Source organism: Marmota monax, unplaced genomic scaffold, assembly GCF_021218885.2.
Source record: "Marmota monax isolate L192 unplaced genomic scaffold, Marmota_monax_Labrador192_F-V1.1 WCK01_AAM20220418_F8-fsc00125, whole genome shotgun sequence".
Taxonomy (NCBI): Eukaryota; Metazoa; Chordata; class Mammalia; order Rodentia; family Sciuridae; genus Marmota; species Marmota monax.
In genome coordinates this window covers 11,016,154-11,085,229 of record NW_026695235.1, presented here as the reverse complement: position 1 = coordinate 11,085,229, position 69,076 = coordinate 11,016,154, and the positions used below count along the sequence as shown (strand labels likewise).

The 69,076-nt window shown below is 54.3% G+C and overlaps 3 protein-coding genes across 5 annotated transcripts in view; 1 reads left to right on the top strand and 2 right to left on the bottom strand.

Moving 5' to 3' along the window:
* The window catches only part of Slc37a1 (solute carrier family 37 member 1), a 61,920-nt gene extending 58,003 nt beyond the window's left edge, over positions 1-3,917 (bottom strand). Inside the window, exon 1 of the mRNA XM_058577214.1 lies at positions 3,779-3,917. The gene's annotated coding sequence lies outside the window, so the exon portion shown is untranslated. The remainder of the gene's footprint in view (positions 1-3,778) is intronic.
* Positions 3,745-25,464, top strand: Rsph1 (radial spoke head component 1). Its single transcript, XM_046438851.2, has 9 exons — positions 3,745-3,879; positions 6,374-6,487; positions 6,585-6,690; positions 11,867-11,957; positions 12,238-12,373; positions 15,017-15,088; positions 21,522-21,681; positions 22,516-22,653; positions 25,276-25,464. The coding sequence occupies exons 1-9, from the start codon at positions 3,826-3,828 to the stop codon at positions 25,326-25,328; spliced, it is 924 nt and encodes a 307-aa protein (XP_046294807.1). The 5' UTR covers positions 3,745-3,825; the 3' UTR covers positions 25,329-25,464.
* Positions 25,465-36,515: 11,051 nt separating this feature from the next.
* Positions 36,516-68,845, bottom strand: Ubash3a (ubiquitin associated and SH3 domain containing A). 3 transcript variants are annotated; one of them, XM_046439113.2, is made up of 14 exons: positions 68,672-68,844; positions 66,943-66,996; positions 64,293-64,479; positions 62,944-63,142; positions 60,731-60,900; positions 59,415-59,623; positions 52,306-52,432; positions 48,194-48,293; positions 47,214-47,336; positions 45,883-45,975; positions 42,038-42,182; positions 41,320-41,426; positions 40,517-40,626; positions 36,516-38,278 (listed from the first exon to the last, which is right to left on the bottom strand). In XM_046439113.2, the coding sequence occupies exons 1-14, from the start codon at positions 68,782-68,784 to the stop codon at positions 38,132-38,134; spliced, it is 1,884 nt and encodes a 627-aa protein (XP_046295069.1). In that variant the 5' UTR covers positions 68,785-68,844; the 3' UTR covers positions 36,516-38,131. The 3 variants fall into 3 exon arrangements, with proteins under 3 accessions (XP_046295069.1, XP_046295068.1, XP_046295070.1); XM_046439112.2 differs by having other exon boundaries at positions 68,049-68,806; XM_046439114.2 differs by lacking the exons at positions 40,517-40,626; positions 41,320-41,426 and having other exon boundaries at positions 68,672-68,845.
* Between the last annotated feature and the right edge of the window lie 231 nt (positions 68,846-69,076).

The window sequence follows — 69,076 nt, the reverse complement described above, 5'->3', positions numbered from 1 at the left end:
GGTGAGCCTTATTCTGGGAACACAGTGCACAGTGGCTCAGTTTGCCGGCTCCTCCCTGCCCTTTTCTCAGGGGACCCGACTCATCCTGAGGCAGGGAAGGTGCGCCATCACTGCAGAACCAAGTGGGGGTGCTGTATGTAGTAGGTGCTGTATGTAGTGCTGTAGGCCAGGTATATGGACCAGACTCCATTTTACCCTGTCTTATAAGAAACGCTTCTCCCGTGGGAACACCCGACCTCTGAACCTACCAATAGTTGCTTAGCATAACATGTTTGGCAACACAAAATGGCAATCCTTACACAATGTAAAGTTCTTCTCTTTTTGGTTCCCATTTTTCTTGGCCATGTACCCTGTCAGAAATTGATTATCTAGACATTAGTAACATCCTTTAACTTGCACTCAGCTAGGGTCATTTGATCCACTTCCCTTCTGTTATGACTGTGGACGTCCCGTGGGCAATACCAATGTGTCCCCTGCAGTATTTCGCTAACGGCTCAGCTCAGCTTCTGTACCCCTGCTTGCTTGCTTGCTGCTATGCCAACCTGGACGCAGTTTTTGCTTTTAAATACCCTGAAATGCTCAGGCTCGGGGCTGTTCCTTGCAGAGACAGTTATGGGTCCTGCAGGGAGCAGCTAAATAAAGGCTGGCTAAATAAAGACTCTCCAATTCGGACAAAATGGGCTTGGTGTTTTCTGAGCGGTCTGCCCCATAACATCAAGAGAGAACCAACTTTATTCATTATGCCCATTCTATTTGTTTGTTCTGTGGTGCTGGGGATCAGGGCCCTGGACATGCTGGGTAAGCACTCTACCACTTAGCCACACCTCAGCCCCCATGTCCACTTTAAAATGAAGGACTAGCCCAGCCACGAGGCACCACCGTCTTGGTCATTGCTTTTTAACTTTGGGGATTAATGTGGAATTTGCCCCAAATGGCTTTGAAATTTCTTTTGGAGTTCCTGATATAACCCCTTGGTTTGTGAGCCACATAAATATTCAGATGTAGTTAAGTAACTGATATCCCAAGAGAGCACCTGAAAAACGAAGTATGATTGAAGAAGAATGATAGTAAACAAGAAGGAAAAAAGAATAAAAAAATATATACTTTCCTTTCTTTGCCTTTTCCAAGTGCTGCATAAAGCACAGCTCTGTTGCAAAATGATGTCTAACATTTATTCTGGAACACATGTTGGCTGGGCACTTTCTCTGTGCCAGACACTGTGTCATGGGCATGTGCTTGGGTTGTCCCCCAGTGTGCCATATGTATGCCAAGTTTCTGCCATTTCTTGTCTCCATGCTAGCTGACTTCCACCACTGTTTGCCCTACTGGCTGTGGCATTACTGAATAATCCCACTTCCTGTGTGAAAAATGATTTATATCTCTCTCTTGACATTTGCTTCAATACCCTTTCCGTCAGGTCTGAGGGAGCAGCTCAGCAGGGGGGCACTCACCTAGTCTGCAAGAAGCCCTGGGTTCTATCTCAGTAAAGCAAATAAAAAAAAAATCCTATTGTTTACCTGCATACCTCAGGGAGGTGTGTGTGTGGGTACCTGGTTACTTCTTCCTTGTTGGTTGCCAATTTTATTGGAGCTATGATCTCCAGACAACTAATACACCTACTTGCATCTAAGAATCCACATGTCCATATATTTCTAGAAACTTCAGTGTCTGCTTACCCTTAAGTACATTAGTGCTAATGAACATTGGCATAAAAATTAACATAGCTGGGCACAGTGGCACACACTGGTAATCCCTGCAACTCTGAAGGCTGAGGTAGGAGGATGTCAAGTTCAAGACCAGCCTCAGCAACTTATTGAGGCCCTAAGCAAATTGGTGAGACTCTGTCTCAAAATAAAAATAAATTAATTAATTAATAAAAAGAGCTGGGAATGTAGCTCAGTTGGAAAGCAAACCTGGGATCCTTTCCATATTTCTATCTGAGCAGAGATCTAAAGGCCCCGTGGACAGGTATCGTGGCCGTGGCTGAGCACTTGCTCTGCACTTCTGAGTGCCATGGGGGAGATGAGGACGGCAGCTTGGCTCCTTAGGTTCTGGAAACCAGACAACCACATGGACGTCTATCACTGAAGCCAGAGCGGGGTGCCTGTGATAGATGTGGGCTAAAGTACAGCATATAAACTTTCAGCTATAAAATGAATATGCTCTGGGTATCTAATGTACAGAATAGTGACTGTGGTTAATGATGATGCATTTGTTTACTTGAAATTTGAGAACAGAGCAGATTTTAAATGCCCTCATAGCTCCATATACACACTTAAACACAAACAGTTACTGTGGATGGTAATGGATGTGCTAATCTGTGGTATTCAGTACACGTGTGTGTTATGTATATCAAATCATTCTGTGTATACCTTGCATACATAGCATTTTTACTTACCAATTAAGTATTATTTAAAAATTGCCACTTAAATTTTAAATTTTGTCACTCTCAGACCTTTACAATGGATGGATGGGGTTGAAGATCATTCCTCCTCCAAGCCTTATTCCCCTCTCCCTCCTTCAGGGTCCTCTCATAATGGGTCTGGAGCTTCTTTGGGGAAGTAGCTCCTTAGCCTGTGAAGAATGGATGTGAGTTCTGCCAGGTCGAATGGGGAGAAGGCGGCATTCCAGGGAGAGGGTGCGGCACAGGCAAACAGGCATCGAGGCTGGAGGTTGGAGGTACTTTGGGAACATGCTGTTTGGTTTATCTGCAGCAAGCAGCAAGTGCAGAAAGGGGAGGTTGGGGACTTGGAGAGATGGAGTGCTTGAGAGTGAGACTGTCTGTACTTGGGTTTTGAGCACAGGAGGCGTGTGAAGCTGGTAAGAGACCAGAGACAGGAGGCAGAGAGACTGGCTTGGTGGGAGAGTAGGGAGGCCTGAGTCTGGGTGACAGCAGAGGAAGGAGATCCAGGGACCTTGGCGGCTGAGTGTATCAGGTGGCTGTGTGAGTGGAGGTGCCGGCAGCCAGAGGACGGGAATGGAGCTGGGTGTAGGACACCTGAGAGTGGCCAGGAGTGGGCTGATCGCGGGGTTGGGGAGGGGTGTTCAACCGGTGGATGTCAGTGTGGAGGCGCAGCTGCTGAGGCCAGAACAGGCCTCCAGAGGGGAGGAGGCGTTTACAAACCAAAGAAGACCGTGGCGCACACATCTTTGGGGACCACGAACACCGAAGGGGCAGAAGAGCTTGGAAAGGTAAGAAGGAGGCGGCATCCCAGGGAAGACACAGAGGCCGCGAGATGGGGTAGCTCGAGAGCTGGAAAGTGCCCGGGAGCCCTTCCTCCTGGGGGCCCAGCTCCCAGGTGAATCCTTGCAAGGACAGCAGCCTAAATTCCGGGGCCAGGTACACTGAGACCAGGTGAGACGCCCGGGTACCAGGCTCGCCCAGGACCCGCCCCCTTCCTCTTCCAGGGAAGCGATTGGTGCCGGCGCCTCCGCGTTGCTAGGACAACGCCAGGGTCGCTCGAGGCTCCACCCCGCGCCTTCCGCCACGCCCCCGCCACGCCCCTTCCTCTTCGCGGGTGGCAATTGGTGGAGGCGCCCTCCCGTTGCTAGGGCGGTTTCCCGGCTGCCGCGCGCCCGCCCGGCCCCTCGGCCCCTTGGGCACCGCCCCACCCCTCGTGGGCGGCGATTGGCCGAGGCGCCCTCCCGTTGCTAGGGTGGCACGCAGGCTGCCCCGGCTCCTCCCCGCAACTCTCGCCCCGCCCCTCCCCGGCCTGGGGGAGCGTGGGGGGCGCGTCTCCATGGCGACGCCGGACGCGCCAGTGAGGGTGGCGGGTACCTGCTGGCTAGCGACGTGGCGGCTTGGATCCCGGCTGAGTCGAGGCCATGTCGGACCTGGGCTCCGAGGAGCTGGAGGAGGAGGGAGAGAACGCCATTGGGGTGAGCTCCGGCAGGAAGGGCTTCCGAGTGCGCGGTGGCGGGGCCTCCGGGGTCGGGCGCCGCAGCCCAGGCGGGCGACAGCAGCGGCGAGCCGCAGCCCCAGCCGGCGGCACGACCTCGCGGGCCTCCCGGGCGGCGCTGCGTCCCGGACGGCGAGAGGTGAAGCGCCGTGACGTCTGGTTTCCACCTCCCCTCGCGCTCCCCACTCCCATCCCGCCTCCCATTAAAGGCGAAGATTTCCAGGCCCGGGGCTTTGGAATTTCCTTCTCCTTGTGTTAACCACAGTGGAGGCATGTCCTTAGATGACTGGATCATCCCAAGCTGCGGTGTCGCCCTTGAATAAGTCATTTCTCTTAACTGAGCTTTGACCCCGCAGGGGTGACGTGAGTGGAGGAACGCTGCTTCCTGGCAGCCTCCAAGAGGTGCTGAGAGGCCCTGTGCTCAGGAGGGGCCAGAGACATCACCACGCAGGCCCTTACTTTCCCGTTTCCTCTGCCCTGAGCAGGGTCGTTGGAATTATTCTCTCATTTAGGCAGGCAGAGAGGAGGTAAGGTATACAGGTCCACTGATGTGACTTGGGCTTGGGCTTGTGTGGGCACATTGTTCTTCCCTAAGTCAGGGAAAGACCCCTCTCTGCTGCCAGATTGGGAACCTTGGCTTCTATGTCTGTGCCATACAGAGTTAAGAGTTCCAGAATCAACGAAGAAATCTAGCACCTCTTCTGTAATGCTACTGGTGCCTGCTCACACTATTTTTTTTTTTTTTGCCAGCTCTGGGCACCAATGTCCCAGCTTCTGCCTCACTTGCTGCTCAAAGCTAGCACTTCTATGCCTGGAGCCACCTGGCCAGTTTGAAGAACCAGTGCCTGGGATTCACACCCCCACTAGCTAGTGCAACAGGCAGAACAAGCTGCAGTGAAATCCCGGCTCCAGAGTCCTCTGTGCCACGAGTTTGAGGCTGATACTTTACCTGAAATTCCTTTCTTGCTTAGCTGCTTCCTCTCTCCTGTCTATTCTCCCTACTCTGCCTTAGGTTTCTGGTGCAAGCACTTAAAAAAAGTAACTTATTCAAGGTGTGCTTCTGGGAAGATCCAACCTACAATTCCTGTCTAGAAAGCTCTCTCGTTTGTATCCTCAAATGGCTCTATTGATTTGTATCTGTAACCATTCCGTGTCCATGATTTTGAAGTTTAGATTGTATTTGGGGTCACCTTAGAGAATTTCTCTTGATGAGCCACTTAGCAACTCAGTACTGGGTGTAGTAGGAGGCCTTGGAGGGGAGATGGGCCTTTGTATGTTTTGATGGAGACTAATCCTGAAACAAATATATAAGGTCACAAATTTTTATTTTTGGCAAGAATTTCTGGACTAAGCACTACTAGAAAAGGTCGAGAATCAGGGGGTGGCGTGTCTCTGAAGTCTTCATTGTCCTATGTCTGTACCTGAAGCACATCGAGACAAAAGCCAATTCCATGGCTTTAAAGATTTTTTTATTTTTTAATTTTTAAATAAATATTACAGTTTATATTTAAGTTCTGCAGATGATGCTGTCAGCTTCCCAGGCTAAGTTATACTGCTTCCACCATGTCATTATATGCACTCCCCACCCATGTAGTAAGTGTTATGGAATGTTTATTTTATGAAGGATAGGAAAAATAGGGGAATTACAAGCTTCTGTTTATTTATTTATTCATTTTTGTTGAGACAGGGTCCGGCATCTTCCTACCTATGCACCTGTAGCTGCTGGGATTACAGGCACATAATACCTTTTGTTTTTGGTGCTGGAGATCAAACCCACAGCCTCATGCACACTAGGCAAGCACTCTACCACTACACTACGCCTCCAGCCCAATTTACTTTTAGACAGCTACTCAATTATTTCAACTTAGGCTATGAGTGTTTGACTCTTAGTCTTGTGATAAGGAGGTTGAAAAGCAGATAGACTTTGCTGAGTTAGAACACAGTAGGTAAAGCCCCCTGTACTCCCAGCACCCTCCCACCCTTCTCCCTGCTGTCAGAATTTCCTTGCAGGGCAAAGTTCTCTTCAGGTTACAGATACTCTAGGTGCCATTTGAAGGAAGATTGACTTCTCTTGGGACATTTGCTTTTTTAGTGCTGGATTATTGGGTGATGTGAAGAAGGAGGTGTCTGCAGCTGCAGACCTGCTCCAGCTGCCTGTGCTACGGCAGAAGCATATTCCCATAAAGAGCAGAGCACATTAGCACTCTGCACACACTGGTTGATCAGCACAACATACTGCAAGCCCCCGTGTTGGGGGAAGTGAGACTCCCACATGCACTGCTGCCCCAGCTGTGTGGCCCTGGACCAGTGCTGTTTCACAGCAGGCTTGGTCACCTGCATCACCTGCATGATGGAGTAACTGAATATATGCCGAGGTTTGGGAGGATTCATTGGCACAGTATGTACAAAATGCTTGGCACGTAGTTAGCATGTAATGAATGTTACCTGTAATTCTCTTAATTTCTTTTACCCAGGAATATGAAGGGGATCGGAATGAGGCAGGTGAACGGCATGGACACGGGAAGGCGAGACTGCCCAATGGTGACACCTATGAGGGGAACTATGAATTTGGTAAAAGACATGGCCAGGTCAGAATCAGTGACTTAGGCGGGTGGTTTTCCCTACTGATTATTAGTGAATATGAAATTCAGGAATGATATCAATTATGCAATCGATGTATTTCAGGGGATCTACAAATTTAAAAATGGTGCCCGATACATGGGAGAATATATCAAAAATAAAAAGCATGGTCAAGGCACGTTTATATATCCTGATGGGTCCAGATACGAAGGTAAATGTTATCACAATCACATTCTGGTTTGCAGAGGTTCTTAGTTTTGCCTTTTTACTTCTATCTTTGAACTCATCTGTGGGTACTGTAGTATACAGAAAGCCTACTGTTCTTCATATTATCAGTCAGTAAACACAAATAGTGTTCCTGTTTTCACAGGGTTGGCACAGCAGTCAGAAACCTTGTAACTAACCTACGGACTAACTAGTGAACCTACAGTGGAAATTTGACTCTCCTTGTTGCCAGCCCACGCCCTTCTGAGGCCTGGGGACTGGGAGCACAGGCCACAGGTGTCACAGGGCTCCATGGCTCCAGGTGCTCTGTAGCATTCGTCCCCTGAAGTCCTTGCTGTTTTCCATTCCTGACAGCCTCTCTTCTGATGGACACAGGGTTTCTTCAGACCCCATAGTTCCCTTCAGCGAGGGGGCTGTCTGCTAAGTGGAGCTCCTGTCTGCCAACATTCCTCACATGCTGACATTATGTCACAGATGACTGTGCCACCTTATTTCTAGGGACCTCATTGCTGCCCCTCTGCACCGCATCCTCTAGTGTGATTGCAACAGTCATATCGCAGACCTGGCAGAGAGCAGGTGGGGAGTGGGCTGTGAACCTTTGGGAACTGAATGCAAAATTCTGTGTTCTGTCCCTTCCCCCTGGATAAAGTTATCTGCTTGTCATCAGATTTCCAAAAGATCCCAACCTTGGAGTGTGGTGATGACAGGTGATGTTGTATGGTGGCTTTGTCTTTCCTGCCTTGGCCTCCTGGCCTGCAGCCTGAGGACGGCATTAGCACATGGGAGCACCCAGAGCTCTGCCCAGTGACCATTGGCAAAGACCACGACATGACGAGGTGACAGCATCACTTCTTATTGAGGCACTGTGTCCTTCACGTGCAGCTATGCTCTTGTGTGGGTAGCTCTCTGTCACCCTGACACAATCCTGAGACCATCATTGGAAAAGGAGGAAGGCTTTCTTTTGGCTCGTGGTTTTAGTCCATGGTCATTTGGACACATTGCTTTTGAGTTTGTGCCTTTGGGGACACTTATCCAAACCATACCTGTCCTGTCCTAGATAAAGCAAGGAAAAGTGGTGATTATAGAAAGGGGATGCTGTCGGTTCTGAGACCAAGCTGGAGAGGGTATGTGCCTGCCCCATTAGAGGTAGAGTTTGTGTTGGGTTGTTTCCTAAATCTTAGAAGCCTGCTCCAGCATGAGCACCATCTGCTTTTTAAATGAACTTTAAACACTTTAGGGCTTAATTTAATTCTTTCCAATTCCTTATGAGCCCAATCTCAATCTTGTCTCTTAATTTTAGTGTGAATGCTGATACAATTCAGACAACATAAACAGTAAATAAAAAAATACTCAGAATAAGCCTTTGCAGGAACTTTTAATATGGAGATTAACCAACTAAAGGAAAACTCATATGACTCAGGACACCAAGTGCATGGGTTTCCACACCAAGCCCAAGCCGTCTCCAGCTCTGCTGACAGCTGGGCTCCCGGGGTTCCGCCCAATGCTGGCACTGACTGCCCAGAGTGAGTTAGTGTCACCCGCAGCCCCACAGGCTGCTTCCTATTCAGATGCCAGGCGACCCACTCTTCTGTCCACTTTAATGGCTAATCATGGCTTCCTGTGACCCCTTCCTCATATTTGGTGATTTGATTTAATGGCTCACAGAATTCATGGAAAAACTTTACTGTTACTGGGTTATTATAAAGGTTATTCCAAAGGAGACAGATAAATCGTCAGATGAAGAGGTACACAGGGTGAGAATGGAAAGGTCCAGATGGTCTCATAACCTAGGGGCATGAGGTGTAGTCACGGCCCAGAGATTTCTTCTCTGACTAAAGCTTAAATAAGTGTCTCATTTCACGAAGACAGTAATGGAATCTCAAGTCAGAAGTTGTGATATTGTGGGCTCAGTGAGTCAAAGACCTTCTAATCACCAAGTCTAACTGTGACTGAATGATCCATGCAGTGTACTTGGGTTAACTGCCATCTAATGGCAGATGGCTACCTGCAGGGCAGTGTGCTCAGCCTAAGGACCATGCAGCGCCAGGCCCAGGACTGGCCTCCCTGCGGCTCAGACGGGTCTGAGGAGGGTGCTGAGGAGGGTGTGCGGATCCAGAGCTGCAGGAGATGAGCTGGGAGGTGTTCCTGGGCTCAGGTGCTCAGGGGTGGTGGGAGAAGAGATTGCAGGGGTGGACGGATACCACACGTCAGAGAGGCCCTTGGACCACCTCTGTCCATTTTGGAGTTTGGGGATAAGGCCGGTTCAACCTGTGAGGCTTGAAAGGGGAAGGGGCGTCACTACTGCATGCTGTCTTGTTGCCTGCCAAACAGAACTGAAGAAAGTGCAGTTTCACAGTGAAACTGGAGAGACACGCGCCGCGATGGCTTCCTGGTGGCCTGGCTGGAAGCTCTGAGGGGCAGTGAGCCTGGACTCCAGGAGAGGGGACTTGCAGAGGAGAGTCGTGGCATTGGAACTGGATGTGCCGGAGTTCCATTCTCTCTGGGGCTCCACTGCGACTTGGGCAATGCACGTGGTCTCTGCGTCCGGCAGGCCACGTCGGTTTCTGCATGTACCAAGTGCCCGAGGCCAGCCCGTGTCTGGCATGCTGATGCTGCGTAAATGCTAGTTCCTTCTCTGTCTGGCTGGGCCTGCAGTGTTGGGATCTGGCTTTCCAGCATCTCAGAGGACAGGAGAGCTTCGTGTGGGAGCTTTTCTTTTTAAATAGTCTCTAATCCCCAGAATGCCAGACTGGGAGCCTGGTGACAATGGCAGGGTTGGCATCTGACCCCCTGCTCTCCCAGAGGAAGGCCCAACCCCAACCAGCCAATCAACTGTAGGGGCTACTCCTGAAGAGAAATATAATTATAAAACTTCTGTTGCCAGATCTAGAATGATGAGGAAGTAGAGGGTCAGTGAAAGGAGGACTTTGAAAAGAGTGAAATGCATAATTAAAGCAGTATTAATGAAGTTTCTGAATGTCGTTCACTTGGCTCATGGCCACTCAAGACGCCCCAGCAGGTGACCTTTCTCCAAACTGCCTGCTCAACTGTATAGGGCTCATTGCCCTGGGTAGAGTCTCTGACTTTGAGTAGGACTTAAAAAAAAATTTTACTCATCAGACCCCATTGGCATAAAATTCAGTGTCTTTTATAATTTAATTGGCCTCTTTAACTTCTTAAAAATGTGTGCAAAATATGTAGTACTTTTTTCTTATGGAGCTACCCTGGATCCCAGCTCACATGCTCAAGAGAAGGGAGATGTAGTCGTTTTGTCCCAGTCTTTTGCTGGGAAGAAACCAAATGATGTAACTGTTCCAGCTGAGGTGTCTTCCCCAGGGGTGTGTGGAGCCAGCTCCCAATGGCTCACAGAAGCCAATTCTGCACTTCTATATGTAGCTTGAAATTGGCCACAGCAGGACTATCGCCACCACAGAAATCGGTCGATGCTGCAAATCCAGGCACATTATTGTCCCTTAAGATGCAGGCCGCTCCTCTGGGACATCTGCACATGCTGTATGTCCTCATGGCTACCTCAGGTACCTAATGTGTTGTTTCGCGGATTTCTTAAATGTCTGACTCTGCCCCCCTTTGCTCATCTGGGAACCTGCCCTCACATCACATCTGGGAGCCTGGCCTTGGTAAGCCCACCCTTTTCTGAGCTGTTTTTCAGGTGGTGGGCTCTGCTGCTGTCCGCCTTCTATGGATGGCACACAGGCCAGCCTCTGTCCCCAAGCTGGTGCACACTCCTCCAAGACAGTGTCATCAGAACATGTTCTTCAGAAAGTACTCAGGACACTGTTGTTGCTGGACGAATTGTAGAGGGATTGAAGAACGTGTAGCAGTGCCTTCTGTGGATAGACTTCGGGTCATTCCTGGAAACACACCTTGTGGGTGGGTGACTGGCATCTTCTGGGCACACCCTGGGCTCTTACTTCCACGTGGGTGTGTGTCCAGCGTTCCTGCCAGCCAGGAGCTTATCCAAGTTTGGGGGCCCTCATTACCTTAAGAAAAAGGATGTAAAGTTGGTACAGAAGTGAATTTCTACTGCTAATGAGAAATAAGGATACGTCGAACATTTAAAAATACCACCACAACACAGTCCAAGGGTAACTGAGGTTTTTAATTGTTTTTATGGTACTGGGAATCGAACCCAGGGCTTCCTGCCAGTAATTTTTATGAATTAATATCTGACACACTTCGAGACCAGTTTTCCCACCATGGTTATCTAATACTTTCTGAATACCTCTCCATAAGAAAACAATTTTGTAATATTTTTATAGAGATCATAGAAGGCTGATTTCATCTTTTCTCATTGATGAACATATTTATCAGACTTAGCTGCTGAGTTCTCATAGTCTAGGAAAGCTCTGTTCAGCTTAATGCTTTGGTATTGGTGATAGGTCAGTTTTTTCTTTTTCTGTTCTCACAGTGCTGGGGGCTGAACCCAGGGCCTGGTGCATGCTAGGCACATGCTGACACTAAGCCCCCCGCCCCCCCACCCCTGGGGAGGTGACCGTGGGAGCCACAGGCCTTCTCACTTTTCCAGCGCAGGCTTTAGTCGACACTCTTTGCTCTAGTCCTCACTGCAGGGCTGGGTCGTGAGCCTGCGATGCCGTTGCCAATTTCCCATTTCCCATCCAGTCTTCAGGTAATTAGGAAGGCCAGTGTGGAGGTGAGTGGGCAAGGCCAGCAGGCCAGGGAAGGGGGCGCAGAGGACTCTCTGAGCCTGGAGGCTCGGTGGGTGGAGGAGGGAAGCTGGTGAGTGCCGAGGCTAGACCCCTGAGCTCGACCGACTTGCCGCTGGATGCCGAGGGCACAGAACGGAGCGTGGCATCAGGATCTCCGGCAGCAGGCCAGACAAGCTTGGCTGGATCTCGCCATGCCCCTGCCTGTAGGTGCCGGGGGTGACTGTGGCCCACGGGCACACACTGCAGCAGACCTGCCCAGGGAACCCAACCCAGCTCTCTCTTGGCTGCTCTCCAAAAGGCTCAGCCACCACATGCCAGCGGCGCAGGGAGAGGGGCTCAGAGGAAGTCAGAGGAGCCCTGAGGCCTTCACCCCTGGGGTTCAAACTCTCTCTTCTGTGGAATTTCCTGAGCCCGTGGCTCAGGGCATCATTCCCTGCTTCTCACCTGGGCCTGCTTTTGTGTTGTCCCTTGCAGGGGAGTGGGCGGACGACCAGAGGCACGGCCATGGCGTGTACTACTACGTGAATAACGACACCTACACCGGGCACTGGTTCGCTCACCAAAGGTTGGTCTGCCCTCGGCCTTAGGGCTTATTCTGGAATAGGAACACGGTGACAGATGTGTTCAGTTGCTAGGGTTTGTCAGCAAAGTCGTGACCAAAGTCCACTTCCAAGTGTGTATCTTAATGGCCCGTGGGAGGTGCGGAACCCCAAGCTTCCTCTGTTTGGACCCAAATGGCTTGTGAGCTGGCCTCCATCTAGGCCGTCCGTGATTTCACGGTCAGCCCTGACCCCGGAAGTTCTTTCAGGAGGTGAGGTGATGCACTGGGCCCTTGTCTTAACCAGGCACGGGCAAGGCACCTACTTCTACGCAGACACGGGCAGTAAGTACGTCGGCACCTGGGTGAATGGACAGCAGGAGGGCGCGGCCGAGCTGGTTCACCTGAACCACAGGTACCAGGGCAAGTTCATGAACAAAAACGTGAGTCTGTGGGAAGGGAGAGCTGATGATGAGCTGGGCAGTCGCCCCTTCCCTAGCCCTGCAAGTGGGATGGAATGGAAAATATGAAAACACGGGGTGGACCGCTGTGTCTCTAGCCCGCTGACGCCCAGAGGGCAGGGGGTGGGCGGGGCGGGGGGGACACTGGCCTGCTTCTCTGCCTCAGTAGCTGTCCCCTCATCCTCCAGCAGAGCCCTGTGTGTCTTTATGACACGACGTCCTACCCTCTGGTTCTATGTGTCCCTGCTTCCTGGTAGGTCAGGCATCCAGTCTTTATTTCCCGGATTCAGTCTGTGGATGCTTTGGCTCTGTCTCCCCTGGGAGGCAGCCCTGGGGAGCAAGACCCCTGAGCTGCCTTCTCCTGCTGCAGGCCAGACCACCCCCAGGGCGGGGCGGGGGCGTTGCAGGCTGGCCAGAGTGCCTGCCTGGCTCTGGAGGCCTCCTGTTTGGCCGTTTCTGCTCGCAGAGAGCTGGCTCTCACAGGGTGCGAAGGAACCCTGAGGAGCTCAGAACCTGCCACTTGGGCATTCGACCAGATCCAGAGTAGAAACTCCCTGACGAGAGCGTCTGCTGAGCAAGTGGATGGGCTGGAGTTGACGCCGGGGCCTTTGGCTAACGGAGTGGGTTCCCCTCAGGCTCTGAAAGTCCACTCAGGCTCTGAAAGTCCACTTGTCCTTTGCACGTCATTTGTGCCCTAAGCATTGATTTGGAAGAATCAGTAAGCTAGATGAGGCTGATCTGAGAAACTGGAGTAAAAATGCAGGCTTTGTCCTCCAGTTAGAGGACACAAGTGGCCAGTTAAGGTCACAAGTGGCACTTGGGGACCTGGGAAGGGAGGGTGGAGTCAAACCCCAGCCATTTCTGCGTGACCAGCAAGGAAGGCCCCTCTGCTCTCACCTTTACCAGGGAGGTGGTGCTGGAATGACCAATCTGCTGTTGTCTCTGTTTCTACTTTTATTAGCAATTTTGTCTGTAAAGGCCTCCTCCTCCCTTGGCTCACCTGCACACACCTGTTCTATAGATAGAGGTGTCACAGGACCCTAGAATTGCAAGGGAGCTATTTAAACTGACGGATTATAGCCCTGCCTTGCTGGGAGGGTTTAGGTAGGTTGGGCCATAGAGCATGGAGGCTGTCTGAGCTTTCACACCACAGTGGTTCTGCCGACCGGCCACAGGCGGTAGTTCCAGCAGCAGGAGCACGCACCTGCTCACCAGCACTGGCATTGTCAGGGGCAGAGGTGCTCCTGTTGCTCGCGCGTCTCCCTGGGCACTAGTGAGCTGGAGCATTTTTCACAGCATTAGTGCTGGTTTGTGTTTCTCAGAAAATGGCTCATTCATGTCCTTGCTGACAAGCGGTATCAACAGTGTGACCCGGGTGGAGATATAAAGAGGCACAGAGAGTCTGAGGCAGGTCCCAGGGGACACTGCACTCGAGTGCTTGGTGTGGCTTCATTTCAAATTGATGAGGGATTGACGGGGTGGCATCAGCAAGAGGCCTGGGACAACTGGGTGACCATGTGGGAAAGAAGGTGTTCAGGGTTCCCTCAGCCTACAGAGGTGGGTGCTTCCCAGGAACGAGGAAGAGGCTTTAGTAATCAGATCCATTTATAAAAGCTTAGTAGACTTAAATTCATAAGAATAATCCTTTATAAATAGAAAACAGTAAAAAGAAAATTTAGGGGATGAATGACAAAGGGGGTTAGAATATGCACAACTTTTAATATATAAAGCACGTTCCTCCATGTGATTTAAACAGTCCCCATAAACACGTACAATCATTACACGTTAATCGAGGATTTAAAAGATTGTTTGAGGAGATAGAAATGTTAACTACTCTCATTTGATCATAACCCAAAACATACCTATGTGAAATTATGGTAACCCATTTATACAATCAAAAACTTAATTTAAAAATCATGAAAATCTTAAATACCTTTGCTAATAACCTAAAAGGTATAACTTAGAATTATGAGATTTCCAATTATTACATAAAAACCATAAAGATAGAACAAAATGTTAATGTTTAGGAAGAATAAGGGTTTGAGGACTTGGAGACTCACTCTGTAGAAATGAAAATTATTCAAGCCTCATTCTGGTTAGAACACATGAATGTTTTAGTCCGGGAATTCACTTCTGGAGATGTGCCTAAGGATGCATCTCAGAGCGGGCTTGCTGTCCTCCCTGTGTCAGAGGAAGACCCTGGCACAGCCGGTGTCAGCAGCGGTCACCGAGCCAAGGGGGTTCCCTCCCTCAGGTGGAGGACAGCCAGGCTGATGGCTGGCCCTGTGGCGGGAGGTCTTTCTAGGGCACGGATGGAGTCACATTGCAGTGTCATAGTGTTTTAAATGACCCTGTCTACTAGCAATGGGGTCACAGAGGAGGTGTCAGCACGTGGGCAGCGGCCCTCTCGGGAGTTTGCCTGTGGGTCAGGCTCATCAAACTGTAGGTACGAATAGGGCAACTTTTATAAACTAGTAAAATGTGGCTGAAGTTTTACACAATTACTAGACAGGACACATACGTGGCAATCCCGCTGGACCGGCCCGGGGACGTGGTGTGGGGTGGGCTCTGTGCTGGGTGTCATGCCTCGAGAGTGATGTGCTTTGGGGTTCTCTTTGCTCGTAGCCTGTCGGCCCCGGAAAGTACGTGTTTGACATCGGCTGTGAGCAGCATGGCGAGTATCGTCTGACAGACACGGTGAGTGGAAGTGTGGCTGTCGTCGGCGTGCCCAGAGGAAGGGCTGGGCAGTGACGCGGACCCTGCTGGTCGGGGTGATTTGTGAGGGGCGCTGTGCCAGCTCTTCTTGGTCTGCGTGAGCTCGGGTGGGACTCAGCCACTAGGAGTGCTGAGCGTCATTTCACAGTTGTGCAAGTCCGGACCTGGGTTTTGTGAAGAGGAACCAGCTAGTCCTGAGTTGGAGAGTTCTGGACAGTGTTAGGTACCAGAAGGACAACGAAAATCTGTCACCAGTGCCACCACAATTTGTCTGGTTATTTGTTCATGTGTTGGGTGTGCACCTTGAATCTTTTAAAGCCTGGTTGGTAAATGATTTTTTCTTTCCTTTCCAGTATTTAGCATTGATATCAATACTAAATTGATGTTCCCTGGTGAACATTAAAATGAGCCAGGTAATATCACCATCATGAGGCCTCTAGGTACGGGTGTGTGTTGGGGGTGATGGTTTCATTCCTGTCATTAATGTCTGAGTGGTGCCTGTGCCTAATTGGCAACTTAGTGAAATTTCCTGACCATGGTGCTAGTTTTGAGCCTTGGACTTGCTTATTTACTGATATCATTCTCACTGTGAGAAGTTCTGAATTTTTCAAAAGAGATTGAGCCTGGAAAAAAGTGTTGAATTGTGTTTTTGTTTTCTTTTTACACAGGAACTCTGAAGTTCCTATGTACCCTTTCCTAACGATCTAAAAATAGATTGTAAGCACACTCTCCCATATCCACATATTTTCTTTCTTGAAGAGAGCTGGAGAACCGAATTCTTGGTGTCAACCTCCACACCAGTGCAGTGGTGTCTCCCGTCTGAGGGGCTCTGATCCATGCCCCCCAGTGAATACCTGAAACTATGGATGGTGTGGAGTTTGTATACACTGAACTTTTACCTGGATGTACACGGTTACCCTGAAGTTTTATTTATAAAGCAAGAGGTTAGCATGGCCAGAAATGAAATGTAGCAAGCATGACATGAGTCTGTATACAGTTATGTGGATGTTGCCTCACGCATACCTTGTTGTACTACAGTCTCAGTGACCTTAACATATTATTTTTTTCTTTTCTTATTGAGAACTTTTTCCCTTAAATGAAGCACTTTGCAGTTTTTCTTAAACCTATCCAAATCGCCAGCATTTGGATATTTCTGTGATTTGGGGCCATTTTTAAGTAAAAGTAAGAGTCACTTGAACACTGTGAGACCGTGATGGACAATTGGGTCATCTAGACAGCTACTGAGTGAGTGATGGGTAGGTAGCATATACAGGCTGGACACCGTGGATGAAGGGACAATTTGGTCCCAGGTGCAGCAGGGTGGGACTGTTGCATGAGATTCCATCACACTACTCAGGAGGATGTTCACTTTAAAACTTACTAGTTGTTTATTTCTTGAATGCTCCATGTGATGTTTTCAGACCAGGTGGACTGTGGGCAACTGAAACCGTGAAAAGTGAAACTATGGGTCAGGTGGGCTGCCGTCTCTCTCAGCTGTGGCTGAGGCATTTCAGATTGACTTGCATCACCCATGGGGACTGTGTCGCCCTGACTCTTCTCCACCACTTTCAGGTGCTCATGAGATGAAGGCAGGTCACCCTTGCTCACTGAGGGGCTCTGCTTGGCCCTGCTCAGGGCTCCTGCCTGACATCATCTGTAGGGAATGTCCTTCCTTTACCCTCTGCTGGCCCCAGCTTAAATCCTGACTGAATTCAGAACCAGTTTTTGTGTTCAGTGTTCAGATAATTTTCAAACCTGACTTTCTCATTTTTCTCCTTAAACTCTCTCAGATGCTAAAATTGAAGGCATCTTTGCCCCTTAACCTGCCATGGCTAGTGGATGCTCAGGCCCTCCTAGCTGTCCCCTGAGTGGCCAGGGACTGCGTGGTCTCCAGAGCACCTGCTGTTGGCCTGACTCCTCTCCTGGGGTGCTGCCCTTCCTGTGCCTCTCTCTGGCTATGGCTACTCGGTTCCCCCAACCAACCCACTGTCCTCTGTGGTCTACAGAGTAGTTGTCCACCTCCTTTCAGTGACCAGGATCTTCTGTGGTCTCACACAAACCTTCCTCTTAGCTGTGGGTCCTGCTGTTTTGCTTTGGATCCCCTCTGATGCAGCTAAGAGCCACCAGCCAGGGTCAGGTCCTGGCTAACCAGAAATCGACAGGCTAAAACGGAGGCCTCACCACCCCGAGCACGGTCTCTTCAGGGACCCCAGGTGCTTCACTCAATTCAAGGTGGCTTCCACAAGCCATCTGCATCTGGGAGAAGTGGAGGGGAGTGGGACGTGTTGTCCCACCGTGTGCTTCTCTAGCAAGCTGCAATCATGTTTGAATGTGGCCACGACACACAGTCGGAAAAGCAATCAGCCTTATTGTGCAACATGATGGTGACACATTTGGTACATTTGCTAGGCTCCCCGGGGTTGGGCACCTCCCACCTGTCCCCCAAAAGAACCTGGTTGTGAATCTAGCATGTTGCCCCCACTGGTAAGAATCAGCCTGTAGTCCTACTGTGATTCCACAGGCATGCCACCAGGGGCAGTGCGGAGAAACAGCCAAGTGGGGGCCCTCCTGGCACCAGTTATCAGAAGCCCGTATTTCAGAGTGATGAGAAAAACAACGTCAAGAACATCTAAGGGGCATTCACACAAGCTCCTCATACCATTGCTCTTCGGGGAGCACCACCAGGAAGCAGTGCTCACCCCTGAGACCTCCTTGTAAAATAGGCTGCCATGGGTGCCAAGGACCATGACACAGAAAGCCTAGCTGTCCTGTTCCCCCAGTGAGGGGACCATGTCCCCTGCATAGGAGCCGGTAAATCAACTGAAGTGCTCACAGTCCACGGGACAAGCCTGGCCCACCTCCTGTCCTTTTAATGAAATCCTGGATTTAGCCAGGTGCGTTGGGACACTTGTAATCCCAATGACCAGGGAGGATGAGGCAGGAGGATCGTGAGTTTGAGGCCAACCTCTGCAAGTTAGGCCCTGAGTAACTTAGTGAGACTCTGTCTTAAAATAAAAATGTTTAAAAAGGCCAGGGGATATAGTTCAGTGGTGTAGCTCCCCTGGTGTCAATTCCTGGTACCGAAATAAAATAAAATAAAATTGTGGGTGTAATGTGTTTGTATAGATCTGTAAAACAAAACTTGCTTATATTTTATTTCTTTGTGGTGCTGGGATTTGAACCCAAGGCCTTGGATGTTGTAGGCAAATGCTCTACCACTGGATGACACCCCAGCTCACCATTTTTTTGAGACAGGATGTCACCGTGTTGTCCTGGCTGGCCTCTGACTTCTGCTCCAGTGACCCTTCTGCCTCAGCCTGCCATGTGGCTGGACCACACACCTGCCTGCGTTTGGCCATTTCTACAGTTCAGTGGCACTAAGGACATGCTCTGAGTCTTGTCCGCCGTCCCAGTGGAAAATGCCCGCCTGGCAATGGTACCCTGTCACCCCTCCCGCTTCCCCAGTGGCACTGAACCTGCTTTCTGTGCCATGAATGTGCTCTTTCTAGATAGTGTATACAAATGGACTCACACAGTCTTTGTCCTTCTGTGACCAGCTTATTCACTTGACAAAGAACGTAGTGTTGTCCTCCAGGGTCAGGCACATTGTGGCCAATGTCAGACTCTCCTTCCGTTTTGTGACAGAGTGACGTTCGTTGCCTTGTCGGACGGGCTCATCCATGCTTCTGTTGATGGTCGTCATGGGCTTCTGGCTTGTGGCGATCGTGAAGGATGCTGCTGTGAACGGGTGTTCCAGGCCCCGTCCGAGTGCCTTTTCCAGTCTTGGGGTGTTACCTGGGGGCACCGCAGGGCAGCATGGTGTCCTGCTGCTTAGCTTTCTGAGGGGCTGCTGGATGCTTCCTACAGCAGCTGCGCCGTTTCCCTCTGCCCAGTCCTGGGAGAGGGGCCTACCTCTTGTTTTTGCAAATAGATTTGTTGGCACTAGAACCCAGCCGCTGGCCCACGGACACTGCCTACGCTGCCTTCACGCTGCCAAGGCAGAAAAGGCACCTGATGCAGTCGCCATGTACTGGTCAGGGCTCTCTAGAGGGAGAGATCAACAGGAAGGATGATTATAGCAGGGGGACTTATTAGGCTGGCTCACGTGACCAGAAGCTGGACAGTCCACAGTGGCCGCCTGCAGGCTGGAGAGCTGGAGGAACCAGTAGCTGCGCAGTCCAAGAGGCTGAAGCCCCAGAACAGGAGGGATCAATGGTGACACTTGTCTGTGACCTAAGCCTCCTGGAGAATCACTGGCCGAGTCCCCTTTGGAAGAGAAGAAGGGAGAGTCCAATATCCTCAGAGGATCCTCAACAATCAAGGACCCGTTCAAGAAGAATGGAGCTTGCATCTGTTCCGCTCCCTAGTTCCTCCAACTTTTACTCCATTCAAGCCTCCATCCTATTGGGCGGTGCTGCCCACACCTAGGGAGGGTCTCCATTTCAGTTGGCTGTCCCACATGCCAATCACTCCTAGATACACCCTCACGGACGCATCCATGATCTTATTCATCCTTGGCATCTCTTAATCCAGTCAAGTTGACAACTCGAATTGACCATTACACACTGTAATGGCCCCCCAAATCTAAAACCTTTGTTGCAACCCCTCCGGGTCATTAAATTAGTTTAGCAGACTGTGAATCACAGTTTGAGAAACAAATTCATAGAATAGAAAGCCTCCAGGGGATCTTGGTGGTAGAGACCAGAGCACTGGGCTTGTGGATGTGGGCCACACTGCTGGAGGTCTCCGGTGGACCGCAGTACCGCAAGCAGCTGTCCCGCACTGCTCTCCATCCCCTGGTGCCTGTGGTGCAGACTTGTCCATGGCTCCTCTTTGGCCTTCTTGGGGAGAAAATGACATGCTTTTAAGTTTTGATCTTTTTTGTTATTAACTACTTCAGATAAATCCCCCCCACCCCTTTCTAACAAAAGTCCTGTGTTTAGTGGTTCTTTCTAAATGATCTTCCCTCCCTCCCTCCTCCCTCCATTCCTTCCTCTGAAATGATATGCCTCGCACCAGGTTCCTGAGTGTGTTAGTTTGCCAGTTTTAGTTTGCTGCTTTAACAAAACACCACAAACCGGCTGACTTAAACAACAGAAATTAAACAACAGAAAATTTTGTTTTGGGATGGAGGTAATAATTTAGTCCATCACACCAAGGAGACAGAATCCAGGAGTCTGGGTTGTGCATGCAAGTTTTATCGGTGCTCTGGGGTCGGTGCTTTGAGAGGGAGTGAGGGAAGCAGGTTGGGCAGAAGTGGAAAGGAACTCTCAGGTGACCTGGGGAGCTCTGAAGCTGGGATGGTTCCTCGATATTTGCTGAAGGGCAGCAGGGACCAGGCAGCAGGTGTCTGCTGCCGTGGACAGTGGTGTGGGGCCCCCGGCTCTGCAGCATTTCTGGTGGAGGCTGTTCCTTGGGAGGGACTCAGTTATGAGCAGCTGTTGCCACTGTGGCCTCCCAGCAGCGGGAGGCAGGAGCTTGGGATCCTGGTGGAGGACGTGCTGGTGCGTGGAGGGCCGCTGCCCCTGGGGAGGTTCCCAGAGTGGGGACCCTGGACCAGGAGTGTCAGTGTCCATGCGCCTAGAGGCCGCCACCCAGACTACTGAATCGTACGTGGACTCTGCAGGTGGATCCGCGGTCTGGGTTTCAAGGAGCTTTCCCGGTGGCTCTGCTGCAGGTCAGGTTGAGCCCTGCGGTCCTGGAGCACTGGTGTCCCCTTCCTGGTGATGGAACTCAGACACTTTGAATCCAAGTAGAGTAATTTATTTCTGAGCGACTCAGAGGAAGACGAGTGTTGCTCTTTCCACAGGTATTACCATCTGTGCGACAGTGAGACTGCCACATTTATAGGGTTGATGCTCAGCTTTTTGAAATTTTGTGATAATTACAGAACTGAGAAGTAGACAAATATGCTTGTCAAAATTGACATATGTGGGCTGCCAACAATTGTCGGAATTACATGTTGTTACAAAACGCTCCATGTTTAGAGATGCTGATGTCTCCTTTCGCTTTCCTGGAATGCTGTTGCCCAGAATTGTTGACATTAGGACTTCCATGTTTACCCCTCTTGTCACTCTCGGGGCTTGTCTGATGCTGATGTTCTTTCTGTTGTTTATATAAACACATCAGAGCCAGCGTAGAGGTTGGAGGGGACTTGCAGCCTGGGCTGTCCCCTAGCTCCTGCCAACAGCTGGGACGCCGGGCCTGGGAGCTCACGGGGCCTGGAAGGCAAGCAGCACTGCTTGGTCTTCCTTCTCGTCTCATGCCGGGGTGGCGGGAGGTTGGTCTGACCATGGAGCAGGGTCACCAATAGGCTCTGACAGTTCAGAACCTGTCCTTTCTTTCTTGGCTTTTAATGTTTCAAACCAAGGTTATATAAGTGTGGGTGAATTTTACATTTTTGTACTTAAAACAGGAAAGAGGAGAAGAGGAGGAAGAAGAGGAGACATTAATAACTATTGTCCCAAAGTGGAAAGCTACCAAAATCACAGACTTGGCCCTGTGGACACCGACCCTCGCTGAGGAGCAGCCCCCCACTGAGGGGCCGGGCCAGGAAGAGGTGGTCGGAATTGAAGGTGCGGAGCCCCAGTCCGTGGGAGCCGCGCGTCCTGCTCACCTGTGTGGTGGGCTCCCTGGGATGTGGCCCGTGGGCCAGTGTGGTGTGAGGACATCGTCAGGGTGATCATTTGGGATCAGCTACCCTCAGGGAGAGGAGGCGGAGAAGACAGGATCCAGGGGACGGAGGAGCATCCCACGGACGTGCAGGCGTCAGCTGCCCGGGGTTCCTGTGACCCCAGGCGTCAGGGGCAGCACGGCGTGTGCATGTTGGCCGGGTGACTGACAGTGCTGGTGACAGTTCCTTCCTGGAGGAAGATTCAGGCAGCACTCCCCCCACCACAGTGTCACCCAGGGTGTCGTCCACATGCCACAGAAAGTGAGGGGGGCTCTAACTGGGTGACTCCCCCCACTTGCTAGGGTTGAGAGCCAACTCAGTAGAGAACAGTTGGATCGGCACTGGCTGATTACTGGTTCCGATAACTGGAAAGTGAGTTTATGGGACAAGCTCAGGTGCAGCCGGGTCACGCCAGCACTCTCTTCCCTCTGGGATTAACGGTTGGACTCTACTGACTCGTTGCACAACCAGCTCAAGAGCCCCGAGGCACAGAGGGTTTCTCTTTCTCAATATTCATATCCAGATCCTCAGAAGGAGACGGCCATCACGAGCCACTTGCTGCAGTGGGGCTGGGAGTGCTGTGTGGGCCGGGCTCAGGCTGCAGCTGGGTGGCGGGATCCTGGAAGAGAGGGAGGGCTGCTCTCGGGAGGAGGGAGGGCCACGCCAGGGAGCTTCCCGGCCACTGGTCACCTTCTTTTCCCGCTGTCCTCACCTTCTGGTCCTTGCTTTGTGTCAGGCCGGGGAGAATCAGAGGAGGAAGCCCAGGATATGCCCGAGGGTTATGAGGGTGAGATGGAGATGTTGAGGCCGTTAGGCGAGGACCAAGACATCTACCCGGAGGAGGCCGGGGAGTACGGCTACGACCTGGACCAGGGTGAGGGGCGCAAGGGCGGGGGGCATGAGGGTGGGGAGTGCGAGGGTGAGGAGCGCGAGGGTGGGGAGCACCAGGGAGAGGAGCACCAGGGAGAGGAGCACGAGGGTGAGGAGTGCGAGGGTGAGGAGCGCCAGGGAGAGGAGCACGAGGGTGAGGAGTGCGGGGGTGGGGAGCACCAGGGAGAGGAGCACCAGGGAGAGGAGCACGAGGGTGAGGAGCGCGGGGGTGGGGAGCACCAGGGTGAGGAGCACCGGGGTAAGGAGCACGGGGGTGGGGAGCACGAGGGTGGGGAGCGTGAGGGTGGGGAGCACCAGGGAGAGGAGCACCAGGGTGATGAGCAAGGAGCACCAAGGTGAGGAGCACCAGGGAGAGGAGCACGAGGGTGAGGAGCACCAGGGAGAGGAGCACCAGGGAGAGGAGCACGAGGGTGGAGAGCACCAGGGTGGGGAGCACCAGAGTGAGGAGCACGAGGGTGAGGAGCACCAAGGTGAGGAGCGCGGGGGTGGGGAGCACCAGGGTGAAGAGCGCGGGGGTGGGGAGCACGAGGGTGGGGAGTGTGAGGGTGGGGAGCACCAGGGAGAGGAGCACCAGGGTGATGAGCAAGGAGCACCAAGGTGAGGAGCACCAGGGTGGGGAGCACCAGGGTGAGGAGCGCGGGGGTGGGGAGCGCCAGGGTGAGGAGCACGAGGGTGGGGAGCACCAGGGTGGGGAGCACCAGAGTGAGGAGCATGAGGGTGAGGAGCACCAGGGTGAGGAGTGCGGGGGTGGGGAGCATCAGGGTGAAGAGCACGAGGGTGAGGAGCACGAGGGTGAGGAGCACCAGGGAGAGGAGCACCAGGGAGAGGAGCACCAGGGAGAGGAGCACCAGGGTGGGGAGCACGAGGGTGGGGAGCGCGAGGGTGAGGAGCGCGAGGGTGGGGAGCACCAGGGTGGGGAGCACCAGGGAGAGGAGCACCAGGGTGGGGAGCACGAGGGTGGGGAGCACCAGGGAGAGGAGCACCAGGGTGAGGAGCTCGAGGGTGAGGAGCGCGAGGGTGAGGAGCACCAGGGAGAGGAGCACCAGGGTGAGGAGCACCAGGGAGAGGAGCACGAGGGTGGGGAGCACCAGGGAGAGGAGCACGAGGGTGAGGAGCTCGAGGGTGAGGAGCGCGAGGGTGAGGAGCACCAGGGAGAGGAGCACGAGGGTGGGGAGCACGAGGGGGAGGAGCACGAGGGTGAGGAGCTCGAGGGTGGGGAGCGCGAGGGTGAGGAGCTCGAGGGTGGGGAGCACGAGGGTGAGGAGCTCGAGGGTGAGGAGCTCGAGGGTGGGGAGCATGAGGGTGAGGAGCGCGAGGGTGAGGAGCGCGAGGGTGAGGAGCTCGAGGGTGGGGAGCGCGAGGGTGAGGAGCACCAGGGAGAGGAGCACGAGGGTGGGGAGCACGAGGGTGGGGAGCACCAGGGAGAGGAGCACCAGGGAGAGGAGCACGAGGGTGGGGAGCACGAGGGTGGGGAGCGCGAGGGTGAGGAGCACCAGGGAGAGGAGCACGAGGGTGGGGAGCATGAGGGTGAGGAGTGCGAGGGTGAGGAGCGCGAGGGTGAGGAGCTCGAGGGTGGGGAGCGCGAGGGTGAGGAGCACCAGGGAGAGGAGCACGAGGGTGGGGAGCACGAGGGTGGGGAGCACCAGGGAGAGGAGCACCAGGGAGAGGAGCACGAGGGTGGGGAGCACGAGGGTGGGGAGCTCGAGGGTGAGGAGCACCAGGGAGAGGAGCACGAGGGTGGGGAGCACGAGGGGGAGGAGCACGAGGGTGAGGAGCTCGAGGGTGGGGAGCGCGAGGGTGAGGAGCTCGAGGGTGGGGAGCACGAGGGTGAGGAGCTCGAGGGTGAGGAGCTCGAGGGTGGGGAGCGCGAGGGTGAGGAGCGCGAGGGTGAGGAGCGCGAGGGTGGGGAGCTCGAGGGTGGGGAGCGCGAGGGTGAGGAGCACCAGGGAGAGGAGCACGAGGGTGGGGAGCACGAGGGTGGGGAGCACCAGGGAGAGGAGCACGAGGGTGGGGAGCACGAGGGTGGGGAGCACCAGGGTGAGGAGCACCAGGGTGAGGAGCACCAGGGAGAGGAGCAGGAGGGTGGGGAGCACGAGGGTGAGGAGCACCAGGGAGAGGAGCACCAGGGTGGGGAGCACAGGGTGGGGAGCACGAGGGTGAGGAGCACCAGGGAGAGGAGCACGAGGGTGAGGAGCACGAGGGTGAGGAGCACCAGGGAGAGGAGCACGAGGTGAGGAGCACCAGGGAGAGGAGCACCAGGGTGAGGAGCACCAGGGAGAGGAGCACCAGGGTGAGGAGCCCGAGCGTGAAGCCAGAGCCACACGCAGGCGGAGCGTGGGGCTCACCCTCCTCCCACCATGCAGTCCTTGGGCCAGGCCCAGGGGCCTGGAGGGGCCGCAGAAGGCCCACTGTGAGCTCAGGGGGCCCTCCCACAGAAGGCTGCTCCGGCTGCCTCCTGCTCAGCAGGGCTGCCCGTCCAGGATGCGGTGCTCACTCCTGCTCTCCCAGCAGGGCAGCCCTGGCTCGGGCCCCTTGGAGACAGGGTCGTGGCTTTTATTGTGTCAGGTGGTTTTTCCATATACTCAGGTTTCCCTTTTCTTCTCAGGAAACGTGAGCTTTGAAGAAGAAGAAGGCAGACAATCAGATCTGCAGGACTGAGATCCAGTGGGGCAAGGGTGCAGATTGCAGCAGGTGGCGGGGTGGGCAGTTAGGGCCAGTCAATCTTTCTTACTTAGTCATTTGTTAAGTTGGTTTGCAATTGAAATAAATCTTCCGGTTATCTTTTGTTTCTGAAGCAGTCTCTGCTGCGATTCTTTGAACTGTTTCCTCCAGCTTGGCCCAGGGTTCCACCAACTGCCCCCATACGGAAGGAAGGTCGAAGGAAGGTCAGCCATAGATAAGTGTGGTGTGGGCTCTGACCCCACCTACCGCCATCCTTACCCCCTCCCTCCTCAGGCCTCCCTAGTCCCTGAGACACAACAGTATTGAAACAAGGCCCGTGAATGACCTTGCAATGTCCTTGTCCGGGTGTTCAAGTGAAAAGAAGACGAGTAGCTTACATCAAAGCTGGAGGTGATGGAGCCTAGTGAGGGAGGCCTGTCCCAAGCCAGCAGGTCCCAAGGCAGCTTGCTGCCAGCAGTGAGCCAGGCTGTGAACGCAGGAGATGACAGTGCTACCGCAGTGCACATGCAGGTGGGGAGGAAGCGAAACAGGCCACTTGCCCACCTGGAGGCCAGCTGTCTGGATCGACGACAGTACCTAAAGCTGATCCAGAACCAGGCCCAGCTCTCTCCAGTTCTGTGAAGACTCAGCAGAAGAAGCTGGCATCAGGTCGCCCCTGGAGGCAGCCTAGAGGGTTAGGAAATAGTGGGTGCATGGTGACATGGCACAGATGCGTCCATCTGCTGCACTGAATGATGACTCTCAGTGTGGACACAGGCCGGCGTTGGAAGAGGCTGCTGAGAGGGGTCTGTGCCCGGCTTCCAAGCTTCCAAGGACAGGCTGACTCTCCCCAGGGGCTACTGTAGCGGGTGAATGTAAGTCGAGGCCAGTGCTTACTGACCACCTGTAATGGAGGGCCCTTGGGACAGCACTGGATCCACCAGCTCATACTCTGGGAATGGAGCAAGAGGCCTGGAGAACAGGCCTCTCTTTTCCAACACGGTCAATATTTTAAGTCCACCATTGAGACCTGCTGCTCAGAAAAAAAGATTCTTTCAAATATCACTGCTCATTGACCAAACACCTTGTCCCCAAGAGCTCTGGTGGAGAGGGACACAGAGCCCCCATGTTGTGTTCAGGTCTCCTGGCACAGCAGCCCTCTGCACCCGGGGACTGGGAGTCATTCTGACTTCAAGTCTTTTTTTTTTTTTTTTTTAAAGGTGGGGGAGAGAGACAGAGAGAGAGAATTTTAATATTTATTTTTTAGTTCTCAGCAGACACAACATCTTTGTTTGTACGTGGTGCTGAGGATTGAACCCGGGCCGCACGCATGCCAGGCGAGCGTGCTACCGCTTGAGCCACATCCCCAGCCCACGTCTTCTTGTTTAAGAAGCGTATTCTGTAGGGCTGTGAGTGCCCTTGATGGTGCCTCCTCTGATCCGGGCAGTTGAAAACCTTCTGGAAGGGTTCCCATTCCGGATGTCAGTAAGAACATTCGTGGTCAGGGGAGGGGGGCAAGATACCTACACTAATGGGAAGAAGTTCATCCTGACCCTCACAGGGACTTTGGGGGGCTCAGGACGGTGGTGGAGAAGGAACTGTGCAGGTGGTGCACGCAGCAAGAGGCCCAGACTGAGAAGTGGAGCCTGAGGACGTGGCTGGATGGCTGCACCTCACAGTGACACTTCCACAGGTGAGAAGTCACTTCCTGTGAATGGGCAAAGAGCATGTTTCTTGAGATGGAACCGACTTCTGGGAGGATGCTGTGATCAAGGTGGTGTGGTTGAGGATTTAGAACAGTGCACCCGCGGGGTCGGAAGAGCAGATTCCCAATGTCCTAGTGTGGGCACGGTGCTGTCCCCAGCCTCCGACGCTACAGGAAACCTGTCCTGAAAGGAAGAGCCAATGCATGCAGTGGACCTCACCGCTTCTTGTTCTGAGAAACTTCCAGGCCGTCCAGCTTTCCGCAGCTGCCCCCCGCGTCAGTCGGGCACCATCAACACGAGGCAAGACCCTCTACCAGCAGGACGATGTGACTCCCGAAAGGCTCAGGTGACTATTAGCATGCTTTAGCAATAAAGAATCTTTAATAACAGTCTATAGATTTTTTGGGACCATGCTATTGTACACTTGCTTATTTGATGGAAGAAAAAACACAACTTTTATATGCACTGGAAAACCAGATATATCAAGGTGACGTGCTTGACTGTCATCTCTTTGTTTTGGTCTGGAACTGAACCCACGGCGTCATGAAGGTGGGCCTGTGTGGTCGACCTGTGGTGAGCAGGTGATCCTGGTGATGACTGGGGCCCAAGTTCAGGCCCTGCAGGCATGTTGGAGAAATAAGATTTTCCTAACCTGCCATTGCTTCTGGATTTATTAGGCTGTGCAGCACAGAAGAGGCACTTCTCTCCCGTGAAACACCAGAGTCTCAGATAGGTGCTAAGTAGCGGGGCTTCAGATGGTGACCAGATTGCACTGGGGTCTCCTCTGAGATGTCAGTGTGGACTTGGCCTCAAGGTATCAGGCCAGGACTAGCTGTGCCCAGAAGGACACCTTTTGGCCAGAGGTGGCTTCTGGTCCTTTTGCCAGATTAATCCTAGAAAACATCATTACAGTTTTTCAGTGTTTTTTTTTTTTTTAATATTTGGTAATTTATGTAATTTTAAATTTATAAGTTACAAAAATAGTAAGAGAAACTCCTATATAATATACTCCTTACCCAGATAGAAATTATCTGCATCAGGCCCTGTTTGCTTTATTTTGTAAGTTTATTTTCATTTTTATTTAATAATTTTTATTGGTGCATTATAATAAGACATAATAGTGGGATTCATTGTGACATATTTGTACATGCATGAAATGTGATTTAGTCAATTTCCATTTGTTTTATTTTCTCTGGAAGAGAGAGGAGTGTGCAGAGAGAATGTACTGTGTGTGTGTGTTACAGATATATTATTTTTTGCAATCATCGGAGTGTAATATAATGCCTAAGTATTTCAGTGTGTGTCTTATGACAACAAGAATACCATCGTACTATAGTCAACAAAACTAAGAGATTCCATGTCAGTGTGATTTGATAGAATCTTCCTAATCCACATAACCCACAGGCATGGTCACATTAACTGTCCCCACAGCGTCCTTTTTAACTATGGCATTGGGCCTCTATTCCTGTGCTTCTCTGGTATTTGCCTAGCTGCCCTTGTGAAATGTCTGGTCACGTCTTTCCCCAGTTTTTCTGGGGCTCTCTTTTATTTTTGAATGGACAGTTCTTTGCCCATTCTGCCCTTCATCAGCATGTGATCTCTCTGGCCTGTGGCCTGTTTGTTTTTGACCGTGGCTTGATGAGACTCAGAGCTTTGACATTTTGAGGACTCTAATTTGGGTGAGTCCCATCATGGACTGGAGACCCTCCGGCTCTGGCTGTGTCTGTCCCTGGCACTCGGCTCACCTTCCCGCTGCGGGGTCTCCAGGAGCGCATGCTGGGCTCTGCTGCCAGCCTGGGGACCAGTGTCCTTGGGGACCCCCCAGAATGGCACCTGACCTTTCTCCTCCCCTGGCTATGCTGGCCTTGCCCACAGTGAGTGCTCTGCCTGACTCCTGACCCTGACGCCCTGCCTCACACCCCTCCCCTCCGCAAGGGTCCTCCCCTCTGGCTGCTGGCAGTCCCTCCTCGTGTCCTGCCTCCTCTGCATACCATCTCCTAGTGCTCTTTGGTTTTCTTTTCTGTTGTGATTATTGACATGTATGAGTTGTAAACATCAATGAGCTGTGACATTTACCTACGTGCACTGAGCACAGCTGGGTGAGATTCCTGGCTGGAGAAAGCCCAGGTCACCATGGCCCTGCCTCAGCTCACAGCCCCAGGATCAAACACCGCTGCCGCCGAGAGGGGCGTCACCTGTCACCACAAGGTCCCGGCCACACTGGAAGCTGATGTACTTCCTTAGATAAAGGACTGGGGCCTTGTCCAGGTGTCCAGTTCCAGCTCCTCTCAGGGCTGGGAGACCACCTGGTGTCTCCCTTTCCATCTAACTTCTGTCTTTGCCCTCTATTCCTTACTGATTATTTCCAGACTTCTCATACCTCTGAGCAGGAATCTGCTCTACGGGGTGCTGGTAACCATGGCGATGATTTGTTTATTCTTGTATGCCCTTCACCATGATTTGCAGTTCATGTATTCAGCGGGTATTTCCTGGAGGCCAACTGTGAATCAGGCACTGGGCTTGGGGCTGGGGTTGGAAGCACTCCAAGTATTCACGATGTGAATCCTGTTTTATAGAGTTGGCAGTGAGATTGTGGCAGTCAGGCAGCGTTGGCCATATTTGCCAATGAACCAGCCTTTTAAAGACTATTCCTGTTTAGCGCTAGCGTCTTGCTGTCCCTGGGTGTCGGGTGAACGCACATTTTTGTTTTTTTTCCAGTGCTCTGTTCCTGCCAGGCGAGCTGTGTTCAGCCCCTCACGTCCATGCTGTTGACAAGCCCTCTTCCCAATCGCCAGGTTTCCCACATTGTGGTCCAGTAGATGAGGAGGGGAAGCGTTGAGTCTTGGAAAAACTGCAGGAGTTGACGGAAATGGTCAGTGTTATGTTGGAGAACAGCTCAAGTCAAAATAAGGGTGAATAGTAAGGCACCTGATAGTCAACAAAGGAGCCCCGACGGCGCCTTCAGAGCAGAACAATTCAGTTCAAAGGGTGAGGAAGAGCTCTTGGAAAAGTAGAAGTAAAATAAACGTTTTGTAGCAATGACGCCCTTGATGGACCACTGTGAACGTCAGGTAAGCCAGACGTGAGACCAAAGATGGCGCATCACGGTCTGTGCAACTGGTTGATTGTGCTGGCCGGGAACACAGGACAGCGCCAGCCCACTGCCAGCTTGGGTCTGCTCTCCATTCACCTGGGGGCCGAGTGGTGGAGTGTGCACGGCTTACCTTTTGGTAAACGGCCTGTGGCTAAACTACCCCTCGTTTATGACTGTTGATTCACCACGACAGACCCTAAACCGAGGCCTACCCTCACCACACCTTGCATCATGGTTTTTGTTTGAGCTTCATTCACTTGGGGTGCTCTGGACTGTTGTTTTGGGTTGAGGAGGAATTCCTGACATATTGGTTTTTGTGACTGTCCCTTGGCCACCGTCCCACTCTGAGGTGGAAGGGCTGTGAAGGCTCTCCTTGCAGCCCAGCTCCAGCAGGGAAAGGACGGCCTCTCAGAGCCGCAGAGCCGCGGGCCCCAGGGACGGCCTGTGTGGACCTGTGTCCTGTGTGAGCTGGCCACCTCGGGCTCAGGACAGGGCCAGCCAGGACTTCAAATTCTTCTTGGCAGTTTGGGCTTTTCCCTTCCAAATTTGTGGGGTCCTGAGGAGAACAGGCAACAGGAAGTGAGGTCTCCTCCTGGGACAGGGGCGTGCAGGGTGCTCCCTGGCTCCCGGTCTTCAGCTTGCCATCCCTTTCCGCCAAATCTTCTTGGCACCTCTTTTTCCCCAGGGGCCCCCCTCCCTTGTGAGAGATCTAGCGGGGTCCAGCACTGGGTCAGACTGCCCCCTACACTCAGACCCACTGTTGGCCATCCACCCATCTGCCCCTGGCCAAAGGAGAGGAGGGCCACCCTCACGGCTGCTGGATGTTCAGAAGACAGCCAACTAGTCACACCGGTTCTACTTTGTTTTAAGAATTGAAAAGTTTATTTCTTTAAAATTGTATTTGTTGCAAATTTAAAATCTGGGAAGGCCATTTTTTACCACCTAAAGATTTTATACACATGGACAGTATAGTAAGTGTGTCATTTAAAAGGACCATATTGAAAATGGTAAACGATGATACCACAGGCATTCATTCACCCAACTCGTCAGAGGCAGTGAGACCCTCAGGCAGCTGAGTCCAGGGTTAGGTTACCTCATGGTCCAGCAATTACAGCATAACTCCTGCATTCACGGGAGGGAGTGAGGTTCTGATGATCTAACAAGGGAAAACTGTCCCTAGATAATGCTCTTGGATGGATGTCAAAGGGTTCAAGCACACGGGACAATGACCATTTCTGTCCCACTGGCCTTCTGCATGCACGACTATGATCACCTCGTCTGAGAATCTCTTGTGGGTCTTCATGAACCCTGATGCCACAGGAAGTTAGAAGAGGAAGGATCGCAGACAAGTCCTGCTGGGTCATGGTCACGGCTGCCATGCCCCAGGGAGAGCTCGCTTGGCTGAGGGTTAGAGGTCATTTTCCATAGGTGCTAACTCTGACCTGTAGCCGGGATGCAGAACAGGTGGCCGCCAAGTCAGCAAGGCTGTTACTGGACCCAAAGGGCATGAGGAGCCCTCCTAGCACACCTGAGCTCTTCTTACTCACTCACAGCTCAGCCCTGGGGTGGTGGCAGCACAAGATCCCCACGCTGGCTCTTAATGGATGTTCATAGCCTTACCCACCCACGCGCACTCTGCATAACCAGAGCCCGCCATGGCGACCAGGCCTTGCCCTCCACCTGCACATGACCCTGTGCCTTCACCAAGGAGGGGTTTGCACGCGGTGGTGCCTGTCTAGGTGATCCAGAACACAGCTGCTGAAAATATAGATTTATTTTAAAACAATTTCTTTACGATTTGGATTTTAAGAGCATGTGAAACAGAGTCCCTGAAGCTATTGAATTTTACTGTCTTTTAAAAATGGGATATAAATGTTTTACATAAATGCCACCAAGTTATGAACTTTGACAAATTACTTGATATATTAACATCATGGTGTGTGTTATAACTGGGCTTTATTAGTTTTATCACCACAATAAAACAACTACTGAAATAATATCACAGGCAATTACACTCAGGGGTGATTTTGTTGTTGTCTGGGACCACCTTAGGGAGTGGGGGCTACGAACCAACACTCTGCTTGGAGTGGACTCTGGCAGGGGCAGGGGTCATTCAGAAGCACGGCATGGTCACTCACATTGCGGCAGGGTCTGCGTGTGTCCGTAGGACAGGCACACAGTGAGGGGGTGTGGCCGATTGGAGAGGAAGGGGCTGGGGGCCCAGGGAATGTCCCCCTGGAGCTCACAGATTGAAACCTGGCTTCTGCTGCCACGGGAGCGTCTGGCTCCTGCATGGTGGGGCCTGGTAAGTGTCGTTCTCCACCGATGCTCCAGGAGCTCAAAGAGGAGCAGCTCACTCCCGTGCTGCGAAGACAGGAGGAGGGTGCCACCATCGCTGCGTGGGTCGGGGGACCGCTGCTCTCTGGGCCTCACAGGCCTGTGTTGCTCTCCGCCTGGCCTGTTGCAGGGTCACCTCTCTGATCTGTCTCAGCCAGAGGTCGAGGGACTGCTGTGCCCCTTCCCGGCCTCTGTCTTGGGAGTGCCCTTCTCTTGGGCACCCTGTCCTGCAATTTCTAGCTGCTGCCTGCTCCCCCGGACCTCTTTGTCCCTTTGAATTCATGAGCCCTCGGGGCTCTGTCCGGGCCTCTAACTGTGGTTTGGAAACTGCTTTCCTCAGAGACTGTGGTAAGCTCAGGACACCTGCTTCCCCTCCCACCTGTCCAGCACCAGGAAATGCTTCTTCCATCCGGTTTGTCCAGTTCAGACAGCTCCGCGGCAGTCAGGGGAGGCTCCCGTTTCCTTCTCTATAGCGGCCACTGCCCTCCCCGCCTGGCCTCCACCCTGACGCTGCTGGACCCCGTTGCCCCCTTGCACTAATCCCACCTCCAACACGATGGCGGCACTGGCTCCTCTTACCTCACAGGGCGTCAAAAACACAGACAGACAGGATTTGAGAAGAGAGCAAAGCATTCTGTAGAAGCTGTTATTTGGCCTCCGGCTCTTTTCAGGAGCCATATTTTGAATTTCTTTCTTTTTAAAAACATATCCTGAATTTCTGATTACTACAAAATTATTGTCTTACCCTTTTTTAAAAAAATTTGTGTTGCTGGGATCAAGCCCAGGGCCTTGTGCGTGCTAGACCCTGGAGCCATATCCCAGCCCTTCTTTTATCTCTTCATATGATTGTTTGCATCCAAGAACATAAAAAAAATCCATCTTGATCATCTTTCTTAAGTCCAGGTCTCACCGCTTGCTTTCTTCACAGAACACTGTACGGCGGGCGTTCTGTTGGATTCCCTGGACAGCTGCATCCCTCTCCTAAGGCCAGGTGGAGGAGAGAACCCAGACTCGCTTGAGCGCTCTTCTGGGTGGTCCTGTAAGGGTCCCACGAAACGTCGGAGAAAGGGACCACCAAGTGACCACTCATGCAATTGGCAGAAGGGGATTTATTGAACCAGCATGCTGGGGCTCCGTGCCCACTCAAGAAGGGAAAGCAGCCAGAGCCCCGAGCAGGGGCTGAGCACTGCTTAAGTACACTTTTTGGGGAGGGGGGAGGGCTTTGTATACATCAGAACAAATCATCATGAGGCACAGGAAAATTGAACAACAACTCCTAAACATGATTGGTTCATTCATTGGCGGGAACAGGTCAGGCTGGAGTGATAGGTCATTCCTAAGGAGGGGGTTACATTTAAACTGATTGGTCCAGGCCCTGCAATGCCTATGTGGGACCACACAGAGCCTTTATTAAACAACCAAATAGTCAGGGGAAATATTTACTGGGCAGTTCCAAGCATTGTCTTAACAGCTACAGGAATTTCAGGTTTTGCGTGTAGCATAGGAACCTAACAATACCTAATCCTTTACATTTTAACTCAGACCTTGCAGCTTAGAAACTTTACAACACCCGGTCTTTTACCCTTTAACTTCAATTTCTTTTACCCTTACAGTCCCAGCTGTCCAATGAAGGGTGGAAGAGTCTCCAGTGCACACAGGTGGCTGCTCCAGCCTGTGGAGGCTGACCTTGACCTAATAGCTGTCCTAAGGAAGGGTGTGAACAGTCGTCCATTTCATAGATGAGAAAACAGATTTGGAGAGTTCAGAAACTCACCTGGGTCACAGAGTAGCTGCCAGACTGGGCTTGCCTCAGCGTTTTCTAGCTGAATGGCAGTACCCAGCCACGCGGCCAGATCTGACCCCTTCCTGTGCCTGCAAGTGACCTCTGCCCTGGTCCTGGTGCCCACAGCCCCACAGAGGTGCCCCAGCTCACATCCTGGTCCAGGCCCTGGCAGTCACCCTCAGCATTCTCTGGGGATGGTCCAGGCCCTGTGGACACTGAAGTCCTGGGGTGCCCCAGCCCCTGGTGTACAACAGCGCAGTATTTGCACATGACCCACTTTTCCTCTGTCTGCTCCAGATCACCCAGGGGACTCACAGGACCTTCACAAGTGTGACGCTGAGGGGATGGCACAGCTCCTAGACACTTGCACTGACCTCACACTGACCTTGTGCTGACCTGCCTGTGTAGAGCTCAGCCCCCAGGGGCACGGGTTTATAACCCTGTCCTCTATGTACTGTGCCAACTCCCTGTGGCTCACACAAGGACATAGGCAGGGAATGCATTGTCTCAGGTCCTGGAGGCCGAAAGCCAGGTCAAGGTGCCTCAGGGCTGGTTTGTTCTGATCCCTTTGTCCTTCCTTGCAGAGGCCCTCTCCAGTGTCCCCACAGGGTGGGCCCTCTCTGTGTGCTGTGTCCTGATTTACTCTTCTTAGAAGGAGTGCAGCAGGGGGTGGGCCCACCCTGATAACCCATTTGAACTTAATCACTTCTTTAGACCCCCTGTGGCCAAGCACAGTGCTAGGTTTGGCCTTCAGGGGTCTTCAGGGGACACAACGTGCCCCTAATGAACTGGTCTCAGAAGCTCCTGGGGGCGACCCGGGTTCCTCCCAGCCACTGTGGGGACCCTGGGGTGTCTCCAGCTTTCCAGCTGTGTGCTCATACGGCCACTTCCCTTTCCTTTGACCTCTGATCCTGGCAGAATTGTCTGCCCCTTAATTTGGGGAGGGGACACAGCCATAGCATGGGCCAACATGAATCCTACCTAAACATCTCAAATTTGGTTCTAAAATCAGACTTGCTTTGGTGCAAAAGCATAATGGCCTTTTCTTCTCAGGACAACAATTGCTGGGAGTCCAGGCCTGGATGGTGGCCTCAGGCCTGGCCTTGAGCTCTTCGTTGTCACAGGGTGCATCCTGGAGACCAGGCACTGGCTCTGCTGTCCAGCCAAGGCCGGCTCCACCTCCACCTCCATCTCCATCCACCTCTGCCTCCTCCTCCGGCCTTCCTCTGACTCCTTCTCCTCCAGTTTCTCCCCCACTTTCCGTCCTTCCAGAGCCAGGCAAGGGGTGGGCATATGATGCCACAAGTGGCTAAGAACCAGTCCCAGCCGCCCAGCCTCGGGGTGCCCATCCTGCCCAGGCTGGTGTCCTCCAGCGCACAGGTGCAGGAGTCAAAAGGAGAATGTGGGTGGTGACAGGCTGGTGCGTCCATGGTGACCCGTCCATTCCCAGATGGTGCCAGCAGGGGTCACACGAGGCTCAGAAACACGGAGGGCTGACCCAGAGAGAGGAAAGAGTGAAGCCTGCCAAGGAGCCTCCCCGCCATGCCCCTCATTAGATCTTGGGGTGGAAACTTGCAGGGAGAACCCGCCACAGGTGCCACCTCTGCCCCTCTCCAGCGCAGGCTGGCTCAGGACTCAGCCTTTGTCACAAGTCACTCCTTCTGGAAGCCCAAAATGACCGAACTTGGTCTGGCTAGACACATGGAAGATAAAGGAAAAGTGTTTCCTGCACACTGCACCCCGAGAGCTGGAACCCCAGCTGTCCCCTTCCCCTGGCAAACCAGGCCAGCAGCACCCACCCCAGGATCATCCCTGGAACCAGACAGGGACCGGGAACCCTAAGCCTCACCCTGGAGATGAGTCCAGGGACACAGTACAGGCCAGCCTGTGCTGGGACTGCGGCTTACTGTGCCCACTTGATGTGCCCTGTGCCTGTGTCGCGGCTGGTGGGTGTGGCAGCAGGTCCAGGAAAGGCCCCCCGGGACGGCAGCTGTCCTCCACACCCTGCTGGAGGGAGGAGAGCTGTCCCAGAGCTGGGGCAGGATGGCTTCCCAGCAGGAGGGTCCCCTGCCTGCCCTCACAGGGAGCCCACTGTTTCCTGCCAGGACCTGCTGGGCACCTGCGAGGCTGCAGAGTAGACCTGGGTGCACCACAGAGGGCTGCACTTGGGCCTTGCTCTCTGCTGCCATGGCATCCCCAGACGTCCTTATGTTTGGATGCAGAAAAAATAAGTCATTAGTCAAACAAAACGGGGCCAACAGGCGTCGGGTTCCCTCAGCAGAGCGCCTGACGGAACAGCGAGGCCCCGAGCAGGGTGTGGGGCTCCGACTGCGGGGGCATTTGCCATCTGTATTTACCAAGTGCCCTGTATTATTCGCTCCTGGCTTGCCTGGGCGATGCAGGGGAAGGTGGAAGGGGCACACGGGCACTTCCCACGCGGCTGTTCATTCTGTAAAGGGCCGGAGCAGATCACCCAGCAGCCATGAAAGGGCCTCTGGGGAAGAGCAAATTTGATTTTGACGTCATCACGGTGGGAGTGTTGTCTGCAGTTTAGGGACACTGTGCATGGGCTGTGGGGACAGGTGTGGGAGTGGGAGGACACTGATGGGGACACCCCATCCTCTGATGACCATCTTCTTCAAAGGCAAAGCCACCGTAGGGCTCATGCCACCACGGAGAAGGCTTCCCTCTGCTGGGGCCCTCCTCTTGATTCCGCAAGAGAAAGAACCTGCTCTCCTGCTCTGCAAAGCCCCACCCTCTCTGCACATGATCAGAGCGAGAGAAACGGGAAACGCAGGAAGAGGGGCCTCGACTCCTCACTTGAGGCCCTCGTATAGCAGCCTGATGTGCTCTGAAGGACAGGGCCTGGCAGGTGGAGACCCCGGAGATGCACACATCCTAATTCCTGGGACTGTGAGCAGGTGGCCTTCCATGGTAAAACGTGGGGTTAAAGACCTTGAGATGAGAGCGAGCCCAGGATTGTTAGGAGGGCTCAGGGCCATCACAGGGTCCCTGTGAGAGGGAGGAGGAGGTGCAGAGGCAGAGGCCAGGTGGCAGAGATTGGGGGGTGCTGTGCTGCTGGCCTTGGAGATGGAGGAGGCCCCTGTGCCAGGATGTGCAGGCACCTCCAGTCGCTGGAGGAGGCAGGAGATGTGACCCGCCTGAGTCCCCCGAGGGAGCGCAGGTACCAACCCTTTCTAGAAGTTCTGACCTCCAGAACTGTAAGAGAATAAGTGTGTGGTAAAAGTCGGTGTTGCTTCCAGCCACTGCTGTGTCGGGGTCATTTGTTGCAGCGGCCACAGAAAACTGACAGGGAAGGTGCTGGCACCCAGGGTCAGTCCCCACCTTGACCAGGTGGACAATTCCCTGCTTGATTGACACTTAGACCTCTTTAGCTGGAGTGCACATGGACAGTGGTGGGACTAGATGAAGGAAAATGGTGGGAGCTTGACCTCGAAGAGCACCTAAGATAAAGTGTGCATGTGCGTGTGTGTGTGCGTATGTGTGTGCATGTGTGCCTGCATGCGTGTGTGTGTGCGTGCATGTGCGTGCGTGTGCTTGAGCGTGTGTGTGTGTGTGCCTGTGTGTGGCCTGTGATTTCTGGACATGGGATGCCTGGTCCCCCTCCCTCCACCCCAGCAGCTCTGACGTCCCTGTAGCAGGTCTGGGTATGTGCGCTGTAGTGTGACATCCTAACCTGGCTGGCTGCTCTGTGCCCTGATGGAGGATGGCTGTGGCAAGGTGAAAGCAAGCGGCGAGAATTCTGGAATATAAAAGTGCATGTTGTGCTTCGCGAGTCACCTCCGGCGAGGCTCAGGCACCTTTGTGGTGGCAGGATCACACAGTCTGCAGCCCGCAGGCCCCTTCCTGGTGGACCGCCTCACTGGGCTCCGGGGCCCGGGATCCAGTTCCTCCAGTCGAAGGCCGAGTTGGCCCCGTGCGTCAGCGTCTTCACGGGCGGGGTGGCCAGCTCCCACTTTCCCTCCGCTTTATTCTCTTCACAGAAGCACATTCCCAGGGAGGGGATCTGGAACACAGGTTGCGCTCCGTGTTAACATTTGATACCTGCCTGCCAGTTCTGGGCTGGTCTTGACAGGCACTCCTGGGCTGTGGAGGGCCACCAAGGTCCCCGCTGCCTTAGACCAGTGCGGCGTCTGCCAGGGCAGTCCTCACCTGAGGCCGACTGACCCCCCCAGGGACGCCTGGGGTCAAGATGCTACTGAGCACCCTGGAATGCAGGGGACCTGAGAAGTGTGGGTCCAAATGTCCGCAGTGCCTTGGGAGCCCTGGTTGGCCCCCCAGGGAGTGGCTGATGTTTCCCACAGCAGCAGAAAAAGGGGCACGTGGGGTTTCCAGGCTCAGGGAAAAGCGCCAGAGGAGCTCCCGGCACAGTTCCTTGAGGAACGAACGTGCTGGGTGGACAGGGCCCTGTGACAGGCTTTACGTTTGTCGCATGTTTTGTTTTTCTTCATTTCCTTTCTCTTTCTAATACCTAGAAATTCTTTGATCAGACAAAATTTTGCAAAAATCCCCTGAGGCAGGGGGATCTAAGTGGAGGCTGGTGTGGACTCAGGAGTGAGCCTCTCCCTGGCTTAAGGGGTGGGGGTGGGGGTGGGCAACAGGAAGGTCCTGAGTGGGCAACAGGAAGGTCTTGGGTGTTCTGTTTGCAGCTGCCCCTTATTTGAAGGCCCGTCCTTTGGCAAAGCCCCTTGATGAAGTTCTGAGGAGCCTGGGCAAGTCTGGCTTATCTTGGGGGGTGCTGGGGTGGATGCCAGATGGCCAGCATAGGAAAGCCCTGGGAGTTCAGGACGGGCCAAGGGTCCTGCGAGTGGGCAGGACCTTTGGCCACAAGGACGAGTGGGTTTTGGAACGGTGTCAACTTGCAGTTCCGAGACTGTCTGGTGTGCAGTGCTGTCACCCTTGTTGGCTACAGGGACAAAGAGGAGCCCGGGCCGGGGCTTGTGTGAGCGTGTGGCTGCAGGAAGGGGGCAGGGAGAGGAGGGGGGCCTGAGAGCAGGTGGCAGGAGGCACACTGACATCTGCAGGAGCAAGAGTAACATTCGGGGGGCACCAGGGCTGCCCTGGAGGATGCCCCAGGAAAACCTCTAGGGACGTCTCCCAGGTGGCCTGGGAGGGGTGGTGCTGAGCTGTCAAATCTGGATAACGGTCAGCTGTCACCCAGGAACCTGGCGGCTCTGGAATACCTGGGCCTTCGCTGGGAAACTCCATCTTGGGACACTGCCTTGGAAACACATTTTTGCTTGGGTCTAGAGGAGGAGGGGACAGAGAGGGGATCTTCAGGTGTCTGAGGCCTGAGTGATGTCCCACAGCCTGGAAGGCTCCCCACAGTGTGGACCCCTGACCTGGGGGGGCTCTGTGCTTCCCTGGCAGGGAATGGGCTCCAAAGGCCATGTACTCGGAGCAGGCAGGCGCAGGTCTTGGTGTGCTGGGCCTGAGCGCCTGGCTGCTCTGCAGTGCCTGGCCCTTTAAGGACTGATTGACACCTTCCCGCCCATGCAAACAAGTGTGACCACTGTGGCCAGCATAGTCTCATGGCTGTTTTGTGTGAAGGAACCGAGGGCAGGGACCCGCCTTCTATCACAAGTAGGAGCCATACTTCTGATTTACTTGATAAAAAGGTAAAGGCCACTGGGCAGGTCCAGCCCTGAGCAGCTCAACCAGGAAGCAGGAGTCCTGAGCTTGTCCCCTGCGACTCCTCTTGTCTGCTTGCTGCGTGATGTTCAGCAAGGTCGCTCAAACTACCATTGTCCTCTACACCTCTGTCTCCTGATTGTCATTAGGAATTGACACCATCTGTCCCAGCAGGGGGGCACAAGGTAGCTACCACAGCTCACGTTCCTTCTGCAGCTGGTGAGTCTGGAGACAAGTGGGGGAAGGTCCTTCTGGTCCCCCAGTGCTCCCTCCCTGGTCTGCAGTGGGCCCACAGTCGTCTCTCCTGCTCCAGATGGCTCAGCCCTTACTGGGCTGTGTCTTCTACAAGTGGCGAGGAATTAGAGCAGGAACCGAAATTTTAAAATCCCGCTTCTTGTTCTTCACACTCTTGGCAGCAACGATCTCAAGTCTCAATGACAGTGATAAGGACAACAGGCCTGTCCGTCACCCCAGCCAAGGTTGCTCTCTGCACAGGAGAGGTGGCACCTTCTCAGAGGCATGTGGGTCCTGTTACCCAGAGAAGGGAGTGTGACAGCCTGTGCCTTCTGGCTGCTGGACTTAGTGGCCCACACAGTTGAGAACAGGCACTTACCTTCCTCACCAGCTGGGCGAAGTCCCCACAGTCTCGGGGTGGCAGCCCCAGGAGGGGCCGGGTGCAGGAGTCCAGCGCAGAGCCATGGCTCACAATTAGAATGATGCCCGCTGTGGAAAAAAGACACCTCACGGTCAGAGCAGGCGCAGAGCACCTTCTTGGACGAGTGTCCTCCCAGTAGCTGTGTGGCTGACCGTAGCTCAACCGCACTCACTATTCCGCCTCCCCTGGGTGCCATCTTTTCCAGTGGGCATCACCCCTCTGCAGAGGGTCTGGAGGCACAGCACCTGTGCACCAACTGCAGGATGGAGTGGGGTGATCTGAGCCACCACCCTCCGGGGGTTGGCTGCCTGGGACAGTCAACCACAGGTGAGATATGCTGTCCAGGACTGACCAGATGGGGTGCTTTAAGTGATCAGCCAGTTTATCACTGTAAGGACTCGAGTGTCTGGAGGGCATCCAGAGTTCCCGGGCTGAGTGGGTCTCCCTCAGTGACGTGAGTGCCCCAGCTGCGGGGAGTGGGCTGTGGCCCACACACCCACCTGCCCGGCAGTTCCCTGGCTTCCTGGTCCCTAGAAGCTGACCTGAGTTCTTTGGACATGGGTGCTGGCCCGGGTCCGTCAGCTCCCGGCCCCAGCATCAGGGTCCCCTCTAGGTCCCCGTTACTGCGGCGGTGGGGGTGGGTGCTCTGCGGGCTGGAGGACGGGAGTGGGGGAGTTGGGGTGCTAGTAATCTAGGAGTCGCCCGTTTCCACCGCAGAGGGAGCCCCCCGAGGCTGCTCCCACGGAAGGCGGAGGACTCACCGTCCTGGGGGCAGGCGCTGAGGATCTGGTGCACGCTCACCGCACACCTGTTGACGTACTCCTCGTAGCTCTCAGCAGGCAGGAGGGAGCAGAGGGGAAAGGCAGGCCTGGAAGGAGGAGGAGGGTCTGGCTACCCTGCGGGCTCCTTCGCAGGGACTCGGGGTGTGTGCTGGGCCGGCTGGGGAGGAGAACGCTCTCCTCGTGGCCCTGCCTGGCAGGGCTCAGGGGCCTACAGTCAACAGAAGATGGCACTGGCAGGGCTGTGTTCTTACTGAACCCGGTTCTGCTCAGCTCTTGGGCTTGGGAGGGAAGGAACAGTATGTTCCCCTCCATCAGACTCAGGTCAGGCGCCTCCCGATGCCTCCCCTGCGAGGCCCTGACCTTTGGGCATCTGCATTGTAAGACCACCGTCCATGTCTGACCAGATTCCTCTACCTTGGCCCCTCAGGAGCCATCTGATCACCCTGGCTTGACCTCACCAGGAGTCTTGGCAGGCAGGCTCAGCCGCTTTCCACCACTGCCCACCTGCTCCTGGGCCACAGATCCCCGCCGGCCCTGGCCGTGCTCAGAGCTGGGCCCCACCCCTCTCCCCCACTGCACAGCGCCACCACAAAGGTCCCTCTTGAGCATGGTCTCCCTTGCCTTCTTTCACCAGGGTCCTGACAACTCTTTAACAAGAGCTGGGGAAAGAGGAGCAGAGAGCCTGGGGAGGGCCCACCTGTAGTCGGGGTCGACGTTGAAGCTCGCCTCCTTCAGCTCTTGCCGGGTCATGAAGGCCGGGGTGCTCTTGCTGGCCTCCCATTTCATCCACTCGAAGATCCCGGGCTCCACTCTTATCTTCATTTTTTTCTCCAGTTTGAGTTCTGGATTCAACAGAGAATAAGTGTTTGTCCTGGGCAGCGTCCACTTTGGCCTGAGTAGATAGGTCTCTCCCCCACTGGAGCTGACTTTCATGCAAATCTAAAAATACCTTTCAAAGATGTGATTCTTTTTCTTGGTGAATATTGTTCTGTGATTAACTCAGTTGTGCTGTTTCTGAAACCCAAACTGCCAGGTGATAGAGGTACCAGAGGGGTGAGGAAGGGACAGCCTACCTCAAAGGCTGCAGGCTCGACTGGACCCCAGGAGGACTTATAGCTAAGCCACCATGGCAGGCCTCACCCTCTGGTGGAGGTCAGGAGGGTGCAGTGAGGACTCTGCTGGTCCAGCCGTCAGTAGGAAGGATGTGGCCCCTCTGGAGAATGTCAGTGACGAGGCACTGTCCTGATGGACACGTGGCCCCGACTGGGCAAGTGGTGAAGGACAGAAAGGAACTGTCTCTGGAATGTTCTGACTCCTTGCAACTCACCTTTTATGTCTTGACTAAAAGATCTGTCTAGGAAGGCCGTCCCTTTTTGCAGGGGGGATAAAAGACTTACTGCTTTTATTTGAAATGGGAAAAGTGTCATTAAGTGCAAGTGTTGGAAATTAAACTAGTTCCAAAATGTGTCCAGATTCACGGGACAGGTTCCCACGCCAGGCACTTTTAGGAAGGGGTTGGACCAAGCCTCCTGCGTCCTCCCTGGTCATTGTTAAGGACATCACAGGAGGAGTTTCTGGGAGCTTCCAGCGCCTGGCCAGCAGCTCCCCTGTGGAGGACGCCTCCTGGGCCACTGCGCTGTGGGACACCTTTGGCTAATGGCCCATCTGGACACTCATGGACGTGGAATTGACGTAAAGTTAGCATGTTTGGATCTGCCTGGAAAACAGGTGGATCGTGTTTGGGATTTATGGGGAGGATTGGGTTTGCTTGTTTTCTGAGCTAACACAGGATTTATAAGCCTGTGTCCTTTAACAGCCGTAACAATGGGAATCTTCTGTGACTAGAGTAGAAGCCAAAGATCACGTTAAAGATACAGACATTGTCATTGTCCAATAACAGTTTTGAGAACTTTTTGTTGTTCATGCCAGAGACCCAAGTAACAGAAGTCAAAAGAATATCCACAAAATATGGAATAATATGCTCATAATATGGAAACATAAGTGACAAAATGGACAAAATTACGAAAAGATTTTTAAAGTGCTCAGTGTTTTTTGCCCATGAAGACTGGACAAAAGAATGTTTTTATGCTTCTGTTCATACGCTGTTGCTGTGATGGGAGGTTGGGAGGGAAGGGGAGGGCCAGGTCACCACCAGAGAAGGGCCTGAGGGTGGGCCACAAAAGCCCAGGCGCCAGGCCGGGGGCGTCTGGCGGGACACAGACCCTGGGCGTCTCACACCAGCTCTCCCGGGGGGCGCCTGCAGAGTGGAAGTTAAACCAGTTTTGAAAGACGGTGGAAAATTGCATCTTAGGCAACCACAAACGAGGCTCTATAAATGGGAGGAAGTGAGAGGCTTGGAGCAGGGACAGAGAGGGAAACTGAGGCCAAGCTGTCACCTTGTATCACACGCTGCCTGTTCCTTGCTTTGTTCCCTCTTACTGTCACCGTTGGGTCGATAATAAGCACACTGTCCTAGACAACCCGGGATGTGTTATTTCCTATGTGTTTTGCTTTATTCCGTCATCGTCATTCAGGGTCACCCCAACCTGAAAGCTGCAACAAATGTGGCCTAGAAGCGATTGTGCGGGCATTGAACGAACTGGCGTTGGTGGTACTTCTGCTGCCCTGTCCCTCCAGCAGAGGGCGGCACTGAGTGGCCTTTTCTCCTTCCCTTCTGGGTGGGTGGTGAGAGAAACCAGGAGAGTCCACCACCGTGGGGCCCTTACCACCTGGTTGGGTCATTTCTCTGAAAAAGCAGCTGGTCTCTTCCTAGCTGTTGCCCAGTACTGTAGTCCATGCTCAGCTGCTGAAGGGGACTCCGAGGTGTGTGCGCACATGTGTATGTGCTCATGTGTGTGGGGTTGTGTGTGTGTGTGTGCTGTGTGTCCGTGTGTGGTGTGGACACGTGTGCTCTGTGTGCAAGAGTCTGCACACGTGTTGGTGGGGAGGGACAAGGGGCCTTGGCAGGCCTGTTCCACCCTGGGTGCAGCCATGCCGTGCATCAGGCCACTCAGGCACTGGGGACTACTGGGCGCTGCCCAGGTTTGACGTAAAAGGCTGACTTGGTCCTTTTATCCTACTCAGCACCATTAGCTGAGAACCCGAGGGAGAGGCGCCCTGCAGTCACATTGGAACCCCCGCACCAGCTGAGGTACCTGCATTTCTATCTCAGAGACCTGAAACACCGAGTGGGGGCTCGAGGTCCAATGTCACTAGGGGGTGGGATGACAAGGGAGCAGGGAGGGTTCCCAAGTGGGAGGCAGACGGAGGCTTCTCAGGGTCACAAAATAGTCCATGAGAGCCTGGGAAGGGGTGGATGGTGCCAGGGGTCCAAGCTGGTTCTGAAAGTGGTCAGCCTCCCCTGGCTGGGACTTCTGACCATGCATCTTGACCTGGATGGTCCCCGCAGAGCTGCCCACACAGGACGGGAGGGGGAGAAGGCACAGGAGTGGGGCTGGTGCACCTGTCCAGTCCACCCATCATCCTTCCGACAGCTCCTCCCGACCATCCGCACGCAGTCACCGCTCCTGCCTTGGACACCCTGTAGGCGCAGTCTCCTGCTGCTCCCTCGCTCCCCCAGGACTTGGTTCCCGTGAGCTCCCTGCCCTTCTCCTTCCACCCACCTGCCCAGCCCCGTCTCCCTGCCGGAGCCCGCCTGGACCCCACAGTCTCATCACCCTGCACACACTGTCCCCGATCCACACTCCCTCACTGCCTTGCCCTCACTGTCACCCCAGCCTTTGTTAGCTCCAGCTGGAGAGGACCCCGGGCCCACCCAATGCTCCATGGAAACTCATGCCCGCAACTGTGCTGCCCCGGTCATTCTGCTATCCCAGCCCATGTGTGGCCCCACTCCCTGACAGCTCTGCAAGCTTCTGACGGTCCCTCCCCTGGCTTGCTGTCCATGGTGACCTGACTTCCTGTGTTTCTGAGACTTGGAGCAAGCCCTTCCCCCACGTGGGCCCGCCTGCCAGTCTGTGCCTTGCCTCCCTCCTGCCCCTGTGTCCTGGCGCACCAGTCCCTGCCTGGGGAACTAGGTCACATCCCTCCTCCCACCCAGGGAGGAGCAGGCGGGATGCAGACTGGGGAGCAGAACCCAGGCCTCCTAATGGGCTGCCATCTCTGGGCAGGAAATTCTTCCTGTGTAGAAGCTGCAGAAGGGCCCACCAAAGGCTTCCTGGCACACTCTGCCCAGAAGCACGCAGGACAGCCCCCGTGGGCAGCTTAGAAGGGACCACAGCAGTTCCCAGATCCCTAGGTTTTGAATGCCCCTTTCCAGGTGTTTCCTTCGACCTGGCAGAAAGGGGCCTGGGTGAGCAGCAGGACGGGCCGGGTGCTCGTCACCCAGCTCCTACTGCCCACAGTCCTGGATTGCAGAAGCAGCAGTGCCTCAGCGGCTGCTGGCCTGGGGCAGCTGGTCCATCACGGCCTTTGCTTTTGTCTGGCCACTCAGGCCCACCATCCCATTGTACCTCTGCTCCCTCCCCTCCCCGTGGAGAACAGTCAAGGCCACACACAAAGCCTGCTGAGATTCTCACCCACCTTCCAGGATGTGTTTGGCTGTCTGCACACAGCGGAGGGCTGGGGAGGTGAAGACGGCGGTGAGTCTGACGCCACTGTCCATCAGCGCGCCTCCTGGAAGACAGCAGTTGGAAAACGCCCTTCACGATTCTAGCCCAGGAATCAGCTAGCAGCTTAGGTGGCGGCTCCGCCTGAGGCAGGCAGGGTCCTAGGAGGTTCTGGGACACCTTGCGTGATCTTCCTGGGTGTGACTGTGACCATCAATCCCTGCTCCTGTGACCAGGAGACACCCAGGGGACCTGACGGAGCCAGGTGAGCACATCACAAGCAGAGATTCCCCCAGCCAGTCACAGAAGTCAGAGGTTTGAAGTGAGAGGGGTTTGGCATGTGAGAAATTCTCCATTTCTGTCTTGCAAGAGGGGCCCCACGGCCAGGAGTGTGAGCAGAGCAGTCCCTCCCTGGTCAACAGCCCGTGAGGAGAGGACCTCAGTCCCACAACCGAGAGGATCAGCCTTCAGCTGGAGTCTGGATGGGGACCTGAGCTCCAGTGGGCGCTCCGTCCTGCGGACCCTCCGGTGTCTGGCTTTGAGACTTGGCAAGATCATCCCCGCCCACCTGGGTGCACACATGTGGGCTGTGCTTTAAGCTGTTCTGCAGTAACAGCAAACTTGAGGCCCTGGGGGCTCACTGTGGGACAAGCCTCTAGACCAGCCACCTTTCCTGCACTGTGGGAAGTCCCACTCTTGGGAAAGAAGGGGTTCCTACTGTGCAAGCCCTGCACAGGGCCAAGGCCGGTGGGCACCAAGGAGCCTGCCATGGAATGAATTGTGTGCCCCAAAGAGATGTGCCGGGTGAACCCCAGGTACCTCAGATACAGCCTTATGTGGACATAGGGTGTTTATGGAGAGCATTGGCCTCCCTTACCTGTTGCATCTGCATCCAAAGGCCCAACCAAGTGTGGAACAAAAATATTGGAAAAAAGACTGCATCTGTGTAGAACATGTACAGACGTTTTTCTTGTTGTTCCTTAAACAACAGAGTCTGTTTACATAGCATTTACATTGTATCAGGCATCGTGTCACCTGGAGAGGATTGGAGTATATGGGAAGGTGTGCACAGATTCTATGCAAACACCACACCATTTCACCTTAGGGACTTGAGCATGCCAGGATTTGGCACCTTAGGGGGTGACACTGGGTGAGATGCCTCACCTCTCTGCGCCCAGCCTCCCTGCAGCAGAGTGGGCAAATGCTGATACTGACATTACACTGCACACTGAAGGGCCACTCCCTGTAGCTTCGATGGCCACCCTGTGACTATCAGCTGCTCCTTCCCAGTGGCCTCAAACACACCTGCTAGTCTGGATTGGAAAATTCCACAGGATGACAACGGAGGGTCGTTTTCAAAGTCTTTGATGCCACTGCTCCGTCGAGGCAGACTTCGAGGGAAGTTCAGGTCAGGCCTGTGGTATTTTCCTAAGGCAAAACGAAAGAACGTGGGACGTCGGAGTAGACGTGTCCCGAGAGGCCGCATTGCCAGGAAGGCTCTTATTTAAATCATCCTCAGCTGTTGCTTTTCCCACTCGCTCTGAGAGGCGGATTCCACTTGAGGAGCAAAGGCAGCTTTGCCGTGCTTTGCATAGCACTGAGGTTGCAGCCCCAGGAACCGTGACCCTCTCTGCCCTCCCAGAAGCCCCAAGAAGAGTCACACAGTGAAGATCCCGAGAGAGAAGCAGGGTCTCCATGACTGATGTGGCATTAATTAATTAGGTGCAATGTGACCCGCTCCACAGCGTTAAGTGTATCTTACAGCTTGCAGGACAGGGTGCACCTGGCTCTGGTGATCTGCACTGGGTGCTACTCAGTGACTTGAGGGCAGGACTAGAAAGTCGGGTGTGTCCAGACACTCTCCCCACTCAGGGGCTGCATAGTACATTCTGAGTTCGACCGTGAGCTCTAAGATCTGTCAGTCAGGGTGCGAATCCTGGCACCATTGGCAACAGCTACATGAGGAGAAGCATACAGCTTACCTCCTCCTCAGTAAAGAGGGGAAGTGAGATTTGTGTTAGTGCCACTGAACTAGTGCTGGAGCCCAGCGCCCGGCTCAGACTCGTGTCCAACAAGTGCCAGGGCCATCTTCTATCAATATGCTCCATCATCTGTGCAGATGGTGTCACCACTGATGAGTGTGCTCCAAGTGACCCCGGAGCTCTCTGGTGCTGGCACATTCCTGCAGCCACAGTGGCATGGCCACTCTAAAGGGCACAACTAAAGAAAGTGAGACGGGGCCCTCATTGGTCATCCTGCCTGCAGACCCCCTGGACTGGACCTACCGTCTGCAGTGGTACACTGCTGCAGCCACGACTTCCCGAAGATCTGGTCCACTCTCTCCCCGTGCCGCACCACCAGCACACTCCTCCTGGAGATCATGGCCTGGCGGTGGGAGGAAACGGAACCCAAGTGACCAATCAGCCTTGTCGGACAGTGTCCCTCCAGGTCCTGGCGGCTGGCCTGAGGGGAAGCCTTGTCCCGTGCTGGTCGCCAGCTCTGCCCACTTGCCAGAGCCCTCACAGTGAACAAGGACTGGGAACATCCCAGTTCCTCCCACCTTTTCACTTCTTGGGCATCAGAGCCTCATGAAGGAGATGAAGAGACAGGTCTGGTCCCCCCCATAACCCAACAAGTCTACGTCCCTGTCTCTTCCAAGTCCTCAGCCCTCCACAGAGACTTCTTAGATTGTGATCTCTCTCTCTCCCTATCACTATTTTGTGATCTATTGTTACCGTATTTCTATCTCTCATCCATCTATTGGCTGCCACCTCCTGTTCTGCTGACACTCCTCCTCTTCCAGGAGCCCTCCAGGACTGCCCCTGTGTTGGCACATTGAAAGGCAGCTGGACAACTCCTCTGGTCTCAGGTGTGTCCTCTGTCCCTGAGCACCCAGGGAGAAGCCCTCCATCGATCCTCCTTGCTGCCTTCCTGTAGCTGTGTTCTCTGTTACAGGAAAGTGCTACGGGAAATCAGCACGGCTGTCTCTTGCTGTCCATGGAGGAGAGTGCAAGACCCCTTCGGATACCAGAATCCACGGTCACTCAATCCCCGATACAAAATGGCACAGTATCTGCGTGTAGCCTGCGCACACCTCCCATCTACCTGAAATCATCTTTCTGTTGCATAATAACCCCGAGGCAACAGAAATGCTATGTAAATAATGGCTTTACTGTTTTACTTAGGGACTGATGACAAGAAAACAGTCTGTACTGCCCAGTGCAGGTGTGCTGTAGTTTGGATCTTGAATGATCCCCAAAGGCCCATGTGTTCAAAAGCTTGGTCCCCAGCTGGTGGCACTATTGGCAGTTGGTGGGAACTTTAGGGGCTTAGTGGAGGAAGTCAGGTCACCGAGGCACTCTTGTAGGGGTAGTGGGCCGGCTCCTTTCTCTCTCCCTGCTCTCTAGCTGTCGTGAGGGGAGCAGCTCCTCCACCCTGGGCTCATGCCTTGTTGCACTCTGCCACCAAAGGCCCAAAGCAACAGGGCCAGGTGACTATGCCCTGAAACTAGGAGCTCAAATAAGCCTTTCATGTTTTTAACTTGCTTATTTTGGGGATTTTGTCACAATGATGAAACACTGACTGACTGAAGATGCAACTCGTCTGTATATTCTCAATCCGTGTTTGTTGAATCAGTGGGTACAGAACCTGTGGCTATGAAGGGCTGACTGTATTTTATTCTGCTTCTTTTTGGCATGACAGAGGATTTGGCAGTGGCCAGCAGTCTCAGGTACTGGGGACAGCTGCTCTCTGGCACATTCCTCCCTTGCTCAGACTGCCCTCTGAGTGGCCTTAAGCCTTGCAATTGCAGGGATATGTCCCACCTGTTCTTGAAGTCACTGGAGGCCCTTCAAGTGATGATGATGCACTATCCCCTGGAGGGGGCTCCTACATGTGGGGGTCTATCGCCAGGGGAGCTGGGGATGACCCTTCTCCTACCCGTGCTGTGAACAACTGAAGGGGTGGGGGGCAGCTTGAGGAGCACCTTCTCTAAGGGAGATGGTGCGGGGGTGGGGCAGAGAGCAGAGTTCTGGGGACCGAGCCAGCAGGAGGCCAGCAAGAGGCCTCCAGGACAGCTGTGGGCAGCCAAAGCCCTTATTATATATAAGCCAGAACTCTGAGGAGGCACGGAGGGTCAGCCGTCACCCTGGAGAACCGCCACCCAGTGGCAGGCCCAGGCTTCTGGGGGCCTCTGCTCTAAAGCTGGATAGAGCTGTCCCACCTCAACCCAGGACCCATAGTGCTGCCAGCTGGCTCCCAGGACTCAGGCTGTCAGTGCCACTGTCACAACATGGTGTCTTGGGAAGGTGCCTGGGACAGTGCTGGGACAGTGCTGCAGTGCACCCTTCTCCAGGAGCTGCAGGTCTCTGTGGGGCTGAGGGACAAACCCAGGAAGATGCATCACAGAGCCACTGAGGACAGAGGGGTCAGTGCCTGCCTCTGGAGTGGGCTGGGGGCTTCTGGGCATAACAGGACTTGGTGACTCCTGAAGCCAAGGTCAGCAGGATGACAGGTGGAGAGCGCAACATGACGGGCAGCCCGGGGTCCTGTCCTCTGTGCTGCTCCTCCTCTGGAAACGCGGAGCCTTGGGAGGTCCTGGGAGGGGACAGAGCAGCCTCTGGGTCTGAGGATGGAGAGGGCTGCACCCTGCCTCTAGACAGAGCCGTCACAAACCGGGCAGCACCGAGCAGCGCCAGTGAGCTCCTGCCATCCTGGAGGCCAGAAGTCCAGCTCAAGGGCTCCGAGGCCGGCCCTTCCTCACCTCCTCCAGCTCCCGTGGCTCCAGTGTCCCCTGGCTTGTGGCCGCACAGTCTCTGCCTCTTTTCCCGTGGCCTCTCCCTCTGTGAGCCTTTCTGCTCTCCGTCTGATATCCCTCTTGAGGACAGCTGTGGCTGCATTAGGGCCACTGGACAAGCCAAGGTCCTTAACTGGATCCCTGTGTCTTTTCAGGTCGCTTCTGCAGGGTCCGGGCTCAGGGCCTCTCACCTGCGGGCCTTATTCAACCTGCCCCAGGTACCCTGTTCCACCGGAGGCCACAGCTCTCCTCACTGTACCGAAGAGGTGGAATCAGAGCAGAGGAGGGGCCGCTGGCAGGGAGACGCGTGCTCCTTCCTTCCATTTAAAGCCCCAGTGAACTGGAACGCAGGCCGTGCTCTGGGGGAGCCCTCTGTCCCAGGTGCCCTCCTTTGCTCTGGAAGGGGCCTGGTCTGGGAGGGCCGTCCACTCCCACAGTGGGTGGGTGGGTGGGTGGCATGTCGGCCCGCACTGGGTTTCCTGGCACCTGGGCAGCCGGAGTACAGGAGTCCGCTTCTTGTCCACTAGTGACCAGCAAGTCTCTGACTTCCGGGCAGTGGCTGCCCAGGTTGGGCCATCCTTCTCTCTGACTAAAGCAGGTCTGTGTCACCTTCGGGGTCCAGTGTCCTGGGCTCAATTCCTGTTTGGGCTGAGCTCCCCTGGCTCATCAGTAGCCTCTGGGGTGCTGAGCGGGTCTAGGGGAAGGATGTCGGGCTGCCTGCTAGGGATGCTGGGGCCTAGCCATGGCAGGCCCTCGATGCCCCTCTTCTGTGAGGCTCCCAGTGTCCAGTGTGGGGTCAACACTTTGTGGCCCCCACCAAGCTGCCTTCCTCCTGTAAGCCCCTGTTTTTAGATTTGTAAAATGAGGGCAGAAATGCTAGGGATGCAGGAAAAGGGTCCTAATTCTGTGTGTGGCACCGGGTGGGAGCAGAGAGACCGTCCCACTGATGTAGTAACTGCCCAAGGACCACTGCAGGTGCTTCTCCAGGGGGTCCTGGTAAGAGAGACTAGCTTCAGGCGGAAGACGGTGGCCCGAGCCCAGGCAGTGTCTGGGGGCTTACAGGGAAACTCACTTGTCTTTGGGAGGGGGCTGCCTGGTCCTGAGCCCACATGTGCAGCCTGACTCCTGGTGGGCCACATGTGCCCCGGACTCTGTCCCCCACATTATAGCGTGGGCTCCTGTCTTGCCCAGCCCTGCCTGGAAAGAAGGGAAGCCGAGGTTCCAGGGCTGGAGACTTCTCTGGGGGTTACTTGGCTTGTTAATGAGAAAATTGGAGCAAGAATTGAGTGTCCTGGCCATGCCCTGTCCCTGTCTCCTCCCAGCCTGGTGTCCTCGGGCCATGTCTGATGCTGCCTACAGAAACATGCAGACAGGTTGCTCAGCCACAGAGGTCACATCACCCTCCCCAGAGAGGACAGACCCGGGTGGCCCAGCAGCTCAGCCCTGGTGGGAGGGCACCTTGCTGGTCCACGTGCCAGTCTGCTGTGGGGCCACAGAGGAGGCTGCCTACAGATCCACAGTTAACACTAAGCAGCCGCGTCCGCCGTGAGTTAATAGAAAGTGCTGTGCTTAGTTGACTTTATGGGGGTGGGGTCCTGTTACCTGCAGAGCCAGCGCACTGCTGACACCCCTCGGCGCTGGAGAGGAGTGGAAGTCCCCACTTAGTCTGCCGTTGGCGTCCCCGTCATTCCTGGAGTTCCCGTCCATGGCCAGACTAAAGGTGTACGTCCTGCAGGAAGAAGACGGCGTTGCTACAGAAGCACCACCCTGGCCGTGCTTGGCTGTGGGTGTGCTCTAGAGTGTGACCACCTTGGCAGACAAGGTCACTGTGAGGACAAACTGAAGCAGCACGTGCCAAGTGCTCAGAACGGGGCAAACCTGATGGTGGGGTGTTCTGCGGCTGCTGGCCCCACCATGCGGGTTCATTTCATGGCCAGGACATGGCACCCAGATGTTGGCCAAAGGTTATTTTATATTTTTGAGATGGGGTCTTGCTGTGTGGTCCAGGCTGGTTTTGAACTCCAGGGTTCAAGAGCTCTTCCTGCTCAGCCTCCCAGGTAGCGGGCACGGCAGGCTCATGCCAACATGCTTGGCTCTAATGTCAGTTCAAGTGTTGCTGTGAAGGTGCTCTCTAAATGAAATTAAAACCGAAATCACTAGACTCTGAGAAAAGTAATTACGAGCTCTGTAATGCAGGGGGACCCCATGCAGCCAGGTCTTAGAAGGAGTCAGACTGGGGTGGGTCCCTGAGGAAGAGGGAGTGCCGCCCACAGACCATCTTTGGACTGGAGCTGCAGTGCCAGCTCCTCCCTGAGCCTCTCGCCCTGCAGACTTCAGACTGGCCAGACCACAGTTTTGAGCCAGTTCCTTAAAATCTCTCCCCTTCTCTCTCACATCTGATTGCTTCTGCTTCTTTGGGGAGCACAGACTATTTCTCTGGTTAATACACCATCCTCTTTGATTCACCTTCTGAAACAGTCAGGTGTGCAGATGGGCATGGTTGGGGTGCAGGGACAGATGCACGGTGGGCAGGTGCCTTGAGAGCTATGGAAACATGGGAAAGAGGGGGTGCATTTCAATAGAGAGAGAGAGGTCGCAGGTGAAGAGGAAGTTGACACACGTCCATTGAATCAAGAAAAGTGCCCTAGGGTGGACAGGCATCGGGGAGCTCTGGGGAGGCTGGGGATGGACCCCAGCTGCCAGGGGAGGTGAGAACTCTGGCTTTGGCATTCAGGCAAGGGTGGAATGCAAAGCAGGTGCGTCTGCAGGGAACCGGCAGTGGCTGGAAGAAGAGAGCAGGAGAGAGAGCCACGTCCCAGGAATCCTCCTCAGAGCAGCAGAAGATCCTCTCCCCAGGGAGGTCATCTTACAAATGCAAAGATCTCTAAAAGGAATCCACAGCCTCTGTCCGGGGGGCTACTCAGCGTCTCTCCAACAGAGTCTCTGTGCATTTCTCAGGGCTGCGCTGGGTGTGAAAAGCCCTTCTCCACCGGTACCTCCACCCACGTGTGTCCTCGCTTTCCGCCAACCCCAGCTCCGCTGGCTTCCTGTTCCAGCAGAAGGACTCAGGATGTTTTGTTCCTCGTTATTATTAGAAAATATAACAAATTGAAAAAGAAGATAAAATATAATTTGCTGGCTCAGTTGATCACGGAATCTCACCCCATTTTCCTCATCCAGCTGATTTTGATCTATCATGATCCGATCCACATTTTTGGGAAAAGGAAAGCTCATGGTTGATTAGAAGGTGATGAGCTTCATGGGGTAAAATAAACCAGGGGTGGCCAGGTGGGGGCAGCTGCCGGGTACACTGTGTCCCACAGAGCCCCTGGGTGCTGCAGGTGACATGGGAAATGGAGAGGGAGGAGACTGCAGGGCATGCGGGTGTGGGCCAGGGGCCAGGGAGAGGAGAGAGAGCCTGCGGGGGGACCCTGCTCCCCCGGAGGGCGTGGGGCACAGCAGAGGCCAGAGTGACTGAGCAGAGTGCGTGGGGACGGGAGAGAGCTCAGGTTCAGGCATTGGAACCCGTTTGCTGTGGACTCTGGTGAAAGACGTGTCTGTCGGGACCTCTCCTGCTGCCTCTGGGCTTCCCAAGTTCTCCCAGCCCAGGAATCAGAAGTACATGAGCTTCGACTGCCTTCCACATCCCAGACTCTGCCAGGGGTGGACTGTAAGACGGGGTGAGAGTGTGAAGCACCTACTGCTTCCCGACTTCTGGGGTGTCCTTCCTCAGACGCGAACCTCCCAGGGAGTGGGGGGTGCTCCTGTGTTTTACCTCCCCTAAGCCAGGATGCTGGTTCTCAAAGTCTTCTCAACTGCCCCGTTCATTCTCCTAGCAGAATCTTTCCATTCCCTCAGAGAAGTTCCACAAAGTGACCCGTGGCGATTTTGCCTGAACTTCATTAAACCTGGAAATGACGGGGAGGAGCTGGCACGTTCCTGCCTCCACTTTCCTCAGCCACGAATGCATGTGCTTGACTTGTTCAGCCTGAGAGTAAATGTCCACTTTCCCCCACAGGCACTCAGGTCCCCAGGTCCCATAAACCCAGCAATGGCTCACCAGGCTTCTGCGCTGAGACCTGTCCAGGGCTGAAGTTGGCAGGTGTCACGTGTCCTGCGTCTCAGCCACGGCTCAGGATGGGGCCCCAGGACCCAGCCCTGCAACGCTTCCTGCCCACATGGTGTTTTGAGTCAGTTCACATGTTTCTTGTTTGCTTGCAAGTTCTGCTCCCCTGCCCACGTCGCCATGGCTTGTACTGTCTGGATCTACACATTCTACAGGAGGAGGCCAGGCCAAACTGATGGATGTGGTTCCCACGTGCTCATACCGTCAGATATCAGCAGACGTCAGCTGATGGCCAGTGACCAAGAGTAGACCTTGTGTTGGAGCCATGGACAGCTCCCTCTGCGAAAGGTCTCACATCAGACAGGAAACGCGGGCAGGGTTCTCTTCCTGAGGGCAAGGCTGGGGCACCCACACCCCCTTGCGGCTCACTATGCCAACAATGAAGCCTCGTTATCTACAAGTGACATCTGTGAAGTTTACAGTTGGAGAGAAAATCGAACTTCTCTGCCGTCTTTCAGATGAAATGCACTCAAGATGATGGTGGGGGTGATGGTGATGGGAGGGGACGGAAGGGCCCAGCTTTGTGACATTTCCGTTTTTTTCTAACTCACGAGTCACTCAGTGGTTAACTTACACATGGAAATAGATGTGTCTACACTCCATAGCTCCAGTCTTCCCCTGTGTCCTCACGGGGCCGTCCTTCTGTGTCTGTGTCCTGATCTCTTCTGCTTCTAAGGACACAGTCCTGTAGGATTAGGGCCACCTGAACAGCCTTGTTTTAACTTAACCACCTCTGGAAAGTCCCTGTCTCCAAATAAGGTCATATCTGAGGTCCTGGGGGTCAGGACTCCAACAGATGAATTTAGGGGGACAATACTCACCCCAGGACAACTGCATTTTTCAGTCTGAACTACCTGCTCTCAATTCATTCTGTGGTTTTTGAAAAGTCACTTGAATGCCTCTGTCTTGGATGTTGGAAATGCTCTCATCTTGGCTGCAGGTCTCAACGGGTCCCCCTGAGCCGGACCCTCACGTAGGCCTCTCTGATCCCCATTTTCCTGCCCAGATGGCTGGAAACTGCTGTGGTCAGGAGTGGTCCCCATCGTGATGGCCTTGCACACAGCTTCTCACCTTCTCCAAAGCAGTGGGTGGATATCAGAGTGTGACTTTGTGGTTGCCAGTCAAGGAGCCCCAGGACCGCCCTGTGTAAAGGCTGGGTGGCCATACGGGTGCAGGGTGACTGCTGTATTAGCTGCCAAGTGTGAGCATCATGGCTGCAAACTTGGAGGGTCTGGAGAGCTGCAGTTCTTGACGCTTGTATCACGCGCGCCCAGTGTAGGTCCCGAGGCTGACATACATCGAGTTACCACCGTCCACCTGTCCACAGGCGAGCCAGCCTTCAGACACAGCATGGAACCAATTTCCCACTGCTTAAGACATCTGTGACATGTGCAGACATCCAAGGCCTGTATTTGATTGAAAAAGCCTTACGAGTTTAATAAGGACTTTCAGCTGTCTAGAAAGACTCAGCCGGCTAGTTCTCTGACACCAGGGTCCATGTCACATGTCACATTTGCCAGGTGTCTCATGGCTCCCTGAGTGGGGGTGGGGAGCTTGAATGACAGGCCCGTCAGACACCCCAGAGCACCCAGCCCAGAGCTGGCTTCTCTTTCCTTTCATTGCAATTTTTGACATGGTAATTTTTCCTAAGAGAAACTCAGGCATAAAAGCTAGACTGGTTACATTGGTGACAGGTCCCTGATAGATTAATTGTGATGTGAAAAATGTGACACCCACGAGCTCACCTTCTGCAGTCTTTGCTGGGTCATGGCTGGTTGCCTGGTGGCTCCTGGGTGGCAATGAGCTCTCCTGGGCAGGTGGTGAAGGATGTGGGCCTCAGGGAGGCCAGGCTCCTGAGTCTAGATGGCCTGTGAGGGTGAGAACATCTCTGCTCCTGCGATTCCGTCGGTGGCCCCCTGGACCAGTCGGTGCACTTTCTTAATGCTGCAGCATTTCTGGCCTGCTGCCTTGTCTGTCATCTTGGCTGTCATGCGGGGCAGGGGTTTGTACTGGGTCATCGCTAAAGTCCCCATGGACCAGCATCTTGTAGCTCCGAGGTGGCCCCCAGACCCATGGATGTCTACACTAGCGGAGGGTGCTCTCTGCACTCACCCTTCCGCATGTGTCTGTGACCCTTTGCTGTGATGGTTGTTGAAGGAGTGTCCCCTCCACCTGGAGGCCGGAAATCTCGAAGCCCAGCTCTCTCAGGGTGCCTCCCTCCCTGTTCTTTCTTTCTAGCTCCAGGCAGGTCTCCCGCGGGCAGGGTGAGCACTCTACTGCTGAGCTGGGCCTCCTCAGCCCCAGGGTTTCTTAGAGTTCTGTTGGTTATGCGTAGGTTCTCTTTAAAGTACTTCCAACAGCTTCTCAAGCAGAATGGCAGTTTTCACAGCTCTGACTTGGAATGAACCCCCGTGGGAAGAGGTACAGAAGAAGTTCCCTGGGTGTGTTGAGGCTGGATAAAAATTTGTCCTTGGAAAGTGCCTTGCATGGATCTGAAAAGCTGTAGACTGAGTCGCCTGTGAACACAACTGTGCTCAACCCAGGGGTTTCCTCATTGGTCTGGAAACCCAGGCGTGGCTGCGGGGAGTTTTAGGAGAGGATTAAGGAAGAGAATGAAATAGTGCAATCCTTCAGGGCGACCTCCTGGAGGCAGGGGATGGGCACCTGGGTGCTTTCCTAGGCCCTTCCCCAGCCTCTCAGTTCTGAAAGTGCCAGGAAGCCCCAGACCACACAAAAGGCTTTTCTAGACCTTTCCCCTGCCCACCCACTCTAGGTCTTCTACCAGTCTCATGGAAACCGCCTGACTCCGCCCCACATGCGCCTGCCTTGAGGGCGGGCGGCCTCCCCCTCCTTTCTCCCCTCCTCTCTTCTTCTGCGCCTTCCTCCACTCTCCTAGCTGACACCTGGGGGAAGACAGGGAAAAGCCCCTGGGAGGGTGGTTTCAGGCCTCAGCACCTTGCCATGGCTTCGCAGTGTGTCACGATGGCTACACTGAGCCAAGTCCCAGAATTCCCTGTCTAGCATGTGTCTGGCTGCAGTAGGTCCCCGGGGACACTCTTATAAGAGTTGGGCAGTGGCACTCATTTTGAGCATCACACACAGCTTTCCCAATTGTCCAATCAAATGCTCGACCTCAAGCTGCTGGGAGGGGATGCGGTGAGCACCCTAACCAGCTGGATTTAAGTGTGTGGAGGGGCCATTATCCCACCTGTGCCCCACTTACTCAGTTGGAAGGTATTTTAAAAAGGCTTAGTCCTTCCTCAAACACAGACACTCCACGGAGCAGCTGTGACTGCCACTGCTGGCCCACCCTGGGTGCTGCTGGCTGTCACACGTGGGCCTTGCCCTCCCAGCTCTGTGATCTTTTCTCCTGGGTGTAATGTGCATCTCATATTATACATGCCTATGCAGTATACCTACATGTATGTATGTGTATTTGTAGCAAATATATGTATAATATAGAATCATGGTCCTTCTATTCCAATTAAACTTTTTCTAAGTTTGGTATCAGGAACTGGGTGGAGGGCTATCCTAACAAATACCTAGAATGTGGGGGCAACTTGGGGCTGGGCAGCAGGGCAGAGGCTGGGAGGATCTGAGTTGCTCGCTGCTGTGTCCCTGTGAGTGGAGGGCTCGCAGAAGCAGGCCGTGAAAGGTGCCCCGCGGAGAACTCTATGAGGAGTGAGACTGTGGGAAGGAACCTGAGGAGGGGCCCCCATGAGGCAGGGCAAGAAGTTCAATGGGATCATCCAGAGGGGTCAGAACTTATGAGGGATGAGGTTGGTTCTGTAGATGAGGGTGTTTGTGTGTTAAGGTGATCACCTGGCTTCTTCTTGTTGCTTGTTGTAAAACAGGGAAGAGGGGGACAAATTGAAGAACCAAGAAACAAAAAGAAATCAGTACCTGTTTTTTCTAAAATCCTTAGCCTTGACAGGTGAGGCTAAGGACACTGCACTTAAGAGATGTCCAGCTGAGCAGGAGGACAAGCCTGCGGCAGCCCTCCAACTTCCTGGAGTGACTTCTGCCAACAAGTTATTGAGCTTAGGAGGGCACCTGACTTGGATGGGATCCTGGCCCTGGCCACACCTCAGTTTCAGCCACATGAGATACCAAGCAGAGGACCCAGTTAAACTGGACTCTGATCCAGACCCGTGAAAACTCTGAGAAATGAAAGTCTTTCATTTTAGCCATTAAATTTGTGACAGTTTGTTGCAGAGAAATAGAAAACAACTAATGCACCTTATGATATTACAGGTTTTATACACTGAGCAAAGAATAAATAAGCCAAAGCTTAAGTCCTCTAAGTATAATTTTGACACTAATAAGAAGCAAGAAGTATTTTGCAATAATTTGGACATTATTATCTTGGGAAAGAAATATGGAGTAACCCACATTTCCTGAATGCTATCTGCAGAAACTGAATCTGTGAAGATAGCCACTGTATCTGCAGGGATAATTGTGCAGCACCAGGAATGCAGTTTTTCCAGTGATGGAATGTTCTGGAAGCACATTGCTGCTGAGTCCCCTGTTTCAGGTAGTGCCTGGTCAGAGAGAGGTTTGGGCCCTGGCTAGGGGCAGCACTCACCTATGTTTGACCCAAGTGTCAGACTCGCAGGCTCTTTCCGTGTAGTTCTCTGGCAGGAAGCCCCGGCAGCCCGTCCGCTGGGAGGTCCCGATGGCCCAACCCTCGCTGGCTTCCTCCTGCTGAGTGGGGTCCACAAAGATGTAGTCGCCAGGACTGAGCATCAGCTCGTCCACGTTCTGGGGCTTGTACTGGAACAGGACCTTCAGGGTCTAGAAAGGAGGGAAGTGGTTTCGTGTTTCCTGCCAGGGTTTGCGCTGGGAAGCAACAGCAATAGGAGGAGTGGTACATTCCACATCTTGCTTTCTGGGTCCCTGATGTGTTCTGTGTCTCCAAGATGCCACCAGGCCTCTAATGACATCCAGCATAGAATATCGCAAAATACAGCAGCGCAGAATTCTTTGGGTAGATTTAGAAATAAAATTTTTTCTTTTCTGCCTTGCTTGCTTGCTTGATGCCTTCTTCCTTCCATCCACCCATCTATCCTTTCATCTATCCATCCATCATCCATCCATCCATCCATTCACCATCCATCATCCATCATCCATCATCTATCCATTTATCCATCATCCATCCACTCATCCATTATCCATCTATCCATCATCCATCCATCATCTATCCATCCATCCATTTATCCATCACATCATCCATCCACTTATTCATCATTTATCTATGCATCATCCATCATCTATCCATCAATCATCCATCCACTCATCCATGAGCCATCTATCCATCATCCATCATCCATCATCTATCCATCCATCCATTTATCCATCATCCATCCATCCATCATCCATCCACTCATCCATTATCCATCATCCATCTATCCATCATCCATCTATTCATCATCCACTTGCTTGTCATTCACAGCTTCTCCTGGGACAGGAGCATGGTGGACTCCCACAAGGGTTTGCACTGGGAAGCAACATCACGCTCATTCCCTGGCTCTGGAAGGAATGACACACGCTTTCTTCCCAAACCAATCAATTCACAGAGGAGAAAGCCTTGAAATAAGGCTCCACTCCATCACTACATGAAATGATCTGATAAGCAAAACCTGCGTTCGTACGTTTTTACAACAGTCCTTTCCAGATACTGTCAGCAATGCAGGATTTTGTCTTGATTTTTTTGCACACTTGTAGCTCACATCTTAACAGGTTGGTTCTGAATGGCAAGAGTTTCAGAGGAGGAACAGCAGTCCTCTCCCACTCTAGGAAGGGCTCCCCATGGAAGTGCTGTTGGGAAGGAGGACATTGGTCCATTTGTCTCCTGTGGAGAGGGCCATGTCCAGCCACACTCCTGGGTCACAGTTGTCTCACCTGGTAGTGCACAAAGCGCATGTCCCGGGAGTACAGGGCTGCCGTCCACTGACAGCTGTGGCTGGGGGGGATGGCTCTAGCCAGCTCCTCCAGCGTCCTCTGGTGGTGGGGGTAGAACTTGTGGGCCAGGGTCAGATGCAGCTGCTTGGTACAAGCCTTCACGGAGCAGTCTGGGAAATCAGGAACATGGGGCAGGACGGTTACCTAAGCAGCCAGCGCCACATGCCCCAGACCAGGAAGCGCCTCTACACAGAGCGCCTCCCACCTCTGCCCACCCTCCATCTCTGTGCTGGTGCCCCCTCAGCAAGGCGGGGACAGGCCCTCATTGGCATCTGAGTTATTTGTAGGGAAGGGGGTTGGAAACCTGTAGGATTTTCAAGAAGGAAGGAGAGGAGGTACAGAGAGGTGGTTAAGGGTCAAGGCCATCAGTTTGCAGGCTGATTGCCCAAACAAAGGATCTCAACTCTCAGGACTGGCTCTGGGCTCTTGTTGTGCAGGTGACTCAGCGGACTCGGGGCCACAGCTGCAGTTCAAGGGCTTTTTGTTCCATGGAAGAGTTTCCGGAAGAAACTTGATAAGCAGAACCGGGAAGCATCAGGGTCTCAACATTCTCCTTGCTTTAGCCACACAGGAAGCCCAGGGAGTGGCCGAGCCGCGGGCCTTTCCGGGTGGCCTCTGCCCTCAAGGCCCCCTTCCGGAGCAGCCTGTATCCTATGGCAGCTTGGCCACCAAGTGTCGGACATTCTGGGGCAGCTGTCGGTGTCCTGTGGGGATGGCACAGACTTTGCTATTGGATGGGCCCAAGTCGAGGCCCCTCTGCCCTTTGGGCAGGGTGACCTTGGTCAGGTGTGGTGTCCTGGCTCAGTTTCCATTCAGACAGCAGTGACGGGAGGACAGAGCTGACTCCTGGGGCGGTGCCGGGGAACTAGGCCACCAGCTCAGTCTCCTGTGGGCCCAGAGCACATGGCGGCCACCTGCCACAAAGGTCACTTACAATCAGACAGGGTTGGCTGTTCCCCTAAGAGGACACAGAGCCTTCCAGGGAGCCCTGGCCTGGCCCAGACATGCCCTGCCTGCCACAGGTGCTCCCTGAGCAGCGCACGAGGCCTCTAAGCCGGAGCTGCTGAGCTGAGTGGCCGAGCGGGCGAGTGTGGGTGGTGGGAAGTTCCTCCTCTGACCCGTTTTCAGCAGCAGGGAGGGAGGCTTGCCACATGAGTCAGCCTGGCCCGGGAATGACCCAGCCTGCTGTCATCAGGACACGAGAGCGAGTCACGAGGCTTATGAATGGGCCCTTGTCTTTCCTCTCCGAGGCCCAGGTCTGGGGCTGTGTCTTGCTGGGATGGCCAGCGTGGGCCTCCCACACTGCCCTGAGAAGGACTAGGGACACTCCTGAACCGTAATTGGCCACTCGTCGGCAAGGGAGGCCCCTCCTAGCCCTCTCAGGGTTAGGCTGAGAGCATGGGCTGTGGAAAGCAGGGCAGGGCTGGGTCAGGGTCAGGAGATGGCCGTGAGGCTCCAGCCGGCTCTGTCCGCATGGTCCCCTGGTGGTGTGGAGCAAGGCAGAGCCACTAGGACTGGTCAGCTCTGTGTGCTTCCTGTGGCGGCTGTTAGGGGTCGCCACAGACCTGGCAGCTTAAGACAACAGAAATGCATCCTCTTGCAGTTCTGGAGTCCAGAAGCTGCCAGGGCTGTACTCCCTCTGAAGGGTCCAGGGAGGTCCTGCCCGCCTCCTGCGGTCTCTGGTCACATCATGCCCTTCTCTGCCTCTGTTGTCACAGGGCTGCTCTGTACATCTCTTGGTGTCTTCTTCTCTTGGTGTCAGGACACCGGTTATTGTGCTGAGAGTCCACCCTGATCCAGGGCGACTGTGTCTGAACTAATTACATCTTGACGGAGCCCGTTTCCAAATAAGGTCACATTCTGAGGTTCCTGGTGGACATGGCTTTTCAGGGGACACTATCAACCCAGGGCAGTGATGTTGGGCAGGCATTTTACCCTTAGTGGCCTCAGTCTCCCCGTAACGATGCAGCTGATGAGACCCACCTAGGGGCAGAGAGAGCAGGGGAGGCCCTGGGCCTGTCTGAGGACGGTGGCTGACAGGCTGCCTGGGGGCAGGAAGGACCAGCTGTCCTCTGCAGGAGAGGGCACTGAAGGGCCAGCACTGACGGGAATCTCACCAGCCAGGCCCCGGTGCACAAGGCCGGGCCTCCTACCTGCCAAGACGGATGCTTCCGTGGCAAACGCCATGGCAAATTCCCGGATGACGTCTGCGGGGCCGTCGTTGATGAAGAAGCCCAGGTAGCTGATGGACGAGTGGAGAGCCAGCGGGACCCAGGTGGGGAAGGACCTCAGGGTCCTGTCCCCGGCTCTCTTCAGAGCTTCGTACAGACACTCCACCTTCTGGTCTTCGCACTGGGGGAGACAGACAGGGAACCCGTGTCCTCAGCTCCTGCCAGGGAGCATCGACCGTCACCTAACAAGAATCCTGCTGCAACCAGCAGGGGACCCCATTCTGTGCAAAGCCGTGAGGGAGGCCGCCTGCATCCCTGTGCATCTGGCCTATGGTTTGCCCATGCCTGGTGCTCATGGGTTTTTAACAAAGGTATTTCAGGTAAAATCTTTTCTTGGAATGAGATCTCCTTCAGGTGGCCAGGCGGGAAGTTCCTGGTCACTTCTGCCCTTCCCCTGCCGGACCCCCTGCCAACACCTTTCCACGGCCCAGGTTTTCTCAGGTGGTGTGAGTCGTTTTCTGGAGGGTTCCAGCCAACTTCGAGGCAGTCTGGTGGGGGGCACTGCTCAGCCCACCCAGAGGGGATGGGGCTGGCTGGCCCTGGGGTTTAGTTCTGTGTCCTGAGACTCCCCAGAGGCTCCGGCACACCCGAATGCCTGGCAGACGCTTTGGAGGCATGCTTCAGGAGGTACCCCTGCAGGGAACCGGGGCCCATCGCCCCTTCCTCTGGGGAAGTGGTGACCAGGGGAGGTGGCTGCCTGTCCCTCCCTGTTTCTCCCCAGCCTTCCTTCTCTCTCTAGCAGCCCCCAGGTCCCTCTCGCCTCCCCGGTACCCTGTGATGATGACTCTTGATCTTTTTCTAAATCAGAGGGCTGAGCTGTGAGCCAGGGAGAGCTTGACGTTGGTGGCTTGTTGACAGCCACCCATTCCTCAGCCCATCTGCCACATATTTAGGAAGCCCTGACTCTGGCCTGGGCACTGTGCTGGTCTCCGGGTACATGGCCTTCCCTGGGGGGCTCAGCCTGGGAAGGTGCAGCCCACACCTAACAGGACACGAAAATGCCACTAGATTCACAGACAGAAAGACGGGGTGGCGTGGGGGCAGCACCTCCTTCTGCCTGGGGAGAGGAAGAAGAATCGGAAAAGAGGCAGGAAACATGCACGGGGCCCTGACAGGTGGAGAGCAGGCGCCCCACTCACGGAACCACGGACACTGCCTTCAGGACCACCTCACTAAGACAGAGCAGCTGTGTCCCAGCCCCTGTCCCCCGTCCCCAGAGTGCTGCCATGGCGGCCACGGTCACGGGGTGCAAGGCACCGCGGCCAACTCACCGTGAAGAAGTCGCAGAGCGTCACGTGGGGGAAGACCTCGTGGGCCCGGTTCTTGGCACACTGACGCCTGCTCTCCCTCCAGAACTCCTGTAGCCTCTCCAGCAGGGGCCCCGTAGGACAGAGGAAGAGGGCGTACTCCTGGGGGATGGGGTCGTCGAGGGAAGGGTCGTTGCCGTGACAGCGAAGCCTACAGCAGAGAACAGGCCACATTTACCCAGCTTCGTGACGGAGGAGCCGTCCCCACCAAGGACAGGCAACAGCAGGGGCAGCGTCCCGTGAGGGGCAGCCGGAGCTCACAGCAGGGGCCTCACCCTGTGGGCTCAGGCCTGGCTGGTCACAGGCTCTCCTCAGTGTCACCAGAGGGGGAAGGTGAAGCTGGCAGGAAGACTAGATAGAGCCTCCCATTCAAATGACCTCAGAGCATCTGTCTCTGCGGTATTAAAATTTTGTGGAAAAACGCATTTTCATTTTCTCAAAAACTTCAGATTAAATGTGAAAATCAAAGCCACACACACACACACACTCAAAAAGTAAGACTAGACACATTTAGCTGGCTGTTATATGTCTTCTTGTTCTGAGAGTTACTTTAAATACAAAGAAATGTGACACACAACCCCAAAATAGGAGTTCAATTGTCATGAATCATAAAAATGGAAATGCAAACAACACAGAATCGTTTCTCTGAGTGCTGTCAGAGAGTGAAAGTCAGTGCTCAGCCATGCCAATCGCGCAGCAAGGCCGCAGGGCGAATCTGCACAACCTCTGTGCGGCGGTTCTCCACGAGTGCAGAGCCTCGGATTGCCTGCCTCTTGAGCTGCACTTCTTTAAATTTGTGCCAGGGAAGAAGCAAAAAGCGTGGGGCAAAATTCCCATGTGAAATACTGATTTATAACAGGAAAGCAGGGGGAGTTGGGTAAATGATGGGGAATCTGCTTAGCATGTATTCCCTGGAAATTATGGCTTTGAAGAATTTCTGGTGGCTCAGGGCAGGGCATGTGACGTAGTCTTAGTGTAGAAAGCAGTGTACAGATCCTGGGGAAGACCTCAGTTATTTGCAGATAGTTTCTCCTTCATGTGAATATATGGATGAGGGGCCACGACCCTTGGCCTCGCCCTCCCCTCCCTCCCTCCCTCTCTGGAGTGAACCCCGATGGTGGCTCTGCTTTGTTTCCTCCTGGGGATTTAAGCAAGCTGAAGAGACAGCACAGCTGTGTTTACATAAATCCTAAGCTGTTGTTTAAATCACTGTGCCACTGGGGCTTTCCACTCGGAGGCCTGGTTTTGCAGGGTGGCCATGTCGGTGAGTGCACCCCTCACTGTCTGCACCCCTGGCTCTCTGTCGGTATGGCTCCACACAGGGTCCCTGTGTACTGTGTGAGATCACACTTGTCCATTTCCATAAAAATGGACATCTGGGTTGTTTTCTTTTTAAAAAGTCCTCTGTGCATGTCTCGCTAGGCCCTGGTGTGTCTCTAGGGCCGTGCTTAGTGTGAAATTTGGTGAGAGCTGTACACATTTCCAGTGTTGACAGACACCCAAGCTACAGAGCCAGGAGCCAGGTACAAGACCCCTTCCCTGACCCTCAACAGCACCTGACACCCTGACACCCTTTGTTTTCATGGAATCTTACTTTCTGCTCTCCCGATTCCTAGGGAGAGGTCGGGTGCATTCCTGGCTGAGCCTCAGGAATCCACTCTTCCTCCCTGGGGTCTCCCGGTCTATTGCCTGGGCTTAACTGGCAGGTAAGCCCCTCCCAGCCTTGGGCTGGGTGTTTAGTGCCACTCTGGTCCCTGGCTTTATGGTTGGACCAGCCCAGAGGGCTCTGGGGTTTCCCTGTCTGTGGGGGTGCTGCCTGTTTTCCCCTTCTGGGGTTTTGGAGGAGGAGGAGGGCGCTCCCCAGAGATCGCTGGTCCCACTGTCAGTCTCTCCATCCTGTGCTGCGGTGGGCGCTGCGGCTGAGGGGACCTGGCTTTTCTTGTTGCTTTTCACTGGGGCGACTGCAGATCAGGAAGGAGGGGTTTCCCACCTCGGGTAGAGCACGGCATCAGGGCCCATTCAGGCTGGGGGAGACCAAGGAGCCCTCTCCAGGTTTCCAGAGCAGAAAACAGGCCCGTGGCCATGGCTGTGGGTGGCTCACCGAGGGGCCCACTTGGAGTGTGGAGCAGCTGATGGAGCCCAGGGCTCCCCCCCAGGTGTACGGTGGCACACCTTAGGAGGATTCCCGGACCCCAGTCAATTGCCCCCACCTCCAGGTAGCTCGACAGTGTGGGACCTCTCTTTTATATTAGCAGAAATGGCTCCTCCCTATTTATTCAACAAATCTCAGGATTTTTTTTTTTCTTCTGTGACTGTCAAGTTTAGATGAGGTAGAAAGTGTTTTTGTGCTGAGGATGGAATCCAGGGCTCACACAGGGCCAGCATGCACTCTGCCCCAGAGGCAGACCCCCTGCCCTAAGCCACATTTTTAGGTGAAACAATCTCTGTTCCAAGGTCTTCCTCTATTTTAAAGGGGGCTCTTCTCCGGTGCCCTTATGCTGGGGATGTGAACTGGGAGGCCACTTAGCATTTCCCCAGCAACCTCTTCCCGCCCAGGGGGCCCTGGCCACAGGGCATTTTGAGCCAAACCCTCTGTACCTCCGGCCCCACTCACCACTCGGCCGCCTCCTCTGCTGTCCTCCTCCCAGTGGCCGCCAATGCTTTTAGCCTATAGAGGAGTAAACACAGGTGCGCTCAGAGCCACGCTGTCCACTTTGGAAAAGGGTCAGAGGAGCAGGTGTGGTCGGCCCCAGCATCCCTGCGCCTGTCTTCCTGAGGCCCCGGTCTCTGTCCTTTACCGGGCTGCCGCGTGGCTTTTGACAGTCCAACCTTCTCGGATCCTCCACGACTCTCCTTCCAGGGCTCCCTACCTCTAGCCCTGGGCGACAAGGCCCATGCCCTCGGGGCCTGACCTCTGCCCCTCCTGAAGCACACTGTGGATGCTGGAGTTGCTGGCCTGGGCCCTCGGCTTGGATGCGTGCTTCCCTGGCAGACGCAGTGCACCCCACCATCCCCCAAGGTTGGGCTCACTGTGCCTCCTTCTGGGGCAGCACCTCCTGCTGAGCTGCCCGGGCAGGCTGTCCACAGCCCCCGTCCCCTCCCTGTAGCACAGAGGCCATCACAGCTCCCCCTGCCCTCCTGTGCCTTGTTCAGCCAGTGACCCCGGAGGGAGATGAGTTCAGTTGAATTTAGCTGAACTGGACCAAACAGAATAGAACAGGATGGATGTGGCCACTGCAGTAATTCAGCATGTGGTCCAGGTCCAGCTGGGCTCCCTGAGGACCCTGGGTCACTGCTGCCCAGGGCTGCTGCTGTTCCGGTACACACCGTGGGGACATGGCCACCTGCAGAGCCTATGCTGGGGTGAGCTGGCTTAAGAGCTCCGACACGCGTTAATTGTTAAAACGAGGAGGGATTTTGAGAGTGAGTTCACACTTGGGCAGTAAATACAGTGTGGGCACCAGGGGCATCAAGGGCTGGCTCAAGCCCTGGGTGTTGGTGTCCTCGACAGCCGCAGCTGGACAGGGAGCACTGAGCAGCAGGTGCCTCCTGCTCCACCCCCACCGCACAGACCCCTGGTTTGTCGCAGGCATCATGCTGACTACAAAGCCCTAATGTGGGGGGAGACAGAGGGGCCTAACTTCAAAGATATTGCCCCAGTGTGTCGGGTGTTGCTCTGCCGTGGAAGAGAGCTTGTCCCCTCCCCAAGCCCCAGGTTACCTTAGAATATTTCTGATCAATTTCTCCCTGTGAATAAGAATCTGGAGAGGACCAGAGGGGAGACACGGGTCAGCTATGAGAGCTGCAGCACTATCAGCATCACTTCTTTCCTCTGAGTAGGGTGACTCCAGGGTTCGAGTATCCACGTGTGAACCCCTTCCCTGGGTAACAGGGCAGCACTGGTGCTGTTTCCGTGATTTCTTAGCCATTCGGTTTCATTACTGACATCCAGGAGATGTTCCCTGGAGGACGGATGGTTTCCCTGTGCAGTTTGGAAACTCTCTGATGGTTCTCAGCAGGTCCTGGCATTAGAGGCTCACAGAGGACCCAAGATCCTCCAAACCCCCAGAAATGGGGGCAGCCATAGCAACCCATGGCTTCTAATGTGCACACACTTCAGGGTCCCCCAGGAGCCGGCCAGCAGCGTTGGTCTTTCAAGGTCAAGATCATCTCGTGTAGAGAAAGCAGAGAACGACCTTCTCTTGAGACACCACCTGCGCTGCAGGGCGGCCACTTCAGCAGGAAGCCAGTGCCACAAGCCCCTCCAGGGCTGTGTCAGGGGCTGCAGGAGGGTTGGCTCAGCCCAGAGCAGGGCTCCCGGGTTCCGCAGCCACAGTACTCACGCGGTGTGTGCTGGGACGCCCATGGCCAGGAGGGGGTCCAGGAGCGAGGGGGTGCTGCGGCCCTTGAGCTTGTTGGAGACCTTAGCATAGAGTTGAGTCTCTCCCGCTGCCATCTCTTCCTGCCTGTGGTGCAAGAGCGCCTGCACACTGCCGCGAGCAGATAAAGTGAGAGGAGAGGGGGAGGCCTCTCTTTTTCTTGTGAAGAAAAACCTCAAGCCTTTCTGGTCTTCTGACACAACCCAATATCCTGTTTGCACGATCATTGGTCTTCAGCCTTCTCTCTGCGGGTGTTGGCTGCAGGCGCTGGCTGCAGGCGCGACACCCTACCTGCTTCCACGGTGGGTTTGGTCTGGAAGGCCCTCCAGGGTCCTGCACGGGATGTGCATCTGTGCCTGGGAAGCATTC

Excerpts from the sequence above, each read along its gene's own strand:
- Rsph1 (XM_046438851.2), top strand. The coding sequence starts at position 3,826 with ATGTCGGACCTGGGCTCCGAGGAGCTGGAGGAGGAGGGAGAGAACGCC. Across the intron at positions 3,880-6,373 it reads AGGGAGAGAACGCCATTGGG|GAATATGAAGGGGATCGGAA; the intron begins GTGAGCTCCGGC and ends TCTTTTACCCAG. Across the intron at positions 6,488-6,584 it reads TTGGTAAAAGACATGGCCAG|GGGATCTACAAATTTAAAAA; the intron begins GTCAGAATCAGT and ends GATGTATTTCAG.
- Ubash3a (XM_046439112.2), bottom strand. The coding sequence starts at position 68,257 with ATGGCTAAGAAATCACGGAAACAGCACCAGTGCTGCCCTGTTACCCAG. Across the intron at positions 52,433-59,414 it reads GACACTTGGGTCAAACATAG|GACGTACACCTTTAGTCTGG; the intron begins GTGAGTGCTGCC and ends TTCTTCCTGCAG. Across the intron at positions 42,183-45,882 it reads AGCCAAACACATCCTGGAAG|AACTCAAACTGGAGAAAAAA; the intron begins GTGGGTGAGAAT and ends TGTTGAATCCAG.